Source organism: Podarcis raffonei, chromosome 8 (genome assembly GCF_027172205.1).
Source record: "Podarcis raffonei isolate rPodRaf1 chromosome 8, rPodRaf1.pri, whole genome shotgun sequence".
Taxonomy (NCBI): domain Eukaryota; kingdom Metazoa; phylum Chordata; class Lepidosauria; order Squamata; family Lacertidae; genus Podarcis; species Podarcis raffonei.
The window spans coordinates 24829749-24901837 of NC_070609.1; the positions used below are offsets into that span (position 1 = coordinate 24829749).

Sequence of the window (72089 nt, forward strand, 5' to 3'; positions counted from 1 at the left end):
GCTTGTCAGTAAAGCAGATACCACAGAGGCAGCGTAAATCATTATTTCTCTCTCAGCCAAAGGAAATGAATGGTGGAGGCTGGTCCATTTGGGCCAAGCGTAGGCAAATTCGGCCCTCCAGATGTTTTGGGTCTACAGCTCCCATCATCCCTGACCACTGGTCCTGTTAGCTAGGGATGATGGGAGTTGTAGTCCCAAAACATTTGGAGGGCCGAGTTTGCCTATGTCTGATTTGGGCAAATGGGGCACTGCCCCACCAAGCTCAGTTTACCGCCAGCCTGCCCTTATCTGCCTGTCTCCTTGCTTAGATCCAGTCCTGGGAGGGCACTGTTTGCCAAATTCCCCCTCCTTAGTTCTCAGCTGCCTTTGTAGAACTCATCAGAAACCTAGAATTAGTTGGCTGCGAGTGTCAGTGGCTTGGGCTCCACCTACTGTCAGTCTTACTGCCATTGGCTGCAGCACCAACCACTGGAAACAAACAAAATTCTTTAGTGCTACCCCTGGAACTTCTCACTACTTGGAACTGGGAAAAGGCAAAGTGATGCTTTGGGGGGGAAACAAGACAAGACAAAACATCCAGCTATGCAGCAAGCTTTTGAGTGGGACAGAACTCTTCTTCGGAAGAGAAATGCCAGCTTTAGGTGAAGTCCAGGTGCTACTACTCCTGCATTTCTGATATCTGAGCTGTGAGCGCTGTTGTACCCAACATGGCATTATCTATTCACAAGTATAAGCAGACTTCAGGGAGACCCAAGATTTGCAGAAAGAGCAAAAGGATTTAAGAGGGGGGAAATCTAAGGAAGAGAAAGAAAGCGCTGCCCCACCATAGCCCAATGTGCATGCTTGGTGGGCATGGAATGCCAGCTTATTCTCGAGGGGGGAGGAAAACTGGGGGAGAGTGGATTGAAGTGTCTAGAACCCTGAAAAACAGCATTCCACGCTGCATCATTTTGTTGCAAATCCCATTTGTGATCAATTGCAGGTGCAATCTTGCATGCATGCAAACAGCAGCAACAGTGTGAAAAGCAAAACAATGAACAGGAAAACCCCAAATGCATACTATTTTTTATTTCTCTTGGGCTGTGTGATTGTAAGCCTGTTTCCTCAGAAGTACGTCACATCAAACTCAAGTGGCTTTCCCCCTATGTGCCTTAAGCATTGCTGCTTTAATTATGGCAGGGTTGAGAGACATGCGGCCCTCCAGTTGTGGTGAGAGTCCAGCTCCCATTAGTGGTAGCCAGCTTGGCCCATGACCAGGGATGGTGGGAGTTGCAGTACAGCAAAAGCTAGAGGGTCTCAGTTTCCTTATCCCTAAATTATGGGGTGGCAAGATGCTTGAGAGGCAAGTGTACAGACATGATTGCTGCTGACAGACAGACAGACAGACAGACAGGGAAAGTAGAAAAGAGGATTTTGGTAATAAGGGATTTTAAAAAATAATAATTTTTAAAAAGTGAATTACTAAACTCTGAATGTAAAAGAAGTCTTCCTGAAAATGCTCTGGCTGTGTACAAATTATTGGCTTAAAACGTTGCTAGGTTCTTCTTTTTCTCAATTCAGTTCTATGCTGAGTTGAGGGGAAATGCAGTATTTCATAAGAAACAGCAGGATAGATATGGATTGTGGTTAACATGCACACTGCTTACCAAACCAGTGGTGGGAGTGCATTGGATGCAGAGTAAATGGACATGTGTACACAGCCTCTGTCAAGAGATAAACATTGACAAAAGTTTGATTCCATTTCCTCATCTTCCTCATTCAAACCATTCCTTTTTTCCTGAATGTGGGTGTTAATGGAGGGGAGCTGGGTGATCAACCCTGACGCATCTTGGGAGCCCCCTGTGGCATGGTGGAGCATAGGCCTGACATGGTACTTAAGCAAACAGATGTAGCTTGGCAAGAAATAGAAAGGGGTGTGGGTGTGTGGGTGTGTGGGTGTGTGTGTGTGTGTGAGAGAGAGAGAGAGAGAGAGAGAGAGAGAGAGAGAGAGAGCAACAAGAAGAATTATAACAGGATTTAATAAAAAAATAAGAAACAAGCAGTAGGGTGTCATAGTGGAAGACTTTAAGATGCAATCAGTTGCATGGCATAAATCTGCTTTGAAGTTCTGGGTTCCAATTTTTCATCCCTTGGTAGAATATCTGGAGGCCTAAACTGCTTCTTTTCTATTAGCAAGGGTGGGAGGAGGGTTGGGAGTCAAGCACCCTTCTTCCCATCTGCTTCCTGGTTTTATCTTGTGTAATGTTGAAGAGGTGGTCTCTAATCTAATACACACAGATATTTCATATTCTCCATATATGAGGATATGAATTCAGTTGCATAACTTGCTGGGAATTATAAAACAGAACTCTTCCTGTGCAAGATCTAAGGGCTGTCCTTGATTAAAATATTACCCAGTTATCAATAGGACTGATTTGGAGAAGGGGGGGTGGGAGAGCCAGTGTTTTGAGAGACCAGGGTGTCCAACTAACAATGCATCAAGAAGATCTGGGTTCAAATTCCCACCCAGTTGCAAAGCTTACAAAGTGTTATTGGACCCGTCCCTGTCTCTCAGCCTAACTCCAGGGTTGTTATGAAGATACAGTTGGGTGGGGGGAGAACTATGTATGCTGCCCTGAGCTATTTGGAGGAAGTGTAGGGTTTTTTAAATTATTCTTATTATTTAAATCATATAGATGTAAGGATTTTGGTTTTGGTTTTTTGAAAAACATGTAGAAGAGGAGTTGAGAATAAAAAGAGGGTGCTCAGGAAGGAAGGCAACAAACCCATATTTTATGCAAAGAGAAAGCACTAAGGCAATTAAGTAGTGGAAATATGTTTACAGATAAAATGACTGTCATTTTTTAAAAAAAATGGAAAGCACACAAGCCTCCTCTTTCTTTGTAACTATTGGAAGATAAGGTCTGTCTGGTGCTTTTAAAACCTCTAGAGATGGAATCTGTTCAGGCACAAAGCTATTGAACTGACCAGTGTTTAAAGTTGTTGTTTGGAGCAATTATTATTATTATTATTATTATTATTATTATTATTATTATTATTTGGACTGATAGACACCCCATGCCAAAGTCACTGTTTAAAAAATGCTAAATTATCCTGTGTAGGAAGCCTACTTATCTCGAGTCAGACCATTGATCCAGCTGACTCAGTGATAGCTGCACTCGCTGGCAACTGCTCTCCAGGGTTGCAGACAAGAGTCTTTCTTCTCCAGCCCTACTGGGAGACGCCAGGGACTGAACCTTCTGCCCACATTGCATGTGTTCTATACAACTGAGCTGTAATAAGGGGGAAAGAATTCTAAAACTCGAGGGGTGCCGTGGACAATGCCTCTCTGGGTGCTTTTGCTATTCCGACGTTGTGTGCTTAATGCTAACCAATTCCACTGCTTCTGGTGGAACATAGTGGCTGTTTCTTCCATCTATAATTAGCCTTAAAAAGAAAGAAAATAAAGTGGCTGTTTTGCTTGGATGTTCCACGATAAATTCACTGGAAACCTTCTCCAACCCTTCCCCCCCCATTCAAATGCAGTTAAACATCTCTAATAGATGCCTCCATTGTTAACATCTATTAGAGATCTCTAATGATATCAGCAGCTCCCTAAGAAACACGCGTTAGGCAGGGGCACCGCATTTCCAAGGCAGCTGAGAGCAATGTGTAAAATTGCTCTCCCCACTAGTCCTTAAAGGGTTTTGATGGGCAGCCCCCTCCCTTTAATCTGCAGCCCCGTACGTCGTTCCCGACGTCCAAGAGAGATGTCAGATATCCCCTCCTTTTTTTAAAAAAGAGGGGGGGAGAGAGAAAGAAATCACAACCATTAGGAGAGCTTGCAGATTCACGGTTTCTGATGCTCAGCAGCAGACCAAGGAAGGAGGGAGGGCAGTGCTGTGTCTGTAACAGTATTTGCAGAAAGACTAGAGGAGATGTCAGACCTTTCTGGCTAGCATAGTTGCTACTGAGAGAGCCCGTCGTTACCTTGGTAGGCAACTCCCCACCTCACCCCCTGGTTAAGTTTTGGGTTTATTTCGATGCACTTCGCTTATTTCAGCACCACCAGGACGGGACAGCTCCCAGGAAGCCTGTAGTATTCCCCGTCTGCCCGACCTCGGGGTGGGATCCAGAAGCTCCCGGCAGAGATGGAGCCGTCCACCTTTCCCGGTGCTGAACCCTACCCCGATTTCCCCTACAACAGCACCTTTCAAGACTTCGGGTCGACTTCTCTCACGACGTCCAACGCCACGAGTCAGTCCCCGATCAAGAACACGACTTCAATCATCATCGCCATCGCCATCACTGCCCTGTATTCAGTCGTCTGCGTGGTGGGGCTTTTGGGGAACATCCTGGTCATGTACGGCATTGTCAGGTAAGGGCAGGATAGCCGGGATCTAAGGGGCTTATCCCTAGATGCTTCCACGGGAAAGTCCTATGCACGTCTCCCCTTGGCTGGGCGCCCCAAGGAATATAGAGGCAGCGAGGACAGCAAGAGGCTATGCTGTGTATTGTGTAGGATGATCGGTAGAAGTGTATGTGGCACTAACTTGGAGAGAAAAGTGTGTGCATGTGTGCGTGTCTGGGGAAGAAAGACATCACGTGCATGTTCACTGAACGGTGTGTAATACAATCATAAAGATAAGTGGGCGGAGAGAGAATGTATGGGATAATGCAGATTGTGTCTGGGAGAGAATGTAGCATGCTGCATCAAGTACCCTCTCACCTAAGAAATCCAGATATTTTCGGATTGGCTGAGGACCCTACCTTGCCTCTGCGTTAAGCAATATATTACTACTATATGGAAGGGGGCAGAGCAGCAGGATATTAGAACGTGGGGATTTCTTTCAGCTTCAGGAGACAGTTTTGTCTTCCAGCGCGATCCTAGGCACGTTAGCTTAGAAGCTGAATTCAGTGGGGCTTGCATACTAAGCATAGGATCACAGACTTAATGTGTGCACTTGTGAATGCAAAACAACAAGAGGACCATATGTTATTATGGGGGTTGGGACAGGCAATCACAGTTCATTGCACGGGACTTTGATTTTATGTATGGGCTCTATGATTCTGTCCATTCTGTGGATATTATATGTGGGTGCATTTGAGTGGAGGGGGGCATTTCATAACAGGAAATTGCCTTTCTATTGGAGTAGCTTCTAATCCGAGAGACCAGCTGCACAATGAATACTAGATATATTGATCTGAGTGTTTATGAACTGGGTGTGGGGGAACATGATTTAGTTCTTTCACATTGACCACATGTGCCTGCATGCAAGAGTGCCAACTCTGATTTCATTGCAGTGCGAGTATACTGTACATACACAATGTGTGTATCATGCATGTATAAGCACCTACTTATCTTGAACATGGCATGTTCCTTTGACTCTTGGATTGGTTCATAATAAATGAAATTGGAAGTGTTTTTTCTATGCGTTTTGATGGTTAAATCACTTTGGGATGCTTTAAGGGAAGCAATTCATAAATGAAATGAATAAGCAATGCAGTCTTTTTATTGTAAGGAGACATTTACAGCAGCAGGTGCCTCTTGTTGAAGTGGCAGGGGTAACCATACTCAGCAGGACTATCCATGAAATCACAATCTTATGTAATAAATTCTGCCACTGGATCAACAGAATGAATTCTGCTGCTTCCTTAAATGCTTACTCTGTGCCGTCAAAATGCTTCCTGTCTAATGAATATAAGAAACTGTCTTGTATACAAAAGCAAATCATTTTTCCATCCAGCCCAGTATTTTAATCTTGAGTGGAGGTAATTAGGGCAGCACAAGCAATGATTTTACTCTCATGCTTAGGGTTATGGTGAGAGCTTCGCTCTCAAAATTGTATTTTGCATTAACTGTTTTCTAACATCACTTGTGCTCATATGTAGCCTCCATAAAGCAAGTTCCTCAGGTGTTAAGGGGTTTGGGCAAACAAGAGAGTGACTCATAGTGGCTTTTTATTTTGAGGTACTTGTTTTGCAACACATGTGTACATCTGCACAGACCTGCATCCCATGAAAATCATGGTTCGTTGGGAGGCTGTTACCATTCACACATTTGGAGGGGAGGATTGCAGTGAAGAATGCTCATTCTAATGTTCATAGAGTCATGGAATTGTAGAGTTGGAGGGGACACTGAGGGTTATCTAGCTCAACTCTTTGCAACACAGGAATCTCAACTAGATAATGCATGACAGATGGCCATCCAACCTCTGCTTTAAAAACCGCCAAGCAAGGAGAGTCCAGCATCTCCCAAGGGAGTCTATTCTACTGTTGAACAACCCTTACCATCAGAAAGTTCTTCCTGATGCTTAGTCATAATCTCTTTTCTTGTAACTTGAATCTATTGGTCCTACCCTTTGGAGCAAGAGAAAACAAGCTTGTTTCCTTTTCTATGTAACAGCCCTACAGATATTTAAAGATGGCTATCATATCTCCTCTCAGTCCCCTCTTTTCCAGGCTAAACATACCCTACTCCTTCAGCCATTCCTCTTAAGGCTTGGTTTGCAGACCCTTGGTCATCCTGGTCGCCTTCCTCTGCACATGTTCCAGCTTGTCAATGTCCTTCTTAAATTGTGGCACCCAGAACTACATACAGCATTGCAGGTGTGGTCTGACCAAGACAGACTAGAACAGTACTATTACTTCCCTTGATCTGCATGCTATACCTTTGCTGTTTTTCTATGTTTTTTTCTGAGTCATGCTTTGTGTAGAATATCCAAGATAGTAGGCAGAAGTGATCTGTACCCATGCATACAACAATCTAAAAGAGAGAGAAGAGTCATCCTTAGATTCACATCCTCCCTCTGTATTTGGCAAAAGTGGAAGCTCTGGCAAGGCTACAAGATTCCTGGAGTCAGAAGATTCTAACTTTGCATAACAAGGTCATCAAATTTTGTGGTTAGAAAATGCAAATTCTACTTAGGAAATTAAAATTTGGGGGGGGGGATGTTGCATATGTGTCTCCTGGTTTTCTTCCCCCAAACTCTCAAAATTGCCTGGCAATGTGTGACCAGTGGTGGTTATTGAGGTGAGATAGCAGAGTGTCAGTGGCACAAGTACAGCAACTTGGAGCCCTTACAAGTGGGGTGGGGAGCTGAAGGGCCAAAGTTCCCCTACTCCTATTTAGGTTTACTGGCTTTCCCATTCCAAGAATGTTGCTTTGGGATGGGACAGAGGTGCAGCTTAAGAACCAGTGGGTGGAAATTGCAGGGACACATCTTCTAGCTAGACATTAGGAGACACTTCCTAATGTTAAGAGTTGTTTTGCAGTGAAACAGAAGCGCTGAGTTCTTCTTCACTGATGGAATTTAAGCAGAAGCTGGGCAGGCATCTGTCAGGGATGCTGTCGTTGCAGTCAGGGGAGGCTGGCTCATCAGGACAAATGGGGCACTGCTCCACCAACCTCAGCCAACCCCCACTTCTTGCCTTCAACAGTCCAGGGGTGGCTGTGGCTCAGTGTTGCCCTTGTAGAATTCAGCAGAGAGGAGGATGTGGAGCATCACTACAGTGGTTTGGCCCTGCCTGTCCTTGGCTCTGACTCCATATGCTGTTGGTCTCCCTGCCTTCAGCACTACCAGTCCCAATGGGCACAAGCCACCACTGGTTGCAGACTGTATTGCAGATCCTGTGTGGAGCAGGGGTTGGACTAGGTGAATTTCATGGGATTTTCTGGACATCTAAATGTCAAGCTGGTCTGCATGGATTTTCTTTATTTCCCATATGACTCTTTGCTCTCCATGTGAAGGAAGATGTTTCTTTACTGGTTCTGCAAAAAGAAAAAAAGAAAAAAGAGAGAGAACAATTCTCACTTTCTTATGCAGGCAATATGATGCTCATCTATACTCCAGGTTTCCTAAAGTAACTAGCACATAAACAGATGCAAACAGCAATACGTACAGATGTATAAAAATGTTCATGTAGTAATACTTGAAAAACGATGGTGCAAAAGAATAGAATCACATAACTCTTGGCTCTTTATTGTTGTAAGTGTAATATACTTCTTTGGCATATAATTATTCAGACTTTTTTATTTAAAAAAATGAAACAAATTCTGGCAATTGAGGTATAAGTGGGTGCTTGATGTGAGAGGCAGTCTATAAATATATATTTTGAAGTGTGACTACCAGAGCTATACACACAGCATTCCAGAACTCTTTGCATTCTCTACCTTTATTTGAAGACAGAGAAATTCCAGTGAATTTCTCCAGAGGGTGTGGAAATTCTCCAACTGTTCCTTGGGGATGGGGCTCACCATTAGCAGTAGCAGCATCAAAGTTTTAATTGTTTTCTGCTGCAAGTACCAGCAACAGCTTTAGGAATAGAGGAAGCTGCCTACACCACCTGCCCATCTAACTCAGTATTGCCAACACTGAGTGGCAGCCAATCTCAGGGGTTTCAGGCAGCGAACATTCCCAGCTCTGCTGGAGATGCTGAGGATTGAACCTTCTGCATGTAAAGCAGATGCCCAACCACTCAGCTGTGGGCTTGGCAGCACTGCCACCATTTTGCATCCTGCACTATGGCCCAGGCCTAGTATTGCTCCAGTGTAGTGCTGGGTGGAACAGTTGGTGGAATGGAAGCAACTAAACTCCCTCTTCCCCCACCCCCAATGAATGGCAGAGAGTATTCCGGTTGGGGGGTGGAATTCTGCAAATTGCCTTTCTTTTCCTAGATGAAAGAGCAAATCGTGGAAAATTTCTCAGGTGTAGGGTGGGGAAGGGCAAAGTACCCTGTGACAATTTGGCTCTGCTCTCATTGAAACCCCTGCTGAAAAAGCTGCACTAGTCGGAAAGCTATGGTTAAGCTGTATATGATGATCAGAACTGGCAAATGTAATCCTGAGCATGTTGAGAATTGTAACAAATCCCCTCCTGCGGAGTCAACTTTCTCAACAGCAGCAGAATGACAGAGATCCCAGTTGCTGCGGAGGAGCACAAATGATTTCTTTTAAAAACCACCAGGGAGACAACCAGAAAGGATTATATATACTCTTCAGACATAATATTTTTAATTGAGTTTGAGTTTTGGAGTGCTGCGCACATTTAGAGTTGCCTAGTAACTACGAGGGCTAATTAGGAGCTACGGATAGTGTCTGGTGGCTTTATCCCATAGGTTCCCTGTTCTTCAACCAGCAATGGGTCATGACTTACAATTGGATCCAGTACTTGGGGTCAGCAATGTGAGGCATCTGCTGAGGCCCACATCCCAGTAGAAGACCACTAGTCAATCCCAAGAGTTCCCTGGCACTCCACCTCCTTGATGTCACTGCCTGTTTATATGCTCTCTCCAAACATGTGAGCAGTTACCAGAACATAAGAAGCTGCATTATGCTGAATCAAATCATTGGTCCATCAGTATTTCTATTGTCTACACTGAGCAGCTCTCCAGGCCTTCAGGCAGGGGACATTCCTAGCTCTACCTGGAGATGTTAGGGATTGAACCTGGGTCATTCTGCATGCAAAGTAGATGATCTACCACTGAGCTATGACCCTTCTCCTATGTGGAATGAGAGGATGAGCTTCTGCTCTCTCTTTCTCTGGGCAGTGGTATAGATTGATCTCAAAGAACAGGCGGAATAGAGATGGAAACATAAATTAAGAAGGTTTTGCCCAAGGGAATGCAGCCTTCAACAAGACAAAGCATTCTTCACCCCTGGCCTATAGCAATGAATCCCACAGGTAACGTCTGCATTTCTTGGAGTTTTTGATTTTGCAAACTTGTCAGACAATAGCACTGATTAACAGTGCCACTTCTAGCCAGTCAAAATCATTGGATTACAATATGTTGACATTTACTTCCCTTTGCAATCTCCACATCATTCACAATTTTCACAGCTCTCTGCCCTGGCATGCCCAGCTTGCTTCTTTCCCAAGTGAAATATTGGCAGCTGCTTAATGCAGGCGTCGGGAAACTTTGGCCCAGAACTACAACTCCCATCAGCCCAAGTAAGCATGGACAATGGCCAGGGTTTATAGGAGTTGTAGTTCAGCAACATCTGGAGGGCTGAAGGTTCCCCATGTCTGGCTTAAGCCTTTCTTTGCAAGGAAGATGCTGATCGTTCCCTGTAAGCAAGATGTGATCCTTTTTGCTGGGCATTTTGTGTGTGCGCATCTTCTGCAGCTCTCTCAGAACATTTTTAAAATGCGGTAATTCCAACAGCACAGAGTGTTCTGCAAACACTCTTAGACTCTATAATGGAGCTGCAAGGCCTGCTGTTTTCTTTTAAGTTCTTTTCCCAACAGAGTGACATTTTCCTTTTTCACAGTTGCAGCACATTAAGCTGAAAACTTTCACTGGCAGCCTGGTCAACCAAAGCTTCTGTCATCTCCTGGGAATTATTCTGATGGTCTCTTTGATAAATATAAACAGTAGCCTATGTTTTAAGAGAGAGAGAAGTGTTCCCACTACTTTATTCTTCAGTGAACAAACACACAGTATTATTTGAAGTGGGTTTATTCCATGGAAACAGGGGGAAAAACAGCTGTCCAAGAGCCTTGATCAGTCAAGGTTCCCAGGTGTCCATTTACCAATAGAGGCTGGCCTGTCAGGACAAATGGGGACACTGCCCCACCAACCTTTTTCTGCCCTTCATCAGCCTCCACCTGCCTGCCTTCTTACTTCCTTTTTTTAAAAAAATATAATTTTTATTAGTTTTTTTAACATATCATTTTCAACAGTAATTAAACACAATTTTACATCTTATTCAAATTTTTGACTTCCATCAATCCTGTCTGAAAATTTTCCAATCTAATCTCTCAGTATGCATTTCTTATCCTCCCTATTACATTTCAAACTCATAACCAATATCTCTATCTTTTTATACTTTGTAACACTTCGTATACAAAACTTCTTGTAATCCTACTAGCGTAATTTGTTGATTACAGTTGCTCTTCAAATAATTCATATACTTCTTCCAACCTTCTGTAAATCTCTGGTCCCACAGGTTTCGAATCCTTCCTGTCATTTTGTCCAATTCTGCATAGTCCATTAATTTCGTCTGCCATTCTTCTTTCGTAGGAATTTCTTCTTGTTTCCATTTCTGGGCTAATAATACTCTTGCCGCAGTTGTTGCATATAAAAATTTAACATCTTGCCTGCCTTCTTACTTCCATCCAGTTCGGGGAATAGCACTGACCGCCAGCTGTTTTCCTTCCAGAAGCCAGCTAGAATCATCATCTCTTTAAGATATCTGCATAGGTCGGTTTCTTCCCCCACCCTACAAATTCCATCCCTGCACTGAAATCAATGGGACTTTCCAATCAACACGTTTTAGCAGGGGAAATCTGTGAGCCTCTGGAGTCCAGCACAGAACCCATTTCTTTCTGCCTTTAATACAGGGATAAGGAACCGGAGATCCTCCAGAAATTGCTGGACTACAACTCCCATCATCCCTCGTAGCTGGCCATGCTGGCTGGGGCTGATGGGAGCTAGAATCCAACATCTGTAGAGCCTCACGTTCCCCAACTCTGACTTCTAGGATGGGGTGAAATGTTTTGTTTTGCTTTTTTAAGGACAGGAATTATACAACTACCCCATATCTTGCTTCCTGCTCCTTTGCTGATGCCTCTGCTATTTCAGGGTCATTTTCTTCAGTTCTTCCCAAGTGCCAGTTCTATCCTTTGAAATGCCAATTTCACACATTTACAGTCTCAGTGGTTCTAAATTGTGCCAGCTGTTATCTTTTCCCACCCCTTAGGCTAGCTGACTAACGTTTAGCACCGAATGTCTGCGCTTCTGATTTCAAAGCACATCATAGATAGGATTCTCCTTTTATACATATAGGGAAACTAGGACACAGAATTGTTAAGCTAGCAGGATGAGTGTGCATGCAGGATGTGGCAGATCTGGGTTCAAATCCTTGATAAGACATGAAGCTCACCGGGTGGCCTGTGCAACTTACCAGCTCCCAGTGTTAACCTGGGGATAAAAGGAAATAGGTCTGTAAGTGCTTCCTTGACCTATGTGCAGGATCATGGGAGAGAAACATCTGCGATATCTCAGAACTACAAATGGGGGGAGAAATTTGATTTTGCTTGCATTTGAATGGCAAACTACCTCTTTCACACATTTTAAAGCAATATGTGAACGGAAACAAAATTATCATGGGGGAATTAGTGGAAACGGCACATAAAATGCATTATATTAGGGGAAATTGTTTGCAAAAAATAGTATACTGCTATGAGATGGGGGGGTGTCCGTCTGGATGATACCCAGTGCTCTTCCCAAAACCTGTTAGAGTGTGTGTGTGTGTGTGTAATATATGAGCAAGCTCGCCAAACCAGTTCCATTTTCTATGTAATGGCTTTTCCTTCTAGTTAAGTACCATGATTAACATACACCAAGCTCCCTGCCAGCATAGGTCCCACCTCTCCAGGCAAACCATTTCTGGTGATCATTGCAGAAAGGGATAGAGACATAGGAAGTGGCCATATACTGGGTCAGACCCACCTGGAGTGGGACACTTGTAACCTTGTGCCTAATTCCATGGAGCCCCAAACAGAGGGCAATGGAAGTAAGAAGAGAAACCCTGTGTAAGTGGAAGGAGGCAAAGTGGGGAGAGAGAGGGAGAGAGGGAGAGGGAGAGGGAGAGGAGAGAGAGAGAGAGAGAGAGAGAGAGAGAGAGAGAGAGAGAGAGACCTCATTGGTACTAAACATTTAAAGCAGTATCATACCACTTTAAACAACCATGGCTTTCCCCAAAGAATTCTGGGAAAAGTAGTTTGTTAAGGGTGCTGTTAAAAGGGAACTCTTTTCTACCGCTTCCTGGAAATGCCAAGGATTGAACCAGGGATTTCTTGCATGCAAAACAAGAGTGTGCTGTGCTCACTGAGCCATGGCTCTCCTCCAGGGCATGGCCAAGCTCTTTGCCCTGATCTTGCTTCCCACCCACCATCCATGTCAAGCTCACTGGTTGATAGTTACCTGGGTCTTCTCCCCCCCCCCTTTTTTTGAAAAGGGGGACATTTGCCCACCTCCAGTCTGCAAAGACCTCACCCATTCTCCAAGAATTCTCAAAGAGCATAGACAAAGGCTGTGATATTATATCCGCAGGAGTAGACTTTCAATGTGTTGCTTTGCATGAGGCCCAACACCTCTTTTCTCTGGTAGCCAGATGCAAAAGAAGACAAGGCTCCGCACTTTAGTTGTATAGAAGAGTGTTCCTGAATCTCCCCTCCTTCCTAAGTCTGTGATTTTAGGCCTGTTTACATGAGAAAGAGGGGGACGCGGGTGGCGCTGTGGGTTAAACCACAGAGCCTAGGACTGCTGATCAGAAGGTTGGCAGTTTGAATCCCCGCGACGGGGTGAGCTGCTCCTGCCAACCTAGCAGTTCGAAAGCACCTCAAAGTGCAAGTAGATAAATAGGTACTGCTCCGGCGGGAAGGTAAACGGTGTTTCCGTGTGCTGCTGTGGTTCGCCAGAAGCGGCTTAGTCATGCTGGCCACATGACCAGGAAGCTGTACGCTGGCTCCCTCAGCCAGTAAAGTGAGATGAGCGCCGCAACCCCAGAGTCGGTCACAACTGGACTTAATGGTTAGGGGTCCCTTTACCCTTTACCTTTTACATGGGAAAGAGCCCCACTGGACACAGCAAGCCATTGCCAGAGTCTATGTCAAATTTCCTTCCAAGAGGTCTGCACACCAGGGCAGAGAGAGTTTGGTCACAATCATCTATGCCCTGAGGAACTTGATGCTGGACTACCGCAATGGGATCTTCATGGGGCTGCCTTTGAAAATGGCTCAGGTACCACAGTCAGTTCAGAACACTTCTTCTGGTTGTTCCCCAACTCAGCTGCAAACCATTAGAAAAGGTTTGTGAGAAGTCAAGAAAGACCCCGAAAGAAAACCGCTCCCCTCCCACTTCCACCCATTCTGTCCAGAGCACCCATATTCACTGATAAATGAAGAATGAAGTGCACATCTATGAAGTGAACTGAGGTTAATGACCAAAACAGTTACCACTTAGAGGCTGCTCCAGAATCCTTGCTTTCCAGGAAGCCCAAAAAGATGACAAATGTTAGTCTAAGTCTAGTCTGGGCGGTACACTAAAGGGCAATCCACAAGTCCTCTCATCCTGCTGCTTTCCTCCTGGGAAAATGGCTCTTTAGCACTCAATCAGAGCAAAGGGCAATTTGGGTTTTCTCCAGCTTGACATTTGCTCCAATTTAGCACTGGCACAGGAGCGGGGCAAACAGGAAACTGCTCAGACCCTTGCTTCCTAGGCATGGACAAGTGGGAGCGTGGATGAGCCCTAAGCCCTGTGTTTAGGTATACACAGCACAACCCACAGGAGATGGAGAAATTAGCCAGCACAGCTGAATTTTACATTTTAGCCTGTCCCAATTCTCTTTATTCACCTTTCTTATCTTCCTTCCTTCTTTCTTCTTCTGCTATCACACTTAGAATATAGCAACCACACTGCAAGGTCGTTCTGGCTTGGCTTTGGCTGAGAACGAAATCGGCAGTGACTCACCAGAGGAAAATAAAACCCACCCTATAAAATGCTGCCTCTATTGAGGCTGTAAACAACCTTGCCTGCTTGGTGGTTGAGCACTTATTAACCTTCTCTCTGGTCTAGCTCCCAAAGGGGACTAACATCCAGGGCCAGAGTTTTATTAGGAAAGATTAATCTTGCAGGTACTATGTATGGCACAGTGGCCAGGTGCAATGGGAGTTTGCCTTTATTTACCAAGGTTACAGGTTTGTGTTTTAATACTTCTCAAAAGGTATGGCTCTTCTAAGCACACATCAGGTTTATGTACTGTAACAAAGGGCAGTCAACCTGTGGCCCTCAGACACTTTTTATGCGGCCCTCGTAACAACAGCCCTCTAGAAGTGACTGGGTCAGACCTCTGGCAGGAGTAATCTCCCTTCTCCCCCCCCCCCCAGTAGTTTGATAATTGTGGAGAGAGAGAGAGAGAGAGAGAGAGAGAGAGAGAGAGAGAGATGGGCTATGGGGGGAAAGAGAAAAGCAGGTGGCCCAGCTAAAGATTGGCAAATCCATCAATTTTTGTTTCTCTCATTTTCTCATCTTTCTCATCTTTCCACTCATAAGTTCAGCTCTCCAGATTTTTACACCAGTTTGTAATTGTTGTTATTATTATTATTTAGGTCATCATGAGAATTCTTCAGCAGTTTTATGCAAACATCTCCCTTTTTTGTAAGCAATTTGGTCTAATATACATATTTATGTGAAGTGTTTTCCTCTAAACTAATGTATTTTGGTGCACATTTTACCTTAGAATATGCATTTTGTATACATTGTTTGGCTGATATACTGCACGGCAAAATTCAGGCAGCGTGGGTTGCAAATAATGGCTATGTTTGGGTTTGTGTGTTGTTTAGGAAAGTATCAATTAGGCAGGCCCACCTTCAGATGAGAATGGAATTGGACTTCTCCCACACACCACTTGCTTTGGCTCCCCACATGGCCAGTATACATCCTTCAGCAGATTTACTCTGATGGAATGTTTGTAGCTTGTTTTCTTTATCTTCAAGATAAACATGGCATCAGAAGGAGGTCTTTTAAAGATGGGCTTGTGCGATCTTCTGGATGTATCACTAGGGATGGGAAAATCCATGATCAAATGTGGCTTCATGAAATGGGCTTGGCAAAATGGCAATACCTTTCATCCTTCAGATCCACATCTGTGAAATGGGGTTACCAATAATTTGCCTCACTGAATAGAATGCAGATGAAAACCACTTGGAATACTGAAGTTATGCTGCAGAAAAAACTGTTCCCAGTAATACCAAGTTGGGAGCCAGTGTGGTATAGTGGTTAAAGTGTTGCAGTAGGAGCTGAGAGGTCAGAAGTCAAATTTCCACTTGGCCATAAAGCTCACTGGGTGACCTTGGACCAGTCTCTGACTCAGCCTAACCAACCTCACAGGATTTTTGTGAGGATAAAATGAGGATCAGGGAGAACCATGTATGCCATCTTGAGCTTTTTGGAGCAAAGGTAGACTATAAATGGAATGTTAAATAGATTTAAAAGAGATGTAATTGAATTGTTATGGCTAGTTTACCTAAAGATGTTTTAGCTGTTTTCAGATGTTTTAGAAGGCTTTTAAAAAAGCGTATGTGTTTGCCATCCTGGGTTCCTTCAGCGTGAAGGTTGGGTTATAAATTCCATTAAAAATCTCCAGAGACTGTTAATTCAGGCTGACAGACTTCCAACCATGTGGTTCAGTATGAAAATAATGGCTAGTCTCTTAGATGGTTGATGAACTTGCCAAGCTGCCTTATCCAGCATCAGACCATGGGATTACCTAGCCCCGTATTGTTTACTCTGACTGGCAGCCACTCTTTGAGCTCTCAGCTAGAGGCCTTTCATTTCCCCTGCTACCCAATCCTTTTACGATGCCAGCCAATGAAGGTGGGGTCTTCCTTCTGCATGCAACGGATGTGTTCTACTGCTTTTTGATGCCTATTCTGTCACCTTTGTGGTTTGTAAACATGCCACAAAGTTGGAGAATGTGGGCAGAAGTCTTTACATCTGCCTAGATAGTAGTGGAAGGAACTATAGAGACTGTGGCAATCACACTGGGAAACTACAGAGTGGAACTACTGCGTCTTTCACTGTGTTTCTCTATGAAGCTCTGAAATCTATACCATCAAAGATAATCAACCATGCTATTGTTCCTATAATCATTTCCCCCAGGTCACACTTGTGCCGTACTTTTCAAGTGCTTTAGGCTACCTTAACAGCCATGGCTTCCCCCAAAGAACTCTGGGAACTGTAGTTTGTTAAGGCTGTTGAGAGTTGTCAGGAGCTCCAACTCGCCTCACAGGGTTACAAGTTCTAGATTCCCCTGGGAAGAAGGACCAGTTGTTAAAGAACTCTGGAAATCGTAGCTCTGTGCGGGGAATAGGGGTCTCCTAACCACTCTCAGCACCCTTAAAGGTAGAGGTAAAGGTACCCCTGCCCGTACGGGCCAGTCTTGACAGACTCTAGGGTTGTGCGCTCATCTCACTCTAGAGGCCGGGAGCCAGCGCTGTCCGTAGACACTTCCGGGTCACATGGCCAGCGTGACAAAGTGGTACCTATTTATCTACTTGCAGCCGGGGGTGCTTTCGAACTGCTAGGTGGGCAGGAGCAGGGACCGAACGACGGGAGCTCACCCCGCCGCGGGGATTTGAACCGCCGACCATGCGATCGGCAAGTCCTAGGCGCTGAGGTTTTACCCACAGCGCCACCCACGTCCCTAACAAACTACAATTCCCAGGATTTAACAGGCCATGCCTGTTAAAGTGGTATAAGAGTCCTTTAAATGTATGGTGTGGATGTGGCCCTAGGATTTGCCAAGAGAGACCAATCAAATGTCACTGTTCTTGCCAAGGTTGTGGACTTCCAGCCCTGATTCACTCCATGAATATATAAACACGTATCAGAGTTTGAAGTGAGTTCCTATCCCAATATTGTTTATTATTTAAGGTTTATCCTCCAGTGCATTTCAGTGCATTTCATGTGCATCTCATATATCTGTGGGGGGAGAGAAAGCAAAGAATATGGTATTGACAGCAGAATTCATCTGGAACCTCAGGTTTCATTTTTGAAACGGCTCATTTCTAGCCCTTATGATGAATGATGCTTTTTGAAACCACGGAAGCCAGAGAGCTTCAGTGTCGTGCATGCCTCCTTGCCCTTCCTCATTACCAGCAAAACCGGAATAAATTATGCAAAATAAACATAAATTATGCAAATGTGCATATTTCCCCACTGCACATTTGCAGACTGTTTCTTTCTGCACAGCACCACAATGCATTTACCAAACTCCAACAGGTATAAGATGGCTTCCTATTACCACAAGAACCTCAGGGTGAAAATCTGCCATTGTTAAAACTTCTATAAGGTTCACGCAGCTGAGAGTGGTCACTGGCTTTTATTTACCAGCCCTACTGATACCCAAATGGAGAACTTACAGAAGCTGCCTTGAGGGACCCAGCACATATCACTCTCAACACTGCTCTAGTCAGGGTGGCCCATTCCATTAAGCCGCCTGAGGCAAAATGGGAAGGTGTTGACCTGCGCTCCTATCAAAACCTCATTTCCCAGGGATGTGCAGCTGCAGCAGGGGGTTCTGAGTTCCAGCAAGATCTAACAAGAGCCCCACAAGATCTTTGCAGGGCTCTTTTGAGATTTCACCGGAACCTAGGAGACACCACTACTGCTGGTTCTCCTCACTTGTCTGGTGATGGGCGATCCCACAGTGATGCCCCTGGGATTTTGCCACCTGAGGCAGCTGCCTCAGTCCCCCTCATGGACAGGCTGGCCCTGACTGGCTCTAGCCTAAGGTGACCTTTGGCATGCACAAAAATATGTGACAAGTCATACCGTTGGCTGCGAGTCCCAGGATGTACAGTACTATTTGATGGCTTGCTAGCTGTACCAGTTTAAGACGCTTGCTACATTTGGAAGGACAGACCGAGTTCTTTTGAAGGGACAGGGAAGGTATTCCCTGTATTTTATATTTAAGTAAATTGTTCTGCTCTGATAAATTCTTTTCTAAATTGCTCTGTTAAAATTGCATATTATCCTGCTTTGCTGAATTGGGAAGAGGCCCACTTCCTCTTTCTGCCGGCTAGCAGACAGCGAGCAGCGGCTTTGCAAGCTGGGAGCTACTTCCTCTTTCTGCTGGCTAGCAGGGAAGCTCATTTCCTGTTTTTTTCTCTCAGCTAAGTAGAAACTGCAGTACTCTCTGCACATGCTCTCTGATGCAGTAATGCAAGAGAAGAACACACGAACAAGGGAAGGAGGGGCGTTTAGATAGCCATATGCCATATAAGGAAGTAAGCTAAAACTTGCCAGCTGATTGGAGGAGGTTTTGGGGAAGCTTGGGGGAGGGAAGGGTGTTTTCAAGGTATAAGAAAGTTTGCAAATGTGAAATTGGGCGTAGCCAGTCTTTGGAGAGGACTCCACTGGCTGCCTCTGCGCAGATCTCAATAAATCTCTTTTCTCTGACCAAGAAGTCTCTGGAATTGTTTTTCCCCTCTGGCCACGGGGTTGGCGGACCGCTGGACCTCCGGGTACTGCTAATCTAAGGCTTCATTTTGGGGGCTCGTGTCCGGGATGGGTCCCCACCCCACGAAAGGTGGACCGAGGGGCCAGACTCGACCGGGTGAGCAACCAGGACCAGCGCTCGCAATCTCCAGCGCGCACCCTGCCAGTTCGTAGGGGGAGATCGCCACGCTGTGCCTGAGCCGAGACACCCAGTCGGGAGAGAAAAGAGGACGGCCGAAGGAGGGGTCCGCAGCGGAACAGGTAAGCCCAAGGGAAAGGGCGTGGTAGGAAGCCTGATCAGCTTCCCCTGGCTGTGAGCAGTAGAGTGCCGCCAGTAAGGTTGGGGAAAGGGGAAACAGAGGGAAAATTATTTTGGTGTGTTTTGTGTGTTGCATGTTGGAATTATATTGGGGTGTGTTTTGTATGTTGCATGTCAGATACTCCAGTGGCTGAATTGTCAAGTGTGGGCCGGGGCTTAGCGTCCCCTTGGCCGAGCGATTGCAGGGCTGTGCATTTCTTAGCAACGAGAGTTCGCCAAGTCACAGTCTGTAGTGGTTGGTGTGTGAAAGGATCTTAAGCCCGGTTAGGAGCGGAGTATCTGAAAAAAAAAAAAAAAAATGGGGTCTGGGGCAAGCTAACGTAGTCCTCTGAAATGTTTTTTAACCAACTGGAAAGCAGCTACGAAGCATGATGATTGGGTTCAAATTGAGAAGAGAGAGGATGTGAGGTTGATTGGCCCACCCAAGGAACTAATTGGCCCTTGGAGGGCAGATTTAATTTGCAACTAATCAACCCACTATATCAAAATATCTTGAAGGTCCACCCAGACCAGATCCCTTATATTTCTACCTGGAAAATCAATGTAGAAAAGAATCCACCGTGGCTGAAAGCCTGCCGAGGCGACGCCCCACAAAATACAATATGTGCAGTCCGACCGGCAGGGAAGTCAGAAAAGCCTCCGGTGATATCAGAGCCGGAAGGAGAGGAAGGAGAAGAGGGGAAAGTCATTAAACCGCCGCCACCCTATGCTCCACCAGCTGCCCCTCTAGCGAATCCCCCAGGCCCAGGGCCCCAGGACTAGGGAGGAGCCGGCCCTCAGCCTGAACCCTCCAAGGTTGATGAATTAGAGAGCGAAGAGGAAGAGGATGATGAGGAGTTTATGAAGGGACTAATTGAGTTAGCAAAGAAAGGAAAAATGTGGACACAGTATCAGACAATTGAGATTGCAACAGTATGTACAACCCTATGTGAAAGAAGTGGATGTTAGTTCCCATTTGTTAGCAGCAACCAGGGTGTCCCTCCATAAGTCCCATAAGGCACAGAAAAAGGGTGGGACTGCAATGATGCCTCTATGCAGAGTGTATGACCCACCAGCCCCCCAGGACAGGGTGGGGAAGCACCACCATGCACTTATACAGTCCAACATGTGCCTTTTTCAAGTGCTGATGTGTGCAATTGGAGAAATTAGAACCCTACCTTTGAGGAGAACCCAGATGATATTGCCAACGCCCCATTATAAAGGCTGCCTTTGTAGCTCAAGCAGCGTCCAATATTCGCCAAAAGAAAAAATCCAGAAGCATGAGGGGTGCATCGGCCATGGGCTGGAATAGATGTTGGAAATAGCTCAAACCACTTACAATCAGAGAGATGAGGAGGCCCAGAGAAAAAAGGAGAAGTATCAAACAAGGAAGTTGATGACATTACAGGCAGCCGCCCCCACCCCTCAGAAAAGAGGAAGTGCCCGGGGAGGAGGGCGAAGCCGTCTGGGGAGGAATCAGTGCGCCATCTGCCGACAGGAAGGGCACTGGAAGAGAGAATGCCCTATTCTATTATTAGGAAGAGATTTGTTGGTAAAGTTGCAAGCCCAAATTACTTTTAAGCCATCGGGAGAAGCCACATTGTCCACTATGTCACTTGGGGAACTGGTTGTGGAGGCACCCCTGAGGGAGTACTGGCGCCTCATGATAATAAAAGAAGAGGAGGGACCCATCCCCGCCAGTATTCTGGAACAAGTGAACCCCCCAGGAATGGCAAAGAATATCCCACCAATAATTGTGAAGCCCAAGCCATTTGTCAATCCTGTTGCAGTAAATAAGTATCCCATCCCACGAAGGGCGACTGAAGGAGTGTAGGTGCATCTAGAGCGACTGCTCCAACATAGGATCTTGAGGCAATGCCAATCACAGTGGAACACCCTTTTGTTACCAGTGAAGAAAGGAAGCAGGCTATTATCCTGATACCAGAGCCAAAGAACTGCAGAGAACTCTGTGGCTTTCTGGGGTCTGCAGGATTTTGTAGGATATGGATATTTAATTACAGCATCATTGCCAAGCCTCTACATGAGTCAACCAGAGGAACTGAGAGAGACCCCTTTGTTTGAAGCACAGAACAACAGCAAGCCTTCGTGGATTTGAAGAGGGCACTACAGCAAGCCCCAGCGCTTGGCATCCCAAACCCTGAGAAACCCTTTACTCTATTCGTGGATGAGGACCAAGGGACAGCGAAAAGGGTTTTGTGCCAAAATTGGGAAGCTGGCAACAGCCAGTGGCATACCTAGAGCCCTGACCCTAGCAAAGGGACAGAAGATAAACATTTATACTCTAAGTATGCCTTTCTGACTTTACATGCCCATGGAGCCTTATGGAAGGAAAGAGGTTTGCTTACCTCCAGAGGAAACCAGGTGGCCCACCCACAAGCCTTATTGAACCTTCTGGATGCTGTATGGGAGCCCAAGGCAGTGGCAGTTATCCATTGTTATGGACACAAAACTGGACTAGGAGAAGTGGCCAGAGGAAACCGACTAGCAGACAGGGTGGCCAAGGAAGCAGCCCGAGAACCAGCTCCCGCGTCAGTTATTGGAGCACTGGTCCCTGGAAGGATCTTGAACACCGCTGATAAGCCAATATACACCAAAAAGGAAAGGGACACTGCAGATGCCCAGGGGCTGACCATGTCCAAAGAAGGATGGTACCTTACTCATGATGACAGAATATGGATTCCAGAGTCCCTTTCTCGGCAGATTACTCAGAGATACCATGAGTCCACCCACATGGGACCAGATGCCACAACCAGACAGCTGAAGCAGTGCTTCTACATAGCCCACCTTTATCAACTGGCAGCCCAGATTTCCAGGAAGTGCCCGCTATGTCAAAAGAATAATCCCAGAACCGGACCCTTGGCTCCCCCGGGGATTCAGCATAGTGGAACTGCACCCATGGAAGACCTTGTTGTGGATTTCACTGAATTGCCCCGCTGTGGACCATACCGCTACCTGTTCGTGGCGATCTGCACGTATACAGAATGGGTTGAAGCCTGGCCCACCAGAACTGAAAAGGCATTTGAAGTAACCAGGTGCCTGCTTAGGGAGATCATTCCCCGCTATGGGCTACCTAGGTCAATAGGATCTGACAATGGACCAGCTTTTGTCCACTCAGTTTTGCAATAACCCCCCCCCCATGCTAGTCAAAATGTGCAGTTTAATAATTATGTGCAGTAATTCTCCCGAGATTTTCTCTCTGTCTTAACAGGTGGACCCAGGCCCACTGCTGTTACCTCACCCCTTGGGTCCACCACACTTAAGTGAAGAAGGCTATTTTAGATTGGACAGTTACACCAAATCCTGATGATCCTCTGAAGCTAACCATCTCCAGAAGAGCGCCAGACGGTTGGACAAGTGGATGGGAGGGACGCCCGCGGGCAGCGTCCCCAACGTAGAGACTTTTTTCCAGCAAATTCTGAGGCACCGCCAGGACTTTTGATATTGGGGCCAGAACTCTTTGATATGGTCACTCCGTGTGTCAGGCCTCTGCAAGGGTGGATATATATATTCCTGTGGGTATATGTTAATATATGTAGAGGGAGAAGCCCCTTTCGGATACAGTGTGTTGGGAGGAAATCATGAGAGTATTAAGCATCCACAAGGACAGGTGGGAAAATTGGTTAAGATAATAAGCTCCTCCTCAGAGAGGTGGGACACAACCTCCCAAAAAGCAAGGCAGCTGATAGAGCACGAGTATCAGTGGGCCCTTCAGCAATAAAATAGATATGTCCTAGATAATATTTCAGTCACCATTGATCACATGGAAACAATGATAGCCAGGAACCCGCTGAAAACTACAGGAGGTGATCTATGGGGTTGGTTATATTCCTGGCTGCCTCATGGCAGTTGGCTCAGGCATATTGTGGTATTATTAGCAGGGCCGCTGTTAATCCTTCTGCTTTTTTTTTTTTTGCTTCTGTATATCCTGCTTCGTGCAATGCTTACAAGGTGTGATGCAAAAAGAATCATGGCCCTTATTGCTCTTCCCCAGGATTATAAACCCGAGAGACCAGGACGAACCTAGGAGATAGGTTGTCCCAAAAGAAGAGGAGGGAATGAAGGGACAGGGAAGGTATTCCCTGTATTTTATATTTAAGTAAATTGTTCTGCTCTGATAAATTCTTTTCTAAATTGCTCTGTTAAAATTGCATATTATCCTGCTTTGCTGAATTGGGAAGAGGCCCACTTCCTCTTTCTGCCGGCTAGCAGACAGCGAGCAGCGGCTTTGCAAGCTGGGAGCTACTTCCTCTTTCTGCTGGCTAGCAGGGAAGCTCATTTCCTGTTTTTTTCTCTCAGCTAAGTAGAAACTGCAGTACTCTCTGCACATGCTCTCTGATGCAGTAATGCAAGAGAAGAACACACGAACAAGGGAAGGAGGGGCGTTTAGATAGCCATATGCCATATAAGGAAGTAAGCTAAAACTTGCCAGCTGATTGGAGGAGGTTTTGGGGAAGCTTGGGGGAGGGAAGGGTGTTTTCAAGGTATAAGAAAGTTTGCAAATGTGAAATTGGGCGTAGCCAGTCTTTGGAGAGGACTCCACTGGCTGCCTCTGCGCAGATCTCAATAAATCTCTTTTCTCTGACCAAGAAGTCTCTGGAATTGTTTTTCCCCTCTGGCCACGGGGTTGGCGGACCGCTGGACCTCCGGGTACTGCTAATCTAAGGCTTCACTTTCAGAGCCTATTTGACTGGGCAATGTATTCATATATTTGTGTAAGCTGCTCAAAGGCTAGATAAATATTATTACTACTAGCCCCAGCTGACGGCGTTATTTGTGTTCCGTGTATGTATAAATGCTCTTATTTGTCAAGCCACATCTGCCGTGGTCCTCAGAGTCCACTGAGGAAGACCAAGGCTGAAACACAGTTGGGTTCTCTGATGCTTTGTGAACTGTAGTTGTTCCCACTGCTGATGTTGTGCCAGTGCAGACTGTTCATTTTTTTAATTACTTTGCTGTGGAAATAAGTAGATATTCAGTGTTTGTGTTTAAGTGCCCTTGGATCCCATAAATTTTTTTCACATATCAAATTTATTTATGTTGGTTTGTAACGGGAATTTTTTCCCACCAATTTGTTGTTGTTTTTTTCACCAACCCATTTTTTAAAGTTATTATTGATGCACTTATATGCCACCTTTTTCCTCTAAGGAGCTCAAAATGGAGCACATAGTTTTCCCCCTGCTCCCATAATTTTATCCTCAAAACTACCCTGTGAGATAGTTTAGGGTCAGAGGCAGGTACTGGCCCAAGGCCCCCTCGGTGAGCTTCATGGCTGAGTGGGTATTTGGACCCTGGCCTTCTAGTTCATAGTCCAACACTCTAACCGTTACACCACACTGGTTCCACATTTTGCTACTGGAAGCAAAGGGAGAGAAGGAGCTCCATCACCACTCCTTGAGGAAAATCTGACTGGGCAGGGGGCAACTGAATCTTACTTGAACCCTGGCAATGGGCACTTAAGGGAGCAGGCTAATTTCTTTGCCTCTAACAGGGGGGCTTGGAGTAGGCCCCTCAAAATCATAGGCCCATGCCAACTGGCTCACACACCTCTGTTCTGACCTGCACGTATCACACATAGCTCTGATCTTCAACTAGATATGTTGTCAATTTCCGTTCTCTCACTCTCTAATCCCCCCCCCGAGTCTTAAATTCATTTCTCCACATTTCTCCATAAATTTTGTTTTTCTAAATTCTGCTGGATAGGAGGCAGCATTTTAGTGCACATTCCCCTCTCACCGTCTTTTTTTTTTTTTTGCAATTTTGCCTTACGTATGCATTTTTGCACATCCTGGATATAATGTGGTTTTTGTGTGCCATTTTCACTATTATGTGGGGTTTTGTGCACACTTTCCTTTAGCCTATTCATTTTTGTACACCTTACTTGGCTGGGGAACCACTCCGCAAAATTCAGAAATGTGCAAATTTCCAGTTTGCACATTGTTTCAGAAAATGCTAATTTAGTAGGTTTGCTTTTCAATGCAGATTTAATTGCATTTCTCCCCTGAACCTGTTTCCAATGAAGAAGGAGGACTGGGGGACTCCAACTCCCAGCCAGCATGACCAATGATCAGGAAAGGGTGGGATTCGGTGTCCAACGATGTCTGGAAATCCATATGTTCCCCACCCCACTGAAGCTCTTTCTAGCCTGGGTGGGGCTTTATCAAATAACCTTTGAGCCAAAGGGCTTTTTAAAAAAATGTAGCTCAGTTTTATCTTTGCAAATCTTTGAAGCATTGGCAAACTGGGCACCAGGCAATCGTACAAGAGGCGTTTGGCTCTGGTGGGACTCAATTTGTTGCTAGGATTCAGGCTTTGGCAATTATCTCTGATAGCACCATTAAGTGGCGGGCAAATCAGAGTGAAAATTCCTCCGCTGCCAAATGGATTCCAGGGGTATTGGTGGAAGCTGGTGTCAATAGAATTGTAATTGCAAAATCTGAAACGGAAGTGTTAATGATGCTTCTGTTAGCACTTCACTGTCTGGAAGAGATGGAAATGCTGCCCCAGATCTATTTAGGCCTGGTGCTCATTGAAGTGGCATATCTATCTCAGAGCTATATTACTTCAGACTCCCGGGGGGGGCTGCTATTATGATGGAATGCTCCCCCATGAAGAATTAGGAAAAAGCACTGCATGTGTAAAGCTAGCATTTCAGGAAGAAGGCTGGAGGAGAAGCATTGAATCATAGAATTGTGGAGTCGGAATGGGTGCAAAGGGATCACAGATGAAGTATGCCTAGCATATGGTCGTTCAATCTCTGCTTAAAAGCCTCTAAAGAAGGAGAGTCCACCTTCTGAGGCAGCCCATTCCATTGCCGAACAGCTCTTACTGTCAGAAAGTTCTTCCTAATGTTTAGTCAGAAGCTCCTTCCTTGTAATTTGAACCCATTGATTCAGGTCCATCTTCCACAGCCCTACAGATATTTGAAGATGGCTGTCATATCACATCTTAGGCTTCTCTTCTCCAGGCTAAACATACCCAGCCCCCTCAACCGTTCCTCATAATGCTTGGTTTCCAGATCCTTTATCATTTTGGTCACCCCTCTCTGCACATGCTCCAGCTTATCAAGATCCCTTTTGAACCCTTCCACCTGGCATCTTGTTTTCTGTATGTAAGGAATGCTTTGCATTGGGGAACATCCAGTCACAGGACTGAACACCTGAAAAGTGGTACGGTCCAGAGACATAGAGAGAGCTAAGTGTATGGGTTTGTACCACTGGCATGAGGGGAGGGGGATGATACTGAACATTACCTGTAGCATTAGGTTCACTCCTGCCCCTAATTCCCACACAGATGGATAGTACGTGTATGATAGGGATTATATTTGTGCTTAGTGAAATCCACAAATTAAGACTGTGTCACGTTATGGAGAGAGAAGCGGTCGCTGCAGATGGATGTCTCTTTATGTCAGGCATGGAAAACTTTTTTTACAACAGGAGGGCCACATTCTTTCTGTGTAAGCTTCCAGGGGCCACATACCAGTGGGGGGCAGAACCAGAGATAAAAGCAGACAGAGCAGCAAATGTAAAGTTTTACCTTTGTACACAGAACTAGTTTCTGCACACACCCCTCTTTCTTTCTCCATCCAGGCAAGCATGAAGTATTGTCATGGTCCAATGACATGTTTCAGCCAGGCAAAGAGACATGTAAGGTAAAGGTAAAGGGACCCCTGACCATTAGGTCGAGTCGTGACCGACTCTGGGGTTGCGGTGCTCATCTCGCTTTATTGGCTGAGGGAGCCAGCATACAGCTTCCGGGTCATGTGGCCAGCATGACTAAGCCACTTCTGGCGAACCAGAGCAGCGCACGGAAATGCCATTTACCTTCCCGCCAGAGCAGTAACTATTTATCTATTTGCACTTTGACATGCTTTTGAACTGCTAGGTTGGCAGGAGCAGGGACCGAGCAACAGGAGCTCACCCTGTTGCGGGGATTCAAACCACCGACCTTCTGATCGGCAAGTCCTAGGCTCTGTGGTTTAACCCACAGCGCCACCCACGTCCCAAAGACACATGAGGAAGGTGCAAATTAGGGCCAGGGTGTGGAATAGTGGGGAGATTTCTGATAGCCTGGATGGCGGCACTTGGGTCCCCAGGCCTGAGGTTCAACCCCCTCATTTATGAGTGTGGTGTAGTGGTTAAAGTGTCAGACTACGGCCCAGGAGACCAGGGTTCAAATCCCCACTTGGGCCAGTCACTGCCTCTCAGCCTGACCTATCTCACAGGGTTGCTGTTGGAGGTTAAACACCACCTGGAGCTCCTTGGAGAAGAGGTGGGATATAAATGCAATAAACAAATGTATTTGTCTTTTTCTTCTCTCTTTGGTACTACCAACTCTTAAGTTCTAGGGCAGCGTATAAACAATGCAAATAAATGAGTATCATCACTCTTCCACTACCAAATAGACGCCATGTTCTCCCACAGTGCCTATTCCAATGGTACCCCCCATCCCCAAAGCAGCGCTGCCATGTACACACACACTGGGGAGGGGAGAGAGAAAAGGCATAAAACTATTTGGATGCAATTGAATTGGATGTATAATTCACTATTTATTATTCTGCCCATTATATGCTGAGCCAAGGGGGAAATTCTTTGCAAATATAATTTCCCAGTACTGGAATAAATAAATAAAACACCCCAAGATATATATAGGCAGAATTTTTAATATTTAACCAGGATTATATTATATATAGGATGGTTTTATGTGCACCAGCTGCTAGGAAACAACTCAGCACATGGTTGTTGTTGTTTTTTTAAAAAATGAATTCTGTTAGCGATTTTACCCGAATTGATTTATAGGAGTGGCAAATATGGTGGGTACAGATTTTATGTATGATTTCCTTATATTCTCAGTCATCATTTCCTGTCAATCATTAGTTTGTTGTGAATGTATGGCCATAGTTGTCTTGCAAAGGCCATTGGGTTAGATGCATTAAAATGTTACTATATCACACACAAACACACACAAGATCTCTGAAACAACCCTAAACTGTTACATAGCATTATACCTCTGAATATCTGTTCCTGGGAGAGTGCTGTTAGCCCTCAGTTCCTGCTTCCCGGCTTCCCATAAGCATCTGTTGGGCCACTGTGAGAACACAATACTGGGCTAGATGAGCTTTTGGGCAGATTCAGCGGGGTTCTTCTTGTGTTCAACCAGACAAAGTGTGGAGAACATGAAAGTGGTGGACACACTGCTTCATTCCAAAGCAGGGCAGGGCCTATATCTTCCTGCTGAAATTCTGCAACATTTCATGCCACAATTATTCCAGGTCTTTTTTTATCTCTCCCTCTTCTGTTGTGCTGTAGCACAAGGGCGCCCCACTAAACGGCAATAATACAATGACATTAGGGAAGCACTGCAGAGCAGCTAACCAACCAGAATGATGTGTGGATGGTCCAGTATAAATCCACCGCTAATGAACTATTATTGTGTTAATGACATGTTGAGGAATACATCCACAAACCAATCCATCGGTCTGGAGGAACCGAAGGCGCATTTTCTTCTGTGAATGAAGGACACGGGGCAAGTAATTCGTCTGTGTATTGCATAATTACTGAGAATCTGTAGAGAGTGAATGAATGAAAGAGAAGCAGTCAGAGTAAATAAAATCTAATCCAATAGCCACCATGTCTGATCCATTTGCAAATAGCTAAGAACGCATGTCAACTTTCTCTTGCTCTCTCTTTTTACATTACTTCTAATGTGGTCTAGGAACCTTTGATCATATCGAGACCCCTGCACAGGCACTCAACTGTTCTTTCCATCTCATCTTATCTTTTTGGTCCTGCTTAGGTAGCTGAGAACTTTCATGTTTTCCAGAAGAGTCATTTCCGTCGCTTATAGTGCAATCAGAACGTGATGAATGAGCTGGGCATGGGAGGGAATGGGCACCTCTGTCTTTCACGCAGCTGCTCAAGGCACAAGAGCCTTGTTAGGAAATGTCAACACTTGAGGAGGAGGAGAAGGGGGAAATTCTCACTCCTTATCTTCCGCAGTGTTTATCATTAGCAACAGCAGCAATGATGCCATTCTCTTCCATCTTATTTCCATGTTAACAGCCATGCACAATACAAAGTTGCACAGCATGAAATGAAATAATAAGCAAGCATAGGAGCCAACTCCTAAGTAAGGAGGTCCCTTCGCTGCTCCCAATAATTTTTTTTTAGGGGGCTAGAGCCCCCCCCCCAGGTTAATGAGCATTGCCATTCAAATGGTGTGCATGTGCTGCATCTTGTGATTGATTATGTGGGGCAGGGCTTACCTGCCCCCTACCCCATATTTTATTCAAGTTGGCAACCTTGCATTCAAGAGTGTGTGAGGGAAAGAAGGAGTATGGGCTGGATGCACCTACTTTGGGCCACACCTTCTGGATCCATATTCCCCCCCCCCCCCACTGCTTAAAAAATAAATAAATAAATCATTGCCTTCCTTCATCCTTGCGCTGCCTCCTTAAATCTTAAATCCCTTCCAAATGTGCCTCTAAATTCATTGTGTCTTTAACTAGCTGCTTAATCACTACAAATCATGATACATCAGGGACACGCCAGTTATAAGGGCAGAGCGGCTCCATATGCTTGGCAGTTCTCGAAGTCTTCCATCATAGAAACTGCCTTTTCGTCTCCTGCCCGCCTTGTCCTTCATATCGTCCTTGGCTGGTATAGAATTCTCTGCTGCCAGGAAATAGACCTGACACCCAAAACAACAGTAAAACTCATGCAGGTTTCCAAGGCAGCTCTGGATAACAGCCCATCTCGTCGCTTCTAGCAGGAAACCAAGCACATATGCTTCACGGCTTATACTAGTCCCCAGTCAAGTCGCTTCCAGACAACCTGTTTATCCTGATTTGTTTGCAGAAAGTCTGTGGGGAGGTTTTGCGATGACGGCTGTTTATTGGAAATCCCGTTTTGATTTGTTTGTAGGGAGGGAACACAATACCACATCAAGCACTTGGTGTTTTCCAGCACGTCTTTCCCCCCATCACTTTTCTTACTGCAAAAGTCTGCTGTTTTGTTTTTAAACGGAAGCAGCTCTGTTGCACAAGAGGGCAAGAAATGCAAAATCCAGAAGGCACCCTCAATGAATCCAAACGTAAAAGTATGTGACTCCATCTGTCGGGGATTCTTTAGCTGTGATTCCCCCCAAATATCCATGCATCCATTCATTACCTTTTCCAGTGCATGGACAAAGTTTTTGCAAGGTCTAGCTCCTTTTTTATTACTATTATTATCCTTGAGCCCATAGCCTTAGAATAAGAATGCCACTGAACTGCAAACAGCTGCCAACTATCCTTTTCATCCAGGAAAATATTGTGGAAAATGTATTCAGTGCATGTACCAAGATATTAGCTCCAACTCACAGTCTGTTTTTTGATGCACACATCAGCACTGAACATGTGGCCCAGAAGAGTTATTTGGCAAATAATCTTGCAGTTAGGTGCAGGAAGTTGGCTCAGCCTGACTGTAATCTCTGTGCTCCTGCTAATCTTGCCTCTGCTTCCTCCACAAGTTTGTGATATCAGCAGCGTTTAGCTCAAGCTAGAGATCTGCCTGGTACAGAGTCCTGAGCCAAAAAAATACCACTGAATCAGATCACGTTAGGAACTTAGGAAGCTGCTGCATGCTGAGTCAGGTTCATCCCATCTCACTCTGTATTGTCTGCGCTGACTGGCAGTGGCTCTCCAGGGTTTTAGATAAGGAACTTTCCCAGCCCTGCCTGGAGATGCCAGAGATTGAACCTGGAACCTTCTGCACACAAAGCAGACCCTCTGCCACTACATTATGGCTCTTCCCACATTCAGAGCATCATCACAGCTGGACTCATACCACGGCAATTTTAGGGAGGGTTGCCAGATGAAAGAGCATCATTCAAAGGTACCCTGCCAATTCCATATTCATGGAGGCCCTTGAACAAGTGTCCTGCCCCACTCCTCCTTGCCACAGCCAGCCCTGCCCATCATTCGTTTGCCCTCTTCTTCTTGGGTCTAATGTGATTGGCCACCCAGAGGCAAAGGCTAAAGCGGAACAGAGACAGCTGCCTGCTCTCTGTGCTCCTGTCACTGCACATTCCACTATGGAGGAGAGATGTGCAGGCAGAACTATCTGTAGGGAGGAACAGCAGAGCAAGAGAGCTCTAAGGTTAGCAGTGGGTCCCTTGCTGGGGCACAGGCCTTGGCAGGTGCCTTATGATGTCAACTCCTGAGCCCCATCACAAAAGCTTTCGACAAACATCGCCTACACACATTTTTCATTGCATTCTTAAGAACTAGGAAATTGCCTTTAAAATCAGCAGCAGTAAAATTCCAGTTCTTAGCATGCCAGATTAAAATTCTGCTTCCCATATGAAATCCTGCATGGTGTAGTGGTGCGATCATAAAATTGCTTGAATGCAAAAAAAAATATGAGCACTTTTCATTTTGGAGATAGGAGGGGAAAAGCACATAACACCCCCACCAAACACACACACACACACACACACAAAAAGAACCTGGGAAGTGTTATTAAGGGTGCTGAGAACTGTAGTGCTGTGTGGGGAAAACTACAGTTCCCAGGATTCTTGGAGGTGTGTGTGCACTAAATGCATGGTGTGTACACAGCCTCGGTCTATTTGGTCTGGGGTTGTGTATTTCTCAAACAGCTGCTAGCCACATGCATTCTGGTTATATGTACTGCACAACTGCATGGTCACAATGGAAGCATTATTATTATTATTATTATTATTATTATTATTATTATTATTATTATTATTTTATAGCATTCTAAGAATTCCAGTTTGGTTTAGGATGGTTGGCATAAATATGGATACTTTTGTCAATTTCAGTTTCTTATTTTTTCCATTCTTTTAAGTTCAGCTCATCACACTTCCACATCAGTTGTCAAATTTTGGGGTGTTTTTTTAAAAGTCCTCATGAAAATTAATCACTGTGCTAGTGCAAATTTTCAAGAATGCATACATTTTTGCAAGCAATTCCCCCTAAATTTGTGTATGCTATTTTCATGAATGCATTTATATTCAAACTTGGCACACCTTTTTTTGTTGCTGCAAAACTGCATCATTCAGAGAAAGGTGAATTCTGAAGGATAGCTCTGTTTCAGTTCACATAATGCTTCGGGAAATTTGGGAGGTTTGTATCAGAATGCAAACCAAGCTAGAATTCTTCCCCAGACCTAGGAAGCAATATTCTAGTCCTCATTAATGACAGATTTGCAAGTGAGGAGGAAATGTTTGTTGACATTTCAGAAGCTGCAGAAACTAATGAGGAAGACATCAGTGTCTTGAACAAGTCTTTGCTCCTTTCCATAACTAGGAGTAGAACAAGTGATACAAGAAGCCAAATAGTTGCAAAACGACATGAGTGACATGATATAATGCACCTTTTCTTGGTGGAGGGTTGATATTCCCTTAGCATAACAATTTCACATGAACATTTTCACATGGGTAATTAAAAATAGATTTGGGCCATGAATCCTTTAAAAATAAGTTATGAAACTTGATGGTAGGATCTTTTATTTTTCCATCTCTGACAAGTCAGACAATCATTTCCAATCTAGTTGCAGGTGTTAATTGGGCACATCTGTCTGACAGCTAAAATGTCTCTAGCTAACGTCTACAGGTGGATTTTCACCTTTTGCAGAGATACTTTCATCTCTGAGTCCCTATTAAGCAAAGAAGCACAGACAGGAACCAATAAGGAGTGTACAAATGGAATCTTTTAAGACAGGTGTTTGCAAAATCAGAGAAAGAAAGAAAGATTCTGAACATAACAGGAATATTTAAGTACAGGCTGTCAGTTTATTTCAAGCTGAAAATATACCCTAAAAATTAAAAACCAAAGTTTTAAAAAATGAAAAGCAATGTTTTTAAAGAGTAGAAGGGTAAAACTTGAAACTTTCCATCATATATGAAATTTGGCAACTGTGAAAGTGAACTCTCTCATTTGACAGGACCATTGATAGAAATGTCTCCCGGAGGAGTCTCTAAATTCCAGTTGATTACGGAAGGATGAACAGAACAGGAAAGAGTGTGGTGATGAGATTTGTCGAGGGATGGGGGCTTAAATAAAAAGCTTGACATTTCAATCAGTAGGGCTAAGCCAGAGGTCAGCAAACTAAAGCCCGGGGGCCAGATGTGGCCCACTGGGCTCATTAATCTGGCCCACGAACCTTGCGGACTCTGCCGCCCACCCGCTCAGTCAATCCCCACGCTAAACCGGCATGGTGTGGAGGCCTCACAGTGTGGGGACTGACCTCCACGCCACTGCTGTGGCTTCGGATTGGCTGCAAGAAGTTCCTGCAGCCAATCCGAAGCCACAGATGCCTCTGGGCGACACCTCTTCCTTCCCGCTGCGGTGGCCGTATATGGCCAAGAGCTGAGCGGGAGGAAGTGGCGGCGGGGAGGCTGCCTCTGCTGCCCAGGCCAATGGCATGGACTCTGCGCCCCGCAGACCCCTGGCTGAGGCAGAGGACGATGACAATGCTGCCAAAGATGAGGCAGCATCAGTGGCTGCGGCATCAGTGGCGGCGGGGGGGTCCTTTCGAGAGCGAGGTTGCTTTTGGGAGAGGTGAGTCTGGCCCCCCACAAGGTTTGAGGGACAGTGGACTGGTCCCCTCCTGGAAAAATGTTGACCCTTGGGCTAAGCCCTAATGGATTAGCACCCACTGGGCACTGCTGGGCTTAGTGAGACTTCATAGAATCTGCAAGCCTGCCGCCAGCTTTGGAATGGGAAATTAACCCAAGGCATAGGTTAGTTAAACAGAGAACCAAAACTTAGGCTTTCCAAATATTGCTTCTGATTTGGGGGGGGGTGAGCCAAGGGGTGAGCAAAGGCCCCCTAGGAGTGATCCAGAATTCATAGAGGCCACATCCAAAGTGTTTAATTGGACCCTGAAGTGAAGTGTGGGTGAGGGAGCTCACACAGCCCTAGCCAGCCCTGCAGTTCCCATCATCTCCAGAGAGCATGGCCAACGGTCAGGAATGATGGGAGTTGTAGTGCAACTAGGTCTGGAGAGTTATAGGTTCCCCATCCTGCCATACCAAATTAACCAGAAGTAAATCATGTCCAATTCAATGGGGCTTGTTTTTAAGTAATTCTGTGTAGCTGGGATGGGGAATCTCTGGCCTTCAAGATGCTGTGGAGCTACATCACCCCTGAGCACTGACCATGTTGACAGAGGCTGATGGGACCTGGAGTCCCACAACATATGGATGATCATGGGTTCCTCACCCCCAGTTTATGAGATCACACTGTTCGGCGCCTATCAAGCCTCCCTCTGACATCTGGTATCTTTACTGCCATGCAAACAAAAGAACCGCTAGACTTTCATCTCTGCATCCTGTAACTGCTGTTTCTTCAAATCGCTATTGCATGGTTCTGGTTTCTACACTACTTGTTTCACTCTGAGCAGTGGGAGGGAGGAAGCAGCTGGAGGGAGGGAGGACATCAGGTCAAACCGGGAGGAGGTGCTGCTGCCTTTATTACTCTGAGCCTTTTCATTACAGGAGAGACTAATTGCGACTCAAGTTCAACTCTGTGGTTTGGAACTTAACCTTGATGCAGACTTTAAATGCTGCCTGTGTTGGAGGGAATGTTAGGGAGGGAGTTCTACCTATTGGTGGCACATGGTGGGTAATAGTCAGGAAATTAATTAGAAAGATTGGCATATTAGACAAAAGGAAAAGCAACCTTAGGTCCTTTGAAACCTGTATGCTTGTGAGCATAAGTTTAAAGATCTCTGACAGGTCTGGAAAATTGATGCTAAGAACTTAAGAAAAGCCCTGCTGGATCAGACCCATCTAGTCCAGCATCCTGTTCTCACAGTGGCCAATGAGATGCTTCTGGGAAGCCTGCAGGCGCGACCTGAACTCTCTCCACTAGTGATTACCAGCAACTGGGATTGAGAGGCAAACTGCATCTAGCAGTGGAGATAATGTTGAATTAAAATGCAGGTGATGGTCCAGCTGGGTTGTGTACATGGAAAGCCGGGAGATGGGACCACCTTGTCCTTCACCTCAAGCAGAAAAAATGTCTTGGGCATCTAGTATTTCTCATTCAGGGGTATCCAACATGGATGACAATTTCCATCATCCCTGATCTTTGACCATGCTGGCTTGAGTTTGATGGGACTTGTTGCCATCCATCAATATCTGTTGGCTCCCCCTGTGCTAGTTCCACCCTTTGCTTATTATTCGTTCAGTGTTAAAGAGAAGAGACTGGGGAGAGAGGTAAAGATGAACAAAGAAGATGGCAATAATATAATTATGATCTCTTCTCTTGGTACAGTTCAGAGGTAGATCATATCCCAAGTGTTTGGCGTTCTTTTCTTCCATGGCAATTGACTGATACCGTTCATAGTATTAGTCTGATAATATCTCACCGGCAAAAGCCTTCAGGCTGGATTTCAGCCAGCAGGACTAATGTCTTCTACTTGGGCGGAAGGGAGTGATAGATAAAAATCAAGCTGACACATAATCCCTAAAGGAAGAAGTCCAGCCATGATCAGTTGAGTCTGCCCCCCCCCCGCCCCACATTGCTTGTCAGCAAGATGTTTCTAAGACACCAGAGGAGAGTTTCCCAAAATGCCACTCAATGACATTGATTTGCAGTGGAATGCATAAACTGCCTCCATTGACAACTTTATTGTTAGATGACATGTCCTCCTGAGATGGCAAAGTGGGAAATGGTTATAGCTGTGATAGAGCACCTGCTTTGCATGCAGAAGGTCCTAGGTTCCCTCCCTGACATCTCCAGGAATATCTGCCAGTCAGTGTAGACAATACTGAACTAGATGGGCCAATGGTCTGACTCAGTATAAGAATATATCTGCCTTCCTTCATATTTCATTACTGATGGCTGTCCTGCATATGCAAAACTCTATGGGTCTGCCCCATTGCTTCCCTTTTCACTTCTCACTAAATGTGTTGGAGTTTCTGTGTGCAGTGCTTGCTGCCTCTGGATCCTCTCCCTCACTAAGCACCCAACCATTCTGCCCCCAACTTCATCCTCTGACCTGTCTTCCATGTCCCACCCCCACTGCCCTGGCTCTGATACTTCCTCTTCTGAGGCTTCCGGGAGGGGGGTTCCTCCAGCTAGAGCCTCCCACTAACCCTCATCATCCAGCCAGTCCCTGACAAACTGGTGGGCACCCCACAAGCAGCACTTCTAGCATTTCCAACTACCGTATTTTCCGCTCCATAAGACACACTTTTTTCCTCTTAAAATCGAAGGGGGAATGTCTGTGCGTCTTATGGAGCAAATGTGTGGTCCCTGGGGCTGGGGGGGACCTGGGCTTCCCTCGCCAGCCCCACAAGCTCAGGGAGCAGCAGAAAGGCTGCTCCCCGAGCTTGTGGGGCTGGCGGTGGGGGAAAGCTGTGCTTCCCCCACCGCCAGCCCCGGGGAGCAGCGGGAAGGCTGAGCGCAGCCTTTCCGCTGCTCCCCGACCTGCTCTTTGGGTCGAGCAGCTCTGGGGTAGCCCGCAAAGCCTCCGCAGGGCAGTGGGGAGCCTTCATCCCGCTTCCCTGGGGAGGCTTCGCGTGGCTATCGCTGGCTTTTGCAGGAGGTGGGGGAAGGGACAGAGCAAGGCTCTCTCACTTCCCCCACCTCCCGCAAAAGCCCCCAAGAGCCGCATATATTTTTTTCTTGAATTCCCCCCCCCAAAATAAAAGTAGGTGCGCCTTATGGTCAGGTGCGCCTTATGGAGTGAAAAATACGGTATTAGGTGGCTGGAAGAGCATGCTCTGTCCTAGCAGAGTGGTCCTGGCATCGCTCTGCAGGCAGCTGGAGGCCAGCAGAGCCGGGCAGAAAGAAACCAGCACCCAATCCAACCTCTTGCTCCCCCACATCTTGCTCCACATCCCATCACAAAGGGGGTTTGGACCTCTCCCTTATTTGTGCTGTCTTGGTTGTATTTGTTAGCTGTGTGAGCCACCCTGGCAACATTTACAAGTAGGGTGGCACAGTCATGTTAAGATTAGATTTAAACGCAAACACTAAAAGACCAGAAGCTGAGCATTTGGAAGGAACAAGTCCCTTCTGGTTTTGTTACTAGATTCAGCAATAACACACACACACCCCAAAGCCGTCTGCTTGCCTGCCCCCCTATTTCTTTCTTGCAGGCAAAACAATCAGAATGTTGTGGGCTTTGTTATGCAATGCTTGTAACATCGTTGGAGAGAACTGTAAAACTTCAAGCGATTATTGTTAATCAGGAAATTTCCAGGCGATCAGTTCCCCATGGTTACCAAAGAGTTTTCTGAAAGCAAACCTGGCAGACAATAAAACAATTGATCATAATTATTTAGTCATGGGGAATTAGATTAAAAAGAAGAGACAAGGAGAGCAAAAATCCGTATGAAGGAGGAATGTGTGGCTGGTGCTGCAGCTGCAAAGATAGAGGGAAATTGATTTCTTTTTTGCCAAAGGAAAGTGGGGGCGGAGGGAAGGGGAGATAACTCTTGAAGCAATTTTGATGCTTCTTCCTTATGAATTCTCACACAATAGCCTTTACTCTCCCCTAAACATAAAATCCGATAAAAGGATCAGTCTTTCTTGTACAGATAGTGCTATTGGAGTGCTATTGGATGTGGGTGGCGCTGTGGTCTAAACAACCAGGCCTCTTGGGCTTGCCAATCAAAAGGTTGATGGTTCAAATCCCTGTGATGGGGTGAGCTCCCATTACTCTGTCCCAGCTCTTGCCAACCTAGCTGTTTGAAAGCATGCCAGTGCAAGTAGATAAATAGGTACCACTGTGGTGGGAAGGTAAATGGTGTTTCAATGCGCTCTGGTTTCCGTCACAGTGTTCCATTGCACCAGAAGCAGTTTGGTAATGCTAGCCACATGACCCGGAAAGCTAACTGTGGACAAACGCTGGCTCTCTTGACCTGAAAGCAAGATGAGCACACAACCCCATATTCGCCTTTTACTGGACTTAACCATTCAGGGGTCCTTTACCTTTTTACTTTTCTTGGAGCTGAAGTAGCTTTTGTGTAGGGGAAGGATGGGGAACCTCAGGCTCAGGGGTCAGATGCAGCCCCCCAAGCCTCTCTACCTGGCTCTTGAGGCTCTCCTCAGGTCACACACCCCCGCCCCACCCCTCACTGGCCCTGTTTCTCACCCTCCTTGAATGTTTTTGCCTGGCTGGAATATGCCTTTGAACTCTGCGAGTGCCTCTCGCTTGCCTGGGTGGAGAGGGCTGTGTGAGTGTGTGCAGAAACCACACACACACACCGTACTTTGCTGCTGCTTTGGCCTCTGTTCTTGCACACCACTGGCATGTGGGCCTCGCCAACAGTCACCTCTTCAACAGCAGCAGCATGCATAGAGGCCCTTGTTTGTGTAGTTGTGCAAAAACTGAGGGCTCTCCAAGGACAGAAAAGGTGCTTTCCGTTAGGGGCAATTGTAGCGATGCATAGAAAGGGGCTGCATGCAGATGGCCCTTTGTCCATTCCCCTAACATTTCCTTCCCTGTTCACTTCTGCATTTTATGTTATCTTTTACATAATGGCAAAGCCGCTTCTGGAAGCCTGGTGAAATCTATTGGAAGTTTAGCACTCGTTTCTGTGATCATTGTTTCTAGAGGAGGAAATATCAGTTTGCAACCCTGTTAACTCGGAAAAAATTATTTTGCAATTCCACGTGATGAAATTTGGGGCCAGTCTCGCAACAGACAGCTCTTTGCGACCGTTTGAAATGCAGCGTGGCATGGCAGTATAGCTATCCAAAGGCTACAGTTCTATAATGCAACAGGTAGTGCAGCATAAAAGGAATGTGGTGTTTCTTGTGTTTGTTTTCTAACATCTGGATTCAGCCAAGGGACACCCCCCCCCCAAACGCAACAGGTGCTCACTTGTAGGAATGAGAGAGAAAATCAGTTTGGCTGACATTTAAAGGCAAACCTACCTAGTCCCCATGTGTCTAAACCAGGGGTTGGCAAGGCTTACCAGATCACTCCAGCAGAGATCCTCTGTGGGCCGGACTGGCACAGCACGATGCCAAAATCATGTCTGCACATGTCTGTGGCGCCGGAAATTGCTTCTGCGCATGCCCAGACGCTGAAAATCATGCCTGCGCAGAAGCGATTTCGGGAGCTGCGGAAGAGAGTCCCCACGCCACGCTGCACTGGTTTAGCGCAGCGTGCGGGGACTTGCCGAGTGGGCAGCTTGGCTCGGGGGCAGCTCACAGGCCAGTTAAGCGACTCTCATGAGCTGCTTCTGGCCCATGGGTCTTAAGTTGCTGACCTCTGGTCTAAACAAAGCCAGCTATTTCCCCCATCCCGAATTTCCACTTCTCAGAATTTTGCAAAAAAAAATCTCCTTCTAATGTGCATGTGCAAGAATGCATATATTAGGGGAAAGTTTGTGTATAAATACAAGCATTCATGAACATGCATTATATCAGGAGAAACTGCCTGCAAAAAAAAGCAGACACATTTCAATGAGGATTTTTTAATTTCGAAAATCGCAAACCAATGTGGAAGTGTGGAGAGCTGAATTTTATACTGGGAAAATGAGAAACTGAGATAAACCTAAACTGGCAGATTAATCTATCCTTCCTTGCATGCAGAGGGATTTTGGACTATTGGTGTCAGGACAATGAATGTGGCTATTTGATGAGGGCGGGGGGAGTCCTCTTGTCACATGCCCATTGGAAGCAAGTTGTTGTTGTTGTTGCTGCTGCTGTTGTTTAGTCATTTAGTCGTGTCCGACTCTTTGTGACCCCATGGATCAGAGCACGCCAGGCACTCCTGTCTTCCACTGCCTCCCGCAGTTTGGTCAAACTCATGCTGGTAGCTTCGAGAACACTGTCCAACCATCTCGTCCTCTGGCGTCCCCTTCTCCTTGTGCCCTCCATCTTTCCCAACATCAGGGTCTTTTCCAGGGAGTCTTCTCTTCTCATGAGGTGGCCAAAGTATTGGAGCCTCAGCTTCACGATCTGTCCTTCCAGTGAGCACTCAGGGCTGATTTCCTTAAGAATGGAGAGGTTTGATCTTCTTTGTAGGAGTTATCTCTGCCAATACTGATAAGTCTTAAGATGAATGCCTTTGGCAAAATGCAGCAAACCTATCTGATGACTGCATGAGTGGGCTTGAATGGTGGAACAGTACTTATTTATTTTTCTGTTCTAAAGTGTATCCCTGATGGTTGGTGGGCATGTGTTTCAAGATAGCCTAGTCATTTTGTCACAATGTACAGAGAGATCAATATTGTTATCACTCCCCTCTTTGTGTAAATAACTGAGATACATGCTGGAACATTCTCATATGTATATCGTAAATGCTGCCTTTCCAAAAGCAACTGAATCCTGGGTTTTCTGCTTTGCTTTCTAACCGCTCTGGTGACGATGCTTTTGAAAACCGATATCCAGGATTTAATGGGCCCTTAACAATATTCATGGGAAGAAGGAACAGGGCCAAAAAAAAAATTAGACAAATGAAAGAAAAAGAATAACTGATGCAGGATATAAATCTTTTTTTTAAAATCCTCCAAGGTTTAATGATAATGACAGTTTTTACAATGAAACTGTGAAACAGACTGCGTGGAAAGTGATGTTTCTCATTGGAAGTTTCTCAAGCAGAAGCTTGAGGACCACCTTTCAAGATTGCTGCAGCAGTCAGCTTCCAAAAATAAACAGTGGGTTGGTTTAGTTGACCTCTAAGTTCTCTTGCAATTCTATGCTTTACTTTCGAGTAGTCCAGCTGATTTGCTGGAAATGCAAAACTATCGCTTCTAACCCTCTTAAAAATGCCACCCAGATTTCAGCACATACTTACCGGTATTTAAGTCTTAGTGGTTCAGGCGGCTCTTAAGTGTGCATATTGGCCTAGAATAAAAGAAAGCACTGGTTCCAATGTGACAGCAGAAACTACTGGGCATGTGTGACGGCAGTATCTTTGAGATGTTCAACTTTTCCCCTGCAATGATGGAGGGAAAACTAGGCACTCGTTTGAGCCCTTTGCTTCCTTGAATAATTTAAGCATTCAAATCCATATTTAATGGATAAGTTCTTGTTCATCAAGACAGTAAAATGAAGAAAATGGATCCTGGTGGTAAAAAAGAGAGAAGAAAATCAAAGTTCTGGTCAGATATATTCCCTCTAGGAGAGATTAATGTGGGAAGGAAGGATATGAAAGAATAAAGGCAAGAGATGAGGGAAGGAGGCAGAACAATAAGGAGCCTGCTGAGGAGAAACTATAGTCATTTCTTCGCTCTCCTTCCCCATGTTTCAATAAAAAATATATTGCATTTTCATTCCATCCTTCTTCCAAAGGGCTCAGTGCCCCCCCACTGGATCTTCCCTGACAGCCCTGTGAATAAGTTTGGGCTAATAAACAGCAATAGTCTCCAGGTCTTCCTGATGGTTTCATGGAGTAGGGTCTTCCAGCGCCAACATTTATTTTTTGCATTTATTTTATTGCATTTATATCCACCTTTTTTTGTACAAGGAGCTCAAAGTGGTGCACACAGTTCTCCGTCTCCTCATTTTCTCCCCACAACAACCCTGTGAAGTAGGTCAGGCTGAGAGGTGACTGGCCCAAGGTCACCCAGTGAGCTTCATAACCAAGTGGGGATTTGAACCCTGGTCTCCCGAGTCCTAGACCAACACTCTAACCCCTGCACTACACTGGCTCCTTATTCTAAAGGCTACTTCAGCTTTTCCCAGCCTCGGGTCCCCAGATCACCCTCCTGTCCTGTCTTTTCCAGCAACTGGTATTCAGAAGCAAACTGCCTCCGCCAGTGGGGGTACAACATAGCCTGACCATGGTGGTCCACGTATTGGTAACCTCAAGGCTGGTTTACTGCAATGCACTCTGTGTGGGGCTGCCCTTGGGTCTGGTTTGGAAGCTCCAGCTGGTGCAGAATGCAGTGACCAGACTGCTGGTGGAAGTTTCTGGCTGAGAACATGTAGCAGTGTTGTTAAAACAGCTGCATCAGCTACCCACCTGCTACCCAGCCAAGTTCATAGTCCTTGTATTGACTTACAAAGTCCTACCGAAAGGGTTTAGGAGGGGAGGATGCATATGGAATTAATTCTTTCCCAAGTTCAGTATGAACTTACCTGGCTGAAACCTCCTGAACTAATGAGCAGGCATGAACCGCAGAGCTATCATTGCCATTTTGCACTTCTCCAAACTTTGTGATGCAGTTCTCTGCTTTAAAAGGTAATGAGATGCATATTAAAAATGTGCACTGATTTAGCAATGCAGCACTTGTGAGAAAAAATATGGATTTTCATGCATTTTTTTTAATTAGAAAAGCAGATTAATGCTATTGGACCAGATGTATAAATGAATGCATTTGAAACTGACCGAGACCAGAGGAAGAATGATAAATCCATCCCCAGAGGTCAGGGCCTGAATTTCACATACAATTCTGAACTAACTGTATTGTTAATTGCAGGCCTCTTTCTTTTTTCACATCAGCTAAACAAGGGTACAACAACACAGCCGAGAAATCTGACAGCTTGGGGGCCTTTGTTCATCCAGACCAGGAAACACCCATACTTCCTGGGCAGAGTGCAAGCATAATCTACAGTTGACACGCCTTTCTCTTTGTCTCCTCCTTGCAGATACACCAAGATGAAAACAGCCACCAATATCTACATCTTCAACTTGGCCTTGGCAGATGCCTTGGCCACTAGCACACTGCCCTTCCAGAGTGCTAAGTACCTGATGGAGACCTGGCCTTTTGGGGAGCTGCTCTGCAAGGTTGTCCTCTCCATTGACTACTACAACATGTTTACGAGCATCTTCACCCTCACCATGATGAGCGTGGACCGGTACATAGCCGTCTGCCATCCAGTCAAGGCCCTGGATTTCCGGACCCCAGCAAAAGCGAAGTTAATCAATGTTTGCATCTGGGTTCTTTCGTCTGTCATTGGGGTGCCCATCATGATCATGGCTGTCACCCGATCTCAAGGCAAGTGTCTTGTTGCCACATTCCAGTCAATTCTTCTTTGTGTGGGCTTTGGAAGGCAGAGACACCACTTTCCTGCTCTATAGCCAGTGTGGTGTAGTGGTTAAGAGCGGTAGTCTCGTAATCTGGGGAACCGGGTTCGCATCTCCGCTCCTCCACATGCAGCTGCTGGGTGACCTTGGGCCAGTCACACTTCTTTGAAGTCTCTCAGCCCCACTCACCTCACAGAGTGTTTGTTGTGGGGGAGGAAGGGAAAGGAGAATGTTAGCCGCTTTGAGACTCCTGAAGGGGAGTGAAAGGTGGGATATCAAATCCAAACTCTTCTTCTTATTCTTATAAACCACAGCCAGAGATGCCCATAAGGCTGTACATAGATGTGTGTGATTTTATCAGTGAGTCTGCTGTAAAAGTTCCCTCACCACATTTTGGACACACATAGAACCTTCTGACTTGGACTAAGCTTAGGGAACATTGGATCTTTCCATTTTCAGTGGAAGGCATATTAGCACAGCACTGTTTCAAGCATGAGGCAACCTCCCCACACCACAATACTAATTGGCTAGTCCCTGTGTCAGTCATGAACCTCCTCCGACTTCTCAGAGCAGTTTTGAAACTGTTCTGCCACAAATAGCAGCTTCTTTCCTGCAATAGATAGAAAATGTCTCCCTCCCCAAAATAGTTCCTATGGGACCTTGGCAGAGGACAAAACAGTGTTTGGTTTTTCAAAAGTTAAAGAACCCTTCCCTGCACACCATATCCCCAGCCTTGTTGCCTATTTAAAACCATATATCACCCATTTAAAGTAAATTCAACCATCTAGTCATCAGGAGGTGGATCTGAAGAACCACCAAGAACAACAAAGCAAAAAAAAAAAAAAGGTAGTTCTAAACCACAGGACACTAAATACTACCACCACAACCTTGTCTAAACTCCAGGAAAAGGAGCTATCTAAAAGCATGGTTTCTGGAATGGGAAATGCAAGTCTCTGTTCCGCCTCAAAGACAAAGCACGTATTGAAAGTCCCAAATTCTTTTCCATCTCAGATTTTGATTCTGAGCCAGAGAAGATTCCCCTACTGGATGTGGGGAGCACAATGAGTCACATGGCTGAGATGGCGAATTGGGAGCGGCAGCTAGCTGGCCAGTTGATTGGTTAAGCTCGCTAGCCCTGCCACCACTTCTCCCTACCAACTTCTGCCCCACCCTGCTGCTTTCCTCCACCCATCATGATAGCCAAGGTGCTTGGAGTTACTGTTTAACGTTTACCTTAAGTCTTTAAAGCCTCTTTGCTAGCAGTGAGCAAGCAAGCAACCAGGCCAGCAGGCAAGTTAGGTTGGAGGAAGCAGCAGGAAGATAGGTGGCGGAGGCAGTTTCAGGAGCTGCAATGTCTTGCACTGACCCTGCCTTTTGTGTGCTGGAGCAGTGAGAGGTAAACTTCCCTTCCTTCCTTGGCTGGCCACAGCCAGAACACCAGAAGAGGGCTGAAAGTCTTTGAAAGATCATGACAGGGAGGCAGGCTTGGGTGGTGAGGGAAAGAGCCTGTAGGCTCACGGAGAAGAGCTTCCACTTGCATTATTGTTGTTGTTGCTGTTGCTGCTGCTGCTGCTGCTGCTATTAATATCAGTAGTAGTATTACTTGTATTATGAATATTACTATTAGTATTAAAAATAAAATCTGCTCTATTCGCTTTGTGAGTTCCAGTTAGTTGATTGAGTCATATACAAGACACTCTTGGGAATACTCCATTATGTTGGCATGAGTTAGGAGTTACAATATCAGCAAGTCCTGATATTCCTACATTTGCTTCAATGAACAGACTGCAGTGAAAATCAGCATATGTGCTGACGGAGCCTTGGGAAATAATGTCCAAGCTGGACACCTCTCTATCTCTGTATCTCCATCTGCTGAATGAAGTCACCTCACTCTCTTCCTCTCCTTTTCCTGCAGGTGGCATTGTGATGTGTCTCCTGCAGTTTCCTGAACCTCAGATCTACTGGGACACAGTCACCAAGATCTGCGTCTTCATCTTTGCCTTCTTGGTTCCCATCTTGGTCATCACCATCTGCTACGGGCTCATGATTCTCCGTCTGAAGAGTGTTCGTCTCCTCTCAGGCTCCAAGGAGAAGGACCGCAACCTGCGCCGTATCACACGCATGGTGCTGGTGGTGGTGGCTGCCTTCATCATCTGCTGGACACCCATCCAGATCTTTGTCATTGTTTGGACCCTGGTGGGCATCGACAAGAAGAACCCCTATGTGATGGCCAGCCTCCACTTTTGCATTGCCCTGGGTTACACCAACAGCAGCCTCAATCCTGTCCTCTATGCTTTCTTGGATGAGAACTTCAAGAGGTGCTTCCGGGAATTCTGCCTCCCCTTCCGGTCACACATGGAGCAGAGCAGCTTCAGCCGTGCCAGGAACACCACACGAGAGCGTGTCTCAACTTGCACTCCTTCTGAAGTCCTCAATAAGTCGGCATGACTAGACATGGACAGCCACAAGAGGGGCTCCCGGGGACGCAGAGTGGATGAACTGCAGTCAGAAGTGACCCAGGTCACAACTACAGAATTTTAGCTGAACCATAGGAATGGCCAGAAGGAAGAGAAAGGCCTGGCCACAAACATTGTGGACTTTTGCAAGTAGTTGCAAATGTTAAGTCCCCCCTACAACCATGAACAGAGAACCCACAAGAGAAGCATCAACTGCAAAGTGATATTTGGGTGTGAATTTCTTTGGTTCTGAAGTGAATTCTTAAGACTGGCATTGATTGAATGTCTTTTACAGGGTTGATGTTTTCTTAATCATCCTGTGTTGGCTTTAAGTAATTTTGAAAAGTTCACTGCACATATCTTTGTTATGTTGTAGATGGTTGGGCCATTGATTAACACATCAGTGTTCATTCTGTTGCTTCATTCATTCATTATTTGCTAGGTATTTTGTAGGGATCTATGGTGGCTCTGTATACTTCCTGGATTACCAGACTGCACTGTTGAAGAGACATCTCAAGTCAGATCACTGACTCTCTAAACTTGCAAGTTGCTCTGTGGACTCTGTGTCCCCACTCAAAAATACACACTGCATTTCTTTTTTAATCAAAGCAAAATGAAACTGGCTAGGGAAATGCCCTGTACAGTCAATTATTTTCCCAGAACACTCCATTCACAGTGATTTGGAGGGGAAATGTTGACTAAATATTAAAACAGTTTGTTCTTCACGTAGATCATGTCCCGTCCCCCCACCGCATCACCCCTTCTTCAATACAAGTCAATGGTGATATCTCCCTCCCTGAGGGAAAAGGGGTTGTATCCCCAAAAATCCAGCAGGGGAGCAAAAGTCCAACAACACAAGGGGTAGTAAGGTTCTTGCTGGAGTGCATTGGCAGTTCCCCCATCCTAGTATTTCCTGCAGAGCCATGCTCTTTCCCCCACCCCTATTACCCCCCTATGCTTACTACTGTATCCACTCCAAAGGGGGAACCAGTTCAACTATCATTCTGAAATTTGGTGTGCTTCATCCCCTCATAAAGGCAGAATATCCCTGCAAATTGCATCACATGTTGGCAGAAAACAAAATACATTTTCTTTCTTTTCTAAATCAAACTTTAAAAGTGTCATTCACACACACACACACACACACACACACACACACTAAACCCTAGTACACTAAACCCTGGTTGTATCTCCTAACATTTGGCTGGCTTAATCCACTCTGGAGGAACTAACATGCCTGCAAATTTCATCCACTCATATGAAAAGAAATATATAGATTCCTCATTTTAGTGAAGATGGGGGAGCTTCATTCTCAACAAATATAATTTTGTCTCAAATTATGAGTCAAACTGGAAAACTACAGAGTGGCTCCAAAACAGACTGAGCTGCTTCCCAAAGCTACAGATAAAAACTGAATCTTGTGGCCAGTGTTTTGATGAGCCAATATCAAACTCCACTTCAGCAGATAATGGAAGTACTGAAGTGAGGAAGTACAACATGTTGCATAAGATACTGTTTTTGTTTCATTTTGTTTTTTCATGAACATGGCACTGGCTACCAAATTTAAATTCACTTATTCATTCAGAGGAACAGATATTTGATTTTGATTTGCAGATTTGAAACAGTCAATTTATTCCAGCTCTTGCCAGGCAAGGAGAAGGGAATGCCACAGTACTGGGAAAGGACTCTAGACCTCAGCTGGTAAGAGCTTAATCACAAAGTAATCAGTACTGCTCAGCAACAGAAATGGGAATGTTGTGGTTTTTCATTGCTCATCTGTGTTATTACAGTTTTATCTCTCTGTGATAAGCAAAAATTGGTAAACCCATTAACTTGCTTCTCTAATATGAGCTGCCCTTCTAGCTCTGGGAAGAGGACCATGCACCCAATTGAACTCTGGATAGGGAGACAGAAATGAAAAGTTGGTGGCACCTTGTGCATGGGTTACCTTTGGATCCTCCTCATAATCAAGAGCAAGTTGTACCACTGCAGGGAGAGTCACTCTTTATCCTCGTTGCTCCACTGTGCCAAAGCAACACAAATCCAAGGAAGCCTGCAAGTTCAAATCAGGATTCTCCGATAGCACAAAAGCCTTCCTTGAATTGCGAAGGCTCCCTTCTCTTTTGTATTTTCCTTGCCGTTCTGACATTGGAACCCTGGGGAGCCAGCTAAAGCCTTGCTACATCCGCTCAGGAACTCCAGCAGCGAAGAAAGACACACATTGAACTGCCCCTTATTGTACATATCAATGTCCCAGGAATGCCCCAGCGTTACATGGGCAGCAGTTCCTGCGTGAACAAGCTTTGGGACATCAGCAACTGAGGCCTGTGTGTCATTTTGGTGTGTCTGGTGTTCAACTGCTTTCTGCATTGTTGTTTACTACTGCCTTACCCCCATGCAAGTCAGATGGCCCCTCAGCTTCCCCAGTGTGATATCTGACCTACTTAGGTCACAGCGTCTGGAGTGGGGGGTGGATTGGTGGCAAAACACAAATCTAGACAAGGAACATTTGTATTTCAACAACAGAACTGACTCAATAAAAGGGGTCAATGAACTACAAAGTATTTGCTATTTATTTCATTTTTTTAATCTGCCATACCTCAAGGATTTAGTGCAGCACCCCAGAATCCTGTTTTGCAATGCTCATCATTTTGCATCCCATTAGGTAGGCACAGTCACAGCAAGTGCAGCAAGGTAGTGAACCTTTTTCAGACCAAGTCCTACTTTCACCTTGTGGAAACCTGTTGGGAGCAGCACTCCAGTAGTGGGCAGGATTGAACCCAAATGTGGACTGAGGCACAGACACAAAGCTATTTCCCATGGAAACGGTGTCATGTCATTTCACTCAGGTGTCACTTCCCATTTTTGGCATAGATTTTTTTTTCAAAGTTTGTAAAATAAAGAAATAAAAATGATCTCCAGCAAACTTTATTTATTTGAAAACATTTATAAATGACTAAATTTTAAAACAAACAAACCTCTCGGTGGTCCTGACTGCAAAAAAAGGACTCAGCAGCCGCAGCAGAAGAATGTAAATAACACCAATGCACAGCTGAACTGCAAACCCTGTCTTGCAGTTATTCACAAACCTCAAAATTCAAAATGCAATCGCACTTTAAAAAAACAAAACAAAAAACCCCTGCATGTATGCAACTACAAAATGGGTTAATGGCTTTCTGTAAATTTATTAGGAACAAAATTTTCTCTCCACACTGAGAAGCTTCCCCCTGTGCTTTGATCTCCTCAAAGCAGATCTTCTCACGGAGGAAGGAGACAATTGCACACTTTGCAGAACATCCAAGCCCCTTTTCCCTTTCTGCTGCTCCCTTCTAAACAGTAGGTGTGCCTGAGGGAATTCAGAGGGCCTGAGGACATGCAGGTGACATCCAGCCTCATGTCCAGAGGCTCTCCACCCCTTCGGTATAGTCACAGTTGCCTGACTCTACTTGCCATGTCCAGTAGTCAGGGCAGATACAGGCACAACAGGGATAATCAAAAAGCTTACAAATCCAGGCAGCCTGATCAGCACCTCGGAGAGCTCCCAGTGAGTCTTGGCTGGCTGAGGATGCTTCTTTCATTAAACAAGATGAGGAGAGAGGGACACCACAAGGAGCTGGAAAAGTCTGAGGGCTTAAGATGGCACACAAGGCTTGTTCAGTTTGTTCAGTTTTAAAGCACATTGGACTCCTTAAAGCAGGCATGTCCAAAGTCCGGCTGTTTTAATCCGGCCCCTGCGGCAGTTTATTTCCTGGGGTAAAATCCTAAAAAAGGTCACCCAACCAAATGCTTACATCTTCAATGTCTGGGATTATGTGCCCACAATCTCTCACTAAAGCTCAGATTGGCTGCTGGCCCCTTGACTGCAGGAAAGAAGATTCCACCTAAACATTAGGAAGAACTTCCTGACAGTAAGAGCTGTTTGACAGTGGAATTTGCTGCCAAGGAGTGTGGTGGAGTCTCCTTCTTTGGAGGTCTTTAAGCAGAGGCTTGACAACCATATGTCAGGAGTGCTCTGATGGTGTTTCCTGCTTGGCAGGGGGTTGGACTCGATGGCCCTTGTGGTCTCTTCCAACTCTATGATTCTATGATTCTATGATTCTATGACCTTTCCCTAGAGACTTGCCTGATGCAGTCACCAAAGTGTAGGAGTCACCACCAAGTCACACTGAGAGAGAAAGTTGCTATAGCAAACATTATTCTCTCTCTAGACAATGCTGTGCCACCTAAAAATCACCTTGTGTGAACACCAGCTCTGTACTCAGATAGTCCATTTGTTCATCCAGAAGCAGGTGGTGTCTGGGCCAGATGCATTGCAGTCTGCAACAGCGCTGCATAAATAAAAGCCACAAGTCTAATGAGCTGTCAGGGACCATGCTGAGGAGGGCAGCACTGAGGAGAAATGGTGGGAGCCACCCCCCCCTCTCTGCTTCTGATTCTGATCCGGAATCTTCCCAAGAGCAGGAGGACAGTATAGATTTGGAACAGTGGTTTGCAGAGGGACATAGTTCAGAAGGCAGAAGCTGGGATGTACTGGATGGGGAACAGCTAAGAAAAGGAACACTGGAAGAGGGAGGCTTAACAGGTTCACAGTCTCTGGACAGCATTCACACACACACCCCTTCTTCAAAATCAAGGAGAGCTCAGAAAATGGCAAAACAGAAAGCACAAAGGGTACAAGCTCAGATTACAAGACATAAAGGTGACGTAGATTAACAGGGACGACAGGGGATGGGTTGCTTAATTGGGAGCACCGCCATTTCTAAGAGATGTGTTCTTTGTTCTCTCGCTGTGATTATTAAAGTTTCTAACTGGTAAGAAGACTCATTTTCCTTTGTTCTGCTTATCTACTGCCATGAGAGAGGAAGACAATTCCCTGAAACCTGACACTAGCCCACATCCTGTCCTCACAGTGGCCAACCAGATGTCTGAAAGCAGGACCTGAATGCAACAGCTAGGGTCAGATGGACCCATTAAAGTCTGGTCTGTCCTTGTTCTGCCTAGGAATGTAGCAAAGTCCACCCCCTTCCATTTCTCTGCTGATTTTAAAGTGGAAAGAAATGTGAATATGTAGAAATATTAAGGTTTTTGTTTTTTAAAAAAGTACTTACAAGGTGGTTCAAGGGCTAAAAAAAACTGCCTTTGTATAGCAACATTTTTTCAAAAGCTGCTGAGCAGGTCACCCAGCTGTCAAGAGCCTCAAGCAACTAGCATGAAGGGCTCCTTTCCACTATGCACCTTGAATACAGTACAGCAGGGCAACTCACCTGTAAACCACATGATGCCATTATGATGTTGCATGATTGGCAGGGGTTGTCCCACCCACCTATCAAAATCTCTTTCATGGAGTTCACAAGCACCCAATATCCATGGGGTCTTGAGTGCTTGGGAACCACAGCACAGGAGGCATTGCCAGCCCTATGCTCAGTGTTTTGGGAACTGCAGCTCTCAGGTACCTCATAAAGGGATCCACAGGGTTGTGGATTCTGAAGGGGACTCATAATTCAATCTGGGTTGTGATCCATATCTGATTCATATCAGGTGAGTCTGCTTGGGAATCCAGCATTTGCAGATTCCTCCTCCATTCCAAGCAACATCACTCTCTTCCTTTGTGATTCCCAACAATTGTTATTCGTTTCACAAAGGTGTCTCTGCACCTCCCCCCAGCTCTGGTCTCTCCATGGTATCTCTTCTCTTGCTTCCATAGAACATTTCAGATTGAGAGGCAGAAGGGAAACTTGTATTTGCAAAAGCACACCGATTCCACTGAAAGGATAGTTGTTCACTTCAGCCCACTCACAGAAGCTGGCATTCCTGAGAGCAGATGCATCTTGCTGATGACTGAGGACTGCAACATCAGGAAACAATTTGCAAGAGTAAATGAGACATCACAGGCACATCACCACAGATGGAGCCATCCAAGCACATCAGATGCAGCACTTCTACAGTAGAGTCTGTTCATACATTCAGCTCCCTACCAAGTGGAAAGAAATCAAATGATCTGCAAGCATGCATGAAGAAGCCCTAAGCATCTCAAAAACCTGGAGAAACCCACATGTCTGTTTTCCTGCTAGCATTATACTGACGGGCTCCATTACACTGATGAGTTGCATGCATGACCCAGATTCCCCACCCCCAATAGTCCACATGTACAGACTCATCAAAGGCCTGGCCTACACACACAGCAGAATGAGCTAGAAGAGATTTGAGGTGGTAGAATTAAAGCTGGGCTACAGATTGAGCTCAGATTCCCCCCCCCCCTCACTTTCAATGAGCGAAAATGAAGATAGCAACACTTTTTTGAGGTCATTTTTGTTGGGGAAGCTTCCCTTTTTTTATAAATTTTTTATTAATTTTCCAACATAAATTGAGACACATCACAACACACAATACATAAACAAACAAACAAACAAACATATAAACACGTATAACTTCATAACCTCTTTTTCTTGAGCCAAATTTCAACGACTTCCCCATGCCTCCCTTTTCTGCATCCCTATTTCAAACTTTTTCAGCAACCCCTGATCTCAATTACTTATGATTCACTTTCTTTAATCGTTTTTCTCTTACCCAATCATTTACCGCTGCAAATCTGTTTTACATTACCCATGGCATTTTAGCACTCGTTAATTTTACAACAGTTCTTAAGATAAAGTTTAAATTTCTTCCAATCTTCTTCCACCGTCTCTTTCCCTTGGTCCCGGATTCTGCCCGTCATCTCCGCCAGTCCCATATAGTCAATCACCTTCGTCTGCCACTCTTCCAACGTGGGTAGTTCTTGTGTCTTCCAATACTTTGCTAAAAGGACTCTTGCTGCTGTTGTGGCATACATAAAGAACGTCCTATCTTTCCTTGACACCAATTGGCCTACCATGCCCAGGAGAAAAGCCTCTGGTTTCTTATGAAAGGTACACTTAAGAACCTTCTTAATTTCATTATAGATCATCTCCCAGAAGACCTTAATCCTTGGGCACGTCCACCAAAGGTGATAGAAAGTACCTTCAGTTTCCTTACATTTCCAGCATTTATTATTGGGCAAATGATAGATTTTTGCAAGCTTGACTGGGGTCATGTACCACCTATAAATCATTTTCATAATATTCTCTCTTAAGGCATTACATGCCGTAAACTTTATACCGGTGGTCCATAACTGCTCCCAGTCTGCAAACATAATGTCATGACCAATGTCTTGTGCCCATTTAATCATAGCTGATTTAACCGTTTCATCCTGTGTATTCCATTTCAACAGCAAGTTGTACATGCTTGACAAATTCTTAGTATTGGGTTCTAACAGTTCTGTTTCTAATTTTGATCTTTCCACCTGGAAGCCAATTTTCCTGTCTTTGTTGGGGAAGCTTCCCATTAACCTCAGGCCTTATAACTGTGCTTGGCATATGTGTTTTTGCAAGCAATTTCTCTCTAGCTGAAGTCCTATTTGTACATTATTTTCACTCTGATACTCACTTTTGCATGCACTTTTCACTAATCTAGACATTTTGTGCACATTATTTGGTCGAAGAGCTGCATTGCAAGTGTGAATTTTGAAAGAGAGTTGTGTAATCAGTTCACTTACTAGCTCAGGAAGTGTAATATTTTTTGCAGGTTTGCATTAGATTCCAAGCTGAATTTTCTCTCCCATCCCTAGTCAGAAATCAGGAGGCTGATGGGAGGGGAAATGGTGCTGTTTTCCAGCTACTTAGCCTCTGAATAACATCAACACTGTAATTGCTAGAACTGTAAAATACATCGTGGTGGCAGCACACACACACAAAAGCACTGGGGATGAAGTCAGGCAATCTTTTCCCCAAATCCTTTCAATTCTAGTTGAACAAAATTTTGCTCAGCTCTATATCTGATTAAAAAAAACCACACCTTTGGAAGTCCAATGTACTGTATTTTTCACTCCATAAGACGCACTTTTTTCCTCCTAAAAAGTAAGGGGAAATGTCTGTGCGTCTTATGGAGTGAATGCGTTGTCCCTGGAGCCAAATTGCCCAGGAGCAAAAAGCAGATTGTGCTTTATTTTTTAGAAAGAGGGAAGTGGGTGTTGAAACAAATCCACTGAGCAGCTGATCAGCAAGTGATCGGGAGGGAAGATAAGGGACTCTAGCGATAAAGGAGGCTGCCTGGGAGGTGGGAGGTAAAGACAGCGAACTTGCAAGGAGAGGAGACAGGAAGATTAAAGCAATGAGGAGAGAAATTAGAAGAAAAGGAGGAGCAAAAAAACTGCTCCATCTAAGGAAAAGACACTAAGGCAAACAAGAGGGAAGGGGGTGTCGAAACAAAGCCGCTGAGCAGCTGAGCAGCAAGGGATCGGGAGGGAGATAAGGGACTCTAGAGATAAAGGAGGCTGCCTGGGAGGGGGAAGGTAAAAGCACATGGATCCTCAGGATTTTTGCACTGGGTCACCCCAAATTCACCATCAGATCACATAGCATGTCCATGGCTACAGCCTGCACACAAAAAACACGCACCCACTGTTTCGTGAGGCCGCAATGGCGCAAAAACCTGGTTACAAAGCACGGATCCACATGGATCCTCAGGATTTTTGCACTGGGTCACCCCAAATTTACCATCAGATCACATAGCATGTCCATGGCTATAGCCTGCACCAAAAAATCACGCATCCATTGTTTCATGGGGCCGCAATGGCGCAAAAACGTGGTTACAAAGCACAGATCCACATGGATTCTCAGGATTTTTGCATTGGGCTACCCCAAACTCACCGTCAAATCAGATATCATGTCTGTGGCCACAGCATGAACCACAAAAATCATACATCTACTGTTTCATTCAGAATATTTTTTTTCTTGTTTTCCTCCTCTAAAAACTAGGTGCATCTTATGGTCCGGTCTGTCTTATGCAGCGAAAAATACGGTAATTGCCATAACTCCACTGGCAGAGTTTAATTGATGCAGTTTAACACAGCAAAGTCTCTCTGCCCTGGAAGGTTTATTGTGTATTCCAAACAGATTGTGCCCACTTTCTTATTTTCACCAGCTCTAAAGCAAAACACCAACCCTCCTTGATGCATTCTTTAATAACTAAGCTCTTTTCTCAGGCCTGTTGAATCTCTGTTCCAAAAAGATGCTTTTAAAAAACAGTACATATAAAAACCCACAAAAGATGCAGCCGCTAAGCTGTTTCAGATGCTCTTAGAGATAAAAGCTTTTCTTTCACCACTTCTGTCACCCAGCACTTTTAGAAACAAATGCAGAATGCCAAAGTTCCCTCCTCCACTGTTTTAAAGGAAGACCCATAACTCCAGTGCATGCTTTGTGTGTACAAGGTCCCAGCTTTGGTTCCCAGCACCTGCCTGTCAGTGTAGGCTACCCATTGTTAAATGGACCAACAATCTGATTCGATATAAGACAGATTCCTATATTTCTGTCCTTCATGAGAAGTTGGAATTAAGTGTGAACAAGCAGGGCCTGCCCCAAAATGTTGGGAGTGTAGACTGTTCATGTTCAAGATTCCAGCCACTCGGCTAGCCATGCCCTTTTCAGGCTACTCCATTCCATTCACCATACCCCGCTTTCTGTTTTTCTTCCACCCAATCCCAATTATACATATATAACACAGATTATTTTAGAATAGTAAATAGAGTATTTGTAGATTCCATTGTATTACACAAGGTCCTTTGAGAGGGCTATAGCCCAAAATCTTCCTGATGCAGCACATGTGGAAGGTGCTTATGTGTCCCTCCTGGTGGTTGTAAGTTGCCCACAACTCACTTCCATAAAGCAGCAAGCTCAACATGAAAGCCTAGTAGACCTTCATCTTGGTATTGGACATTAGCATCACATTCCCCCATACCCTTTTGGAGAGGCAAATCATTGCCGTAGCTGCCTTGCCAATAGGCTCATCCAGCTCAGCGTCGATGGAGAGGTTGTTGGTTATGGTAGGCAAAATCATCTACCACCATAATACCCTAAACGGCCTTGGCCCAGTATACCCAAAGGAGCATCTCCACCCCCATCGTTCAGCCCAGGCACTGAGGTCCAGCACTGAGGGCCTTCTGGCGGTTCCCTCCCTGCGAGAAGCGAGGTTACAGGGAACCAGGCAGAAGGCCTTCTCGGTGGTGGCACCCGCCCTGTGGAACGCCCTCCCAGCAGATGTCAAGGAAATAAACAACTATCTGACTTTTAGAAGACATCTGAAAGCAGCCCTGTTTAGGGAAGTTTTTAATGTTTGATCTTTTATTGTGTGCCTTGTTGTTGTTGTTGTTGTTGTTGTTGTTGTTGTTGTTGTTGTTGTTATACCATAATACCACTTTAAAAATGGCTGCCCACAAAGAATTCTGGGAGCAGGTAGCTTGCAAAGGGAGCATTGTTAGGAGATCCCTTATTCCTCTCACATAACTACAATTTCCAGAGTTTCCTGGGATTGGTTGTTCAACCACTATGGGAATTGTAACTCTAGGAGAGGAGTCTCCTAACAACCCTCAGCACCCTTAGCAAACTACAGCTCCCAGAATTCTTTGGGGGAAGTGGTATCATGGTGTTTTAAATGTATAGCATGGATATGGCCTCAGTACAAGCACTTTCCCTATGTTCCTCTGCTGGCTGAGATACCAGTTCCTTTCCTTTGGCTGAAATGCCAAGGACCCAAATGAGACGTACCTTTTCCACATGTGCCCTTACTTTGACGACTGAGCTGGATTTGAGTCTCTCTGCCATTCCTACACAAAGGAGGAACAAGTGCCCATAAAATGAAGGCACATTTGCCGTTCTGTTCCCTAGCCATACTTTATTACCTCTATTCTAATAACGTGAATGGGAAGCCAGGGATTTTAATCAAACAAAACTGTAAAGCAGCCTTGGCCCTAACTCTTAATTGTAACCGAGTAGAAATGAGAAGTAACAGGGCGATAATAAATCCAGCATTTGTGAAGGCACTAATCATTTGCAAAATGCTTCTGGATGAGAGCAGGGAGACGGTTAACTGCACATGGCGATTCCCAAGCCTATCATCAGTTACACAATGTGTCAGGGCTGTAGGGATGCAGCCAGGTTTTGGGTAACCCAAGTCGATGGCAGGCCTGGCATCAGGGGTCAACATCAACAGGCAATTCCCAATGGCCTAAACCAGTGATGAGGAACCTCTCTATCAAGTTCCTCAGGATTCTCCACAGGCCATACCCACTACAATAGGTCACGCCCTTGACAGGCCCTTCTTCACCCTCTCCTTGGGTGTGTCTGTCTGACAGGAATGTCTGCTTGGATGCTGATAATGTCCCTTGCTTGCTTGGATGGTGTCAGGGACTGGGCAGAGGAGGGATGGTGGAGACAACCTCCCCAGCCTGACCCTTCTAGAGAAGAGGAAGACAGTTCAGAATTACAACAGGGGTTTGAGGGAGGTCACAGCTCAGAGGCAGATAGGGGGAAAGTTGGGCAATAATGGGGGAGGAGGAGGAAGAGGGAGCACCGGGGGGGGGTGACAACTGATGGACACAGTGTCTTTAGAAAGCATTTCAGGTCCACCCTCCCCCAGAACCTGGCAAGCCTTGAAAGTAGGAGAGCAAAGATCTCAAAGGCAGAGGGCCCTTGTCAGCACCTGTAGAGGTAATAAGCATGACGAATGAGGAAGTGGGAGAGACGGGTGGGGGGTTTGTGGAGATTAACTCAGGACAACGCCATTATCCCAAGAGGCTGTGTTCCAGGCCTCTCTGTGTAAATATTGAGTAAAAAGCAGATGGTAAGAACTTTTCCTTGTCTTCTACAATCCTGGCAACCCGCTGTGGGACTTGCTTACTGCCGCCTGACAGATGGAGAACAGAGAGCAGTCTGTGGATGTGTGTAGAATCTAGCCTACTGTACAGAGGTAAAATTCACATTTGTTGCTCTTGAAATGTCGTTCAGAAGGGAAGGTGGCTTTGTGGCTTAAAAAGAGTTTTCCCATCCCAGCCTAGGCCTTCAGTGAGTCCCACCCCAAATGCCAACTGGAGCCACCTGGGCTTTGCAGTGCTCTCAGCGTTGGGTGACCCCTCAGTTTTCCTTTGCCCAGCCATGGAAGCAGGGTGGTTCTGGCTGGTATCCACCATTGTAATTTCCCACCATGACTCTGGGGCATGACTTAACATCATTCCAGAGCAATGCTTCACCAGGGAACTAGACACATCCTGGCACTTGACATCTAGACTGTTTTCGCATTTGCTGATGGTGGAGGGTGGGTATGCATGTTGCTCTCTGAATGTTTTGGACTGCAATGGCAATTAGTCCCAGGCAGTGTGACAAATGGTCAGGGAGGGAAGGATGTGAAATTCAGCATCATCCGACAGGTGCCACATCAGCTGTTTTTGCTGTACAGTGGTACCTCGGGTTAAGTACTTAATTCGTTCCAGAGATCTGTTCTTAACCTGAAACTGTTCTTAACCTGAAGCACCACTTTAGCTAATGGGGCCTCCTGCTGCTGCCACGCCGCTGAAGCACGATTTCTGTTCTCATCCTGAAGCAAAGTTCTTAATCTGAGGTACTATTTCTGGGTTAGCGGAGTCTGTAACCTGAAGCGTATGTAACCCGAGGTACCACTGTATACATTTGCCTAGGAATGGACATGCGCAGCATGTGTGGGGAAACTACAACTCCCATCAACCAAAGCAAGCATGGCCAATGGCCAGGGTGATGGGAGTTGTAGTTCAGCAACACCTGGAGGGCCAAAGATTCCCTGCAGTCTTTGTAACACATTGGCTACCCCCCCCTCTAATACCTAGTGTGAATATCCAAAGGCAAAGTGGCCTAGAAAAAGGATGTTTATCTGAGAAGCCGAATATATTATTCATTTCACTTAAGAAATGCATTCAGGAGTGACCTTTCAAGAAAGCGGGAAAGGAAAAACATCTTGAAAGCTTAACCAAACAAGGAAAAGACAAATTGTTTCCTTGTCACTTTCTTTAACCCCTCTTCAATCGCTCCAATCCAATTAGCATTATGATTGGCTCAGTGACAACAGCTGCTCACCAGGAAGATTTTGTAGGCGATTTGCATGTTGACAGTTGGATTTTGTGTACCTTCTAAACCCTGATATTTGCAGAGGCAACCTTCTCAAGTTTTACATTTCAATCACAGCTGGTTGGAGCAATGTGATATCCACACACTCCCCCAAGTTGCCTCACACTCTCCCAGGTGAATGACTCAGGCTGTGTTCACACTCCTGTTTACTGTGCACTCACTGCGATTTCACTGCTGGGTTTTTAATCCACGTTCACACAACATTATCCAAAATGCATACATATCTTGTACTTTGTTATAATATACTGCTGTTTGGTGCATTGCTTCTGGAGCTAGTTTGAGTCCAGAGATATGCAACTCACTCTAAGTGTGGTTGGGATTTGCAGCCTTAGGCATGTTCATTCATTTCAATAGATCTACTCTGAGTAGGACTAGCATTGGCTGCAATGCTAGACCTGCAACTCTAACCCCACTTACTTGTGAGTAAGACCTATAGGATTCAATAGTACACTCGAATGAGTAGATATCACGAGGGTTGCCCGGTAAGCTTACTTTTTCCAGACCTGTATTAACCAGAACCATTATATTTCAGAGTGCGGGCCCTCACAAGACAGTGTGCAAAATAATTGCATAGCACTATTATTAGGAGGAGGAGAAGGAGGAGTAAATTAATAACAGTAACAATTTAATTTATGGATTGCTTCCCATGAAGTCGCTCAAAGTGATTTCACAATCCAATAAAAGCATATTTAAAACAACTGCATATATATATAATAAAACAATTTCAAATCCATTATAGATGCCAACTGGGATAGAAAAGAAAATCCATTTAGAAGGCTTGTTGAAAGTAAACATAAAACTGTATAAACATAAAAACTTGCAACATCAAATTAAAGCCCTTACAATGAGCAGTAGAGCATAATAAAAGCCATATCAAATAAAATTAAAACCCAGATTGAAGCCCCTTAGAATGAGTCAATCAGTTAAAAAGCAAATTAAAGGCAAAACATCTTAAAGGAGCAATCCTCTCTTTATTGGTGCAGGAAATTCAGAAAATGGTGCAAATGCTGGAAGGACAACATGCCATGCGCATGCCCTTGGAAGTCCTCTGTTCTGCTTCGAGAAAACTTTGCTGGCATAGGTGTCTTGCCAGCCAAGCAGGAGAAATGAGGCATGCTGGGGGTGGATGCAGAAAGGCCACCTCCTAACCTTCACAATCCCAGGATAAACTGGCTTCAGTTATCCATGCTCTGAAAGCCTCTGATATTGTCTACTGCAACATGCTCTCCAGGGAGCTACCCTTGAAAACTGTTAGGAAGTACAGTGGACACTCAGGTTGCGAATGTGATCCATGCGGGATGCACGTTCACAACCTGCAGTGTTCGCAACCCATGCCTGCGCACGCGCAGGTTGCGATTCGGCGCTTCTGCACATGCGCAAAGCGTGATTTAGCACTTCTGTGGATGTGCGACTGCCGAAACCCAGAAGTAACCTGTTCTGGTACTTCCGGGTTTCAGAGGTCCGTAACCCGGAAAAAAACTCAACCTGAAGCGGCTGTAACCCGAGGTATGACTGTACAGCCATGTTTCAGTTGACATATTGTTTCAGAAAATGCAAAATAGGTGGGGTTGCCATTAAATGCTTGCCAGTGTGGTCTAGTGGTTAAGAGCAATAGACTCATAATCTGGTGAACCGGGTTCGCGTCTCTGCTCCTCCACATGCAGCTGCTGGGTGACCTTGGGCTAGTCACACTTCTCTGAAGTCTCTCAGCCCCACTCACCTCACAGAGTGTTTGTTGTGGGGGAGGAAGGGAAAGGAGAATGTTAGCCGCTTTGAGACTCCTTCGGGTAGTGATAAAGCGGGATATCAAATCCAAACTCTTCTACTCTTCTTCTTCTAAATGTGAACTGAATCCAATTCTTCCACCACCCCTATCCCACCAGTGTAAGACAGGGTTGCTCTACCTAAGTTCGTTTAAAAGTTACCAGCGATGAGGCTGTGCCTACTTTCTAAGGAAGAGCATTCCATAAATACAAGCAACTGCTAAAATGGCCATCATCCCTACTACTCATCAGCCTCTTATAACTGGGCCAGAGAGCTAACCCTGGGCAAGATATGACATTCCCTCTGCTTATTCATTTGCTTTAATAATAATCCTCCTCCTCCACCATCCAGCCTGCCTCTTCCCCAGCTGTGGTCCAGGACCCTGCAGGCATAGCAAGGCATTTGCTTCAGCATAATTTTGATTTTGATTTTTTGCCAGGTAATTGTTCTCAGTAATGGGAAAGTAATGAAAGGCAAGGCTTGATCTCTGGTGGCTTAACAACCAGCACAGCTCATACCTAAGAGGCGTCTCACAACCTTTCTCTTCCCTTCTTGCCCTCTCTCAGATCCGTGACCTATATGGTAAATCATGTGGTGTCATGAATTTGGCTAGCTTGGTTGCTGCGAATGAGCAGATGGGGACTGGACTGAAAGAGGCATTTCTGAATGAGCATGAATGAAAGAATTGTTTTGCAAAGCAAAATGTGTATGTTAGGGATCGATGCAACCAAATGTGTTGAGAGAAATTTGCACCCAAAGTACTGATGGATTTTCAACCCCGTAAGGTAGAAGAGCTGGCCCCACATCTGTTTTGTCCAGATCTCATGCTGTACCCTGGACGTTCCCAATTCCAAGGGGCAAGGGCTAAAGGGGGGGCGTGGGTGGCACTGTGGGTTAAACCACAGAGCCTAGGGCTTGCCGATCAGAAGGTCGGCGGTTCAAATCCCCGTGATGGGGTGAGCTCCCGTTGCTCAGTCCCTGCTCCTGCCAACCTAGGAGTTCGAAAGCACGTCAAAGTGCAAGTAGATAAATAGGTACCGCTCTGGCAGGAAGGTAAACGGCATTTCCGTGTGCTGCTCTGGTTCGCCATAGTCTGGTTCCCTTAGTCATGTTGGCCACATGACCCAGAAGCTGTACGCCGGCTCCCTCGGCCAATAAAGCAGGATGAGTGCCACAACCCCAGAGTCGGTCACGACTGGACCTAATGGTCAGGGGTCCATTTACCTTTACCTTTAAGGGCTAAAGGACAACTCTCTGTTTCTGGGTTCTCCCCAAGCAAAAGAAGCCAAATTATACAGTAGCAGATGTTGCCAAAGAAGTCCTAAAACATCAGTTTATAACCTAAGGCTTAATCCAAATGAACGCACCATCAAGATGAAGAGGTAGGTGTTTTCTTTTTTAAAAAATTGGCTCAGCTCTAATTACAACTCTCAGTATTAGCCAGCTAAGATGTGCTAAGAAGCCTTGTATAAGAGCATGGACTCAATCTGGGCCCCTGGTTTGGGTGAATGTAATCTGAGCAGGTGGAAAAGAATTAGGAGAGTGAAATGCAGTGAGGCTGAACAAATGCACACATGTGACCTGCACATTGCACATGTAGAGAGCATCAGCGCAGGAAGGTAGTGGCTCCCCACAGCAATGCCAACAGCTTCCCTGCAATAGTTCAGCATGGATAAAAGGATTTAGATGGCTTGATGTCCGGTTGGTGGAAGCGAAGTCCTTTGAGGGATGGGTTTCTTTAACTAGTCCTGAAATGGTTAGCTCCCTCCTTTGCAGCTGCCCCATATCTTCTGGGGGAACCACTATCCCAGCCTTCCCCAATCCTTTGCCTTCTGGATGCTGTGGACTACAACTCCCATCAGCCTCAGCTGTAGTTCAGCATCTTCTGCAGGGTCACAGGTTAGCCACTACTGCTTTAAGTCACCTAGAGCACCTGCTGCCTATAGAATTTAGGGTAGAGACTGCAGATGCCATACCTTGCAAGGTACAAGGACATGCTCACATTCTCATCTTCATCTTCTCATCTTCAAGATTCTTCCCTATCACTACGACACATTGCTAGATGCCATTTTCCATTTGTCAAAGTTTATAGAATTATGCATGGCACAGAGAGAGCGGAGAGAGAGAAACATTTCCCCTTTGTCTCTTGTAACGCTAGAACTCATGGGGAGAGATGAATGTTAGAAGATTCATGGCACGTAAAGAAAAACATTTCTTTCCACAGTTCCTGGTTAAACTATGGCACTCACTTCAGCAAGAGACACAGATGGCCACCCACTTGGATGGCTTTAAAAGCGGATCCGCCTCTGAATACCAGTTGCTGGGTTAGGGTTAGGGGGGGACTCTGTATGTGTGGGATGTGAAACACAAGAGCAGTCAAGTACAACATTCCTAGAGTGAACATGTTTACACATGGGAAGGAATGTTTGTCAAGCCAGCAGGTAAAGTTCCTGTTTCCTTCTGGGCTGGGACAGACTTCCTCTGCATGTGACTAGAAGTGGGTGTGGCCTCACCTGTGCAGGTAACGACAAAAGCACAGGGCAGGGCAGCCATCTCTCTCTCTTTGACTATATGCATCGAAGAAGCAACATCTGCTTAGCCAAAGATGCTCTCTTGGCCTCCAGCCAAGAGAGGACAAAGGGACTGTCTCCTTATGAGATAGTTTCCAGGTGTATGTTGCTTTTCTAAGCTAGGTCTGCCTTCTAAGATCCGACTGTGAACAGAATGTGAGTAAACTCTTTTTTATACTTTTATAGAAGACTGTGTCGTGTCTTATCTTTTATGAGGGAATAAGGGGAAAATACCAGAACAGTTAGCAAGCCTGAGCAAACGCATCCGCTATAAGTTTAAAAGGGGAATGTTACTCTGCTAAATTGTGAAACTTGTTAACACAAGTTGGAAAGGCTATAATCAAACAATATATCCTCTCCTGCATCCCTGAACATTCCCACATGCTCCACTGGTGTACCCACACTGTCTCGACCACCACCGTCCTGCCTGACTCCACACAATCCTGGTAAGCAGCAGCGATATCACTCTGCGGAGGTTGTTGCCAGCCACTCCTGCATAAAACAAAGTGAGAAGTATTTCAGGAGAACTACCTGAAAATGATTCACAGATGGTATTTAACTCCTAGTAGGCTTGCTAAGATGTATAAGACTGAATCAGAAAAGTGCTGGAGGTGCAAAGAGGTTGAGAGAACGTTCTTTCACATGTGGTGGACTTGTAAAAGGGTAAAAGAGTATTGGGAAATGATCCATAATGAATTGAAAAAAATGTTTTAAAGTAAGTACTTTCAAAAAAAAAAATCAGAGTCCTTTCTGTTGGGGATAATTCAGACTGAAATTCCCAGGTGTCATAAAAGGTTATTTATGTATGCTACTACTGTGGCCCATGTTTTGTTAGCCCAAAAATGGGCGAGGTCCCAACCAAAGAAGAATGGCAACTTAAGTTGACAGAGTATGCACAACTTGCAGACTTAACATATAGAATAAGAGAACAAGAAGAACATATGTTTAAAGATTGGAAAACGTTTATTGAATATCAGGGAAATAATTCTGTACAGCTGAAAATGCTGGCAGCATTAAGATAAATTCAACAGTTTAAATAAGTTTTGATGGCTGAAATAATGAAATACTAAATTGTATAGTTTTTGTAAAATATGTAGGGATTTATGATATGGAAAATGAACCATGGAAAGAGAAGAAGGGAAGTTATTAATATTTTAAGGATGTAAAATGAGTATTTTAAATTGTAAAACAGAAAAGTTAATAAAAATTTTATATATATTAAAAAAAAGTGTGAAGGATTTCTTTCCTGTGTATATAAGAGCAAATGCGTATTTGTGTGATAGGAGTGGAGATCAAGAGCTTCTTGGGGCTTGCATATCGCTGCATTGCTGAAGAATTTCTATTACTTCTTTTCAACTTTGAACCTGCAGCAGCAGTATATATTGTATGAATGGAATATCTGTGTCCACTCACAAGGAAATGCCTTTCAAACAGATGCCACTGCAGAAAACCTTTTAGAAAAGCTTATAGAACACAGCAGCCTTTGCAACCATGGTCCTTCTTCTGGATTTCAAAGGCTTTGAGCAATAAACCTTTGTATCCTATTACTGTAGTATATCCAGAAGCTACAAAACATATTTAGCCAGCATAACTAGAATTTAGGACAGATTTACATGAGATTACACGCCGTGCTTCTACTAAAACATTGTAAAGCCACGTAATACCATTTAGCCATTAATGTACATTTTTATTAGCTACCAGTTACAGAATTTGGGCCGTGTTAAAATTATTGCAAATGTGTGTGAAATAAATATGTTCAGTCAGTTTTATTCGGTTACTTGCACTCAGAGATCAGTCAGGGATTACGTTCTCTAGGTTTGGTTTTCCCAAGAAGCAGAAAAACAAAATATTTGAAATGCAAGATAAAAACAGCCTTCCCCAACCCGGTGCTCTCAAGGTGTTATTGGACTACAACTCCCATCAGCCTCAGCCAGCATGAACAATGTTAGCTTAGCACAGGAGCCTCCCAGGCCAAAAAAAAGGGGGGGTGCAGGTTACACCACAATGAGAAAATAGCTTTGGAGATCTTCTCAAGGTTCTTTGAGAATGTGTGCTTGTCAGTGGGCTGAAGAATAAAGGTTGCAAGGAGTCCGTTTGCAAACGCAAAGCAGAAAGGCATAACACTATGATATAATTTTAGTTTAATACCCTGACAATTTAAGGCAGGGAGGGAAAAAAAGTAATTTAAATGCAAATGAAAGCTCTGAGAAAATACAACAGAAGAGTCTGCACCAGCCAGGAACTTTCACTCTCAGTTTAATAAGTCTTTGGAATTTAAGTATTTATTACTTCTGCTATTTCAGTTTATCAAAGCTTTCTGTTCCCTCTCCCCTTTTGCTAAAGAATGCAAAGGATACAAAAGGTGATGAGATTAGACAGAACTGGGATTTCAGTCAATATATATTACTGTCAAGCGACATGATGGACATGCTCACAAAGGAAAATAAGATTATATCCTCCCAGTGTTCAAAGCGAAATACATTGATTAAAAAAATTAAATCATACAAAAATGTGATTTAGTGTCCCCACAGCACTAGTTTCTAAAGTTTTGACTAAGGGGAACATTTTATAGGATTAGTTAATCTCACATACAGAACCCTCTTTACACAGTATTATTCTGCTTTGCAAACCAAATATTTCAGGGGTTTTTTAAAAAAAAACTGTATCTGAAAGCCAGTGAGCTCCTGGCAGTGCTTTGACCAGATCCTTTATGCCTTGGTCAGCCATCACCTGGAGTACTGTGTCTAGTTCTGGGCATCACAGCTTTAAAAGGATGCTGACAAGCTGGAATGTGCTGCGAAGGCAGGCAGCCAAGATGATAGGGGCACTGGAAACCAAGCCTCATCAGAAAAGGTTCTGGGTATGTTTAGCCTGGAGAAGAGAAAACTGAGAGGTGATGTGATAGCCATCTTCAAATATCTGAAGGGCTGTCACATGGAAGATGGAGCAAGCTTGTTTTCTGCTGCTCCAGAGGGTATTCACCCAAACCAGTGAATTCAAACTAAACATTAGGAAGACCTTTCTGATGGCGAAAGCTGTTCAAGAGTGGAACAGATTACCTTGGGAGATGGGAGACTTCCATTAGAAGTCAGTGCTGGGGCCCTGGCAGTTCTCCAAGGCTGTCAGATGTTGATACTAATACTAAATACTAATACTAATACTAATGTAGCACCCTGCTTGTGGTTAACGCTTAGCTGGAATGAAATATTCAACGCAGCAATAGAGAAATTAAAATAATAATTTATTTGTCGGACAAATAAATAAGAGGCACAGTGGTATATGGTTACCAAGCTCTGGCCTGGCCTCCTGCCATTATGGCCAGCACTTATATTCCCTCAGCTCAGCCCCCTTGCTCCTCCTTTGGCTGCCTCTGTCCAATCAGCCTGGTTGAAATTCCTATTGGCTGTTTGCTAGAACCAATCATAAAAGATACACCCATTTCCTATTACCTTTTATGGGAGACAAAGAGCTATATATTCTTCTATTTATAATTGGCAAATAAGTAGTCATATATCTTACATTTACCTCGACCAGGCACCTTAATTATTACTATTTTTGCAACCTTGATTGTATTCTATAATTTGTATGGTCAGTGTGACCTTTTGCTCCCAGCCTGTTTTATGACCGCAATAAACCAAAGGGGCCTCTGACAAAGACCTTGCCTGCGACAAAGACCTTGCCTGCTGGTTTCCTGTCTCGAAAAGAAACATTTGTGAATTTAAGCTCATTTTTAGAATACAGGAATCTGATCAAAATATAAGCCTTGATTAAAATGCAGGCTATGATCAGATGCCGCACTAATACTACTAATTTATTTAAATCCCGCCCATCTGGCTGGGTTTCCCCAGCCACTCTGGAGACAGTGACCACCGCAGGCAGCCATTTTAATTTCCCACAATGTGATGCAATGTTCTGTTGGGGACATTGTGGGAAATAGAAATTGGCACCCACAAGCTTCCATTAAGTAAACTCACAGCCAGGAGACCACTAATGCAGTGGGGCGTCCACCAGAAGGTACTTTATCAAACTCAGCATCAGCGCATCATACAGACTATGCTATGGCATCTTCATAAATATTTCCACCCCCATTGTGCTGCCCAGGCACTGAGGCCCAGCGCTGAGGGCCTTCTTGCGGTTCCCTCCCTGTGAGAAGCGAGGTTACAGGGAACCAGGCAGAGGGCCTTCTCGGTGGTGGCACTCGCCCTGTGGAATGCCTTCCCATCAGATGTCAAGGAAATAAACAACTGTCTGACTTTTAGAAGACATCTGAAGGCAGCCCTGTTTAGGGAAGTTTTTAATATTTGATGTTTTATTCTGTCTTTAATCTGTTGAGACCCACCCAGAGTGGCTGGGGAAACCCAGCCGGATGGGTGGGGTATTATTATTATTATTATTATTATTATTATTATTATTATTATTACTACTACTGGATCTGAAGGAACTACATTCAAGACCAGTGTTATCCGTGAAGCTCCCTATATGCAGCTATGGATGAGTGACTCTCTTCCAGCCTCTGTTCCCCCATCTTTAGCATGGGAAACCCTTGTGCCCTGGGGTTATCGTGAGAGCAAACTCTTGCAGCCTTTCTGGCTGCTCCAATTAGGCCGCAAGTGAGACTGCTCAGCAAAATTTGCAAGTACAAAACCTGCGTCATGCACCATTTTCTGCATTTCAAATGTGTTGTTATTGTTGTTGTTGTTATATGAGTTGAATTTACAGAAAAGAGAGGAGGGAAAGACAGAGGCAATCCTGAATAGTATGGTAATTAAGATATTTCAATAGTCATAGATCTGATTCCTCCCCCCCCCCGCCCTTCCCCTGTCTCCTGCTTTCTTATCTCAGTTTGATAAATGAAAGCCTGTCAAGCACAGGTAGCTCAGCTCTGCAATATGGAGGATGCATTCCACATTGGGCCCTTGTTGTGAGACAGACAAAAGACAGACAGCAGGATGCTGTCACCTGTCTGGGATGGAAACAGAAGCAGTCCTCCATATATCATTCCTGACCAGCTTCTGCGACACACACACACTCTCTTTCTCTGTCTCCCTCTCTCTGTCTCTTTGTTTCCTCAGGGATTAGTGATGTCACAGGGTTGGGCCTTGGAGACAGATGTTAATTGGGAGAGGGGAGAGATGGAAGGCAGACCCTGCAGTGCACCTATGCTATAATTTGCAGTCAGTGCCTGCTGGGATGAAGCTTGCAAGCCACATGCACAGTTGTTGTTGTTGTTGGCACTCTCAACCACCTGGAGATTAAAGGCCTTCACCTGCCACCTGACCAGGGCAAGGCAACCCTGGAGTCTTCAAACACAGCTGTCTGGAACCCTACCAGGGTTCAATGTTGTAGAAAGGCCAAAATATGCCAAATTAGCCCCCAAGTTCGGAAATATCTAAAAAGTACAACCCTTCCCATATACTCACTATCCTCCCTTTTGAACTTACATAGACATTTCTGTCAAGCTCTCATTTTCTGGCCAATCAGCTCTTTGCAGTGCTCAGCCAATCCCATAGCTGTCAACTTTCTCCTTTTCTTCCAAGGAATCCTATTTGGAATAAGGGAATTTCCCTTTATAAAAGGGGAAAGTTGACAGCTATGAATCCTACTCCAGAACTATTACTATAGCCAGGAGGTCCCTTCCCATCTGTCTCCAAGCAGAAGAACAAAATCTTTTAAAAATAGCATTTTAGTAGGGTTAGTCCTAGCAGCTTTATGAGTTCCCACTCTCTCCTGTTAGGAAGCCAGTCAGGACAGAGGAGACAGCATGCAGCTACAGCATATACATACAGTCACACGACAACCTTAATAGATCTGTTTCATTGTGGAGCTTATCTGAATCAAGTGTTCTGAGCATGCTCAGAGCATTTTTCTTGAAGGCCGCACCTCCTCACCAGAAAGAGCAACCGGAATTGCTTCATACTTTGAGCAGCTTTTTATTGTGTGTAGTATTTGTCTGTCAATCTTGTGTGTGAGGGGGGGGGGAGGGAGAGCAATGGTGGACACAGTGTGAGTTTCTCTGAAATATATAACTTTTTTACTTAAGCATTTTGCATTTATTTTTGTGAATGTGGGCACTGGGTAGAATGATAGGGTGTGGGTGGGTGGGTGTGTTAGCCACTTTCCTGCATTCCCTTATTAAAAACTGCAGCAGCTGCTGGCAGGGCAGGTTGATCTGAACCACATGCAATTCCAGAGTATTTTTTAAGAGTATTTCCAGAAAAGATATGCATGCATATGTAGAGATCTGCTTCCGATAGATTGTTCTTTCAATTTAGAGAAAGATGTGTTGGATAATGAAAAGTTAAATTGATTTGGTTGGGAGCGGAAAACTGCATGCAACTAGAAGCATTTGTGGAACACTCTCCCCACCCAGAGATGGCTAGCACCGATTTTATCTTTCAACACCAGCTGAAGATCTTCTTCCAGCAGGCATTTCAGGTTTGATAGAGGGCCAGTGTGATGAGAGATGTTTTGATACTCTGATCTACTGTTTTAACCTCATGGTTTATTGTATTCTGTTCTATTGTTAGCAACTTGCGATCAATCATGATGAAGGGCAAAATATAAATTCTACAAACAAAGAAATCAATATTCTGTACTGTAACACGATGGCAGATTCATTATGCCTTAAAAAGCATGTAGCATGGCAATTGAGACATCCCAGGTCATATCTGAATGAAGCTTTTGTTCTTTGAGAAATCATCTTGAGTCCATTAAAATGTGTTAGATGGAGCAGAAATATCAACTGGGAAGTGTGAAATTTGATATGCTCTGATCTGTTTAAGGTGTGCACAACATGCATCCTGCATAGACCGATGTTCTTGCATGTTGTTGTTACTCATTGTTACATGAACAAACCATGAAGCTGCTTTATTTTAGGACTGGCAAATGCTTATACGTTCAAGGGCTCAATACTTACACTTGCCGTTTTATGTGGTTTCTTTTCTTTTTTAAAAAAGGAAGTTTTACTGAGTTTCAGTAAATACATGTTATAAAATTATCTTGTGGACCTCTCTGAGATCTTATGATGAATATAACATCTAATAAAATAAAATCCCTGCAACAGTAACCAAATTATCCCCTTCTCTCAAGTAGGAGGAGATGGCTTCAACAGTGTACATTGTTCCATAACTAGCCTTGTGTATGTGCTGGGTGCCAGTTTGCATTGTGTTCATTTAGAAAAGCTATAAGCAGATTCCATTTTTCAGATCTGGGCAGTTCCGGGCCTTTACCTGTTTTTGCATCAAAGCAAACGCCCGCGCTTCCTGTCTCCATACCGCAAGCTGAAAACAATCCAAGTTCTTCCAATTCTGTGTTATAAGTTGGTGGGCTGCCATGAGAAGGAATGTGATCAGCTCTTTAAGTTGTGCGTTCCTTTGGTGTTCATGAAAAAGAGTTAACAGAGCCAGTTGTGGTGTGCATAACAGCATTTGTTGTGTAATGAGACTAATCCCTTTGAAGACATCCATCCAAAACTGCCTTATTTCATCACAGGCTGACTACCTATGGAACACAGTGCCAACAGCACTACACTCTTGCCAACAAAGAGGTAAAGGTAAAGGGACCCCTGACCATTAGGTCCAATTGTGACCGACTCTGGGGTTGCGGCGCTCATCTCGCTTTATTGGCCGAGGGAGTTGGTGTACAGCTTCCAGGTCATGTGACCAGCATGACTAAGCCACTTCTGGCGAACCAGAGCAGCCCATGGAAACGCCGTTTACCTTCCCGCTGGAGCAGTACCTATTAATCTACTTGCACTTTGAGGTGCTTTCAAACTGCTAGGTTGGCAGGAGCAAGGACTGAGCAATGGGAACTCACCCCGTCGCGGGGATTCGAACCACCAACCTTCTGATCGGCAAGTCCTAGGCTCTGTGGTTTAACCCACAGCGCCACCCGCATCCCTGCCAACAAAGAGGAGATGAGGACAAATGATGTTCGATGCCATTGGTGTAAAAGTTTAAAAGACTTTTCTCTTTTCTTAGTTGAAATGGAACGTAGAGGCCCACATATTGGGAGTTTTTTTTTCCTTTTTAGTTTATACAGTTTGTAATCAGATAAGTATCTCCATTTATGGTCTATAAGTACATTATATTTAATTTTGTTTCATTTATTTGTAATAAAGGCAATCACCACTTCTGTAACTCAGTCCCCCACACTCTTGGTCAACAACTATAAATGATTACTTTGAGGAAGAGATATGTGGCTGACTTGGTCAATCCAATTATTTCTTTCTTTCTTTTCTAGAGGAAAGGGCAGAAAGCCTATTAACTTTAATACTCAACATCTGATGTTGTCTGTCAGATGTCTTATAGGCATAAATGCAGACTGGTTGGTGTGTATTGCCCCCCTCCCAAACTTCTTGCACAATTATTGCCTTCTAATAAATATTTTACCATATTAATAAATGGGAGCTATATGATTTTACTTTCTTCGGCTCCATGATCACTGCAGATGGTGACAGCAGTCACGAAATTAAAAGACACCTGCTTCTTGGGAGAAAAGCAATGACAAACCTAGACAGCATCTTAAAAAGCAGAGACATCACCTTGCCAACCAAGGTCCGCATAGTTAAAGCCATGGTTTTCCCAGTAGTGATGTATGGAAGTGAGAGCTGGACCATAAAGAAGGCTGATCGCCGAAGAATTGATGCTTTTGAATTATGGTGCTGGAGGAGACTCTTGAGAGTCCCATGGACAGCAAGAAGATCAAACCTATCCATTCTTAAGGAAATCAGCCCTGAGTGCTCACTGGAAGGACAGATCGTGAAGCTGAGGCTCCAATAATTTGGCCACCTCATGAGAAGAGAAGACTCCCTAGAAAAGACCCTGATGTTGGGAAAGATGGAGGGCACAAGGAGACGGGGACGGCAGAGGAAGAGATGGTTGGACAGTGTTCTCGAAGCTACCGGCATGAGTTTGACCAAACTGCGGGAGGCAGTGGAAGACAGAAGTGCCTAGTGTGCTCTGGTCCAGGGGGTCACAAAGAGTTGGACACAACTAAACAACAACAACAACAACATATGAAGCAACGTGCAGCTTGATGTACCGTTACTAGTC

The 72089-nt window shown here is 44.9% G+C and overlaps 1 protein-coding gene across 1 annotated transcript; it reads left to right on the forward strand.

Annotated features, from left to right (window-relative positions):
• The first annotated feature begins 3822 nt into the window (after window positions 1-3822).
• Window positions 3823-46669, forward strand: OPRD1 (opioid receptor delta 1). The gene is made up of 3 exons (XM_053398615.1): window positions 3823-4357; window positions 42861-43210; window positions 45155-46669. The coding sequence occupies exons 1-3, from the start codon at window positions 4131-4133 to the stop codon at window positions 45685-45687; spliced, it is 1110 nt and encodes a 369-aa protein (XP_053254590.1). The 5' UTR covers window positions 3823-4130; the 3' UTR covers window positions 45688-46669.
• Window positions 46670-72089: the final 25420 nt, after the last annotated feature.

Coding starts and splice junctions, on each gene's coding strand:
- OPRD1 (XM_053398615.1), top strand. CDS start 4,131: ATGGAGCCGTCCACCTTTCCCGGTGCTGAACCCTACCCCGATTTCCCC. Junction 4,358..42,860: donor GTCATGTACGGCATTGTCAG/GTAAGGGCAGGA, acceptor TCCTCCTTGCAG/ATACACCAAGATGAAAACAG. Junction 43,211..45,154: donor GGCTGTCACCCGATCTCAAG/GCAAGTGTCTTG, acceptor CTTTTCCTGCAG/GTGGCATTGTGATGTGTCTC.